This window comes from Sus scrofa, chromosome 13 (assembly GCF_000003025.6).
Source record: "Sus scrofa isolate TJ Tabasco breed Duroc chromosome 13, Sscrofa11.1, whole genome shotgun sequence".
Lineage (NCBI taxonomy): Eukaryota > Metazoa > Chordata > Mammalia > Artiodactyla > Suidae > Sus > Sus scrofa.
In genome coordinates this window covers 151,542,645-151,604,956 of record NC_010455.5, presented here as the reverse complement: position 1 = coordinate 151,604,956, position 62,312 = coordinate 151,542,645, and the positions used below count along the sequence as shown (strand labels likewise).

The 62,312-nt window shown below is 41.9% G+C and overlaps 2 long non-coding RNA genes across 4 annotated transcripts; one reads left to right on the top strand and one right to left on the bottom strand.

Moving 5' to 3' along the window:
- Nucleotides 32,976-60,406, bottom strand: LOC106505815. Of its 3 annotated transcripts, none has more exons than XR_001300587.2 (4): nt 59,529-60,406; nt 58,976-59,202; nt 37,572-37,807; nt 32,976-35,094 (listed from the first exon to the last, which is right to left on the bottom strand). It is a non-coding gene; the product is annotated as an uncharacterized LOC106505815 (long non-coding RNA). The 3 variants fall into 3 exon arrangements; XR_001300585.2 differs by lacking the exon at nt 32,976-35,094 and adding an exon at nt 36,952-37,395; XR_002337927.1 differs by lacking the exon at nt 32,976-35,094 and having other exon boundaries at nt 36,952-37,807.
- Nucleotides 37,807-58,981, top strand: LOC106505816. Its single transcript, XR_001300590.2, has 3 exons — nt 37,807-40,462; nt 54,182-54,318; nt 57,506-58,981. It is a non-coding gene; the product is annotated as an uncharacterized LOC106505816 (long non-coding RNA).

Below are 62,312 nucleotides of genomic sequence, written 5' to 3'. Positions count from 1 at the left end.
AATTAGAAGTTAGAACTCAAACACAGGGCACTTCATCTCCAAAGCCCATGCCTTGTTGACCACCAGATAACCATGTCAAAGTTTAAAATATATTTCTTAGAAAGAGTCTATAATTGAATCATGTTTTTAAAAAGAATCCATTTTTTTTCTTTTTTGATTGTTTATTCCAGTTATTTGTATAATTACTGAAATAGTTGGTTTAATTTTTTCTACTTGCCATTTTTTCTGTTTATCCTATCCATCCTCTGTTCTTTTATTCCTCCTTTCCTACTTGCTTTTGATATTCCATTTTCTCCTTTATTAGTTTTTTATTATACATTTTTTTATTTTCTCTTGCTTTTACCCTAGAGAATCAATATGGCTTCCTAGCTTCTCAAAATATATCCTAAGTTAGTATTTTTGCCACTATTCAAGTTATTCAAGAAACTTACAACCTCATTTAGACCCTCAAGTTTTCTGTGATATTATTTACAATTTTACTTCTACATTGTTATGTTGTCAGAAATCTTTCCTTATTTTTCTTTTAGAAAGTCAGTATTTTCAAATATTTACACATATATTCACCCTCTGTGGTGCTCTCTCTTCCTTCCCAAAGTTTAATATTTCCATCTGGGATTATTTTCCTTTGGCCTGAAAATTTTCCTTTAGTAAATCTTATAATGCCATTTTCTGGAGACAAATTCTGTCAGGGTTTTTTTTTGTGGTTGTTGTTGGAAAGTATCTTTATTTTGGCTTAACTTTTGAAGTGTCTTTTCACTTGGTATAATATTTTTCTTTTATCCCTTTAAAAATATTAAAGCATTATCTTCTGACTTCCATAGTTTCTGTTGAAAAGTCAGCTCTAAGTCTTGATGTTGGTTTTTTGAAAGCAGTGTGTTTTGTTCTGTTTTCTCTTTGGCTGTTTTAAAAATGTGTCTTCAATTTTTAGCACTTTTAATATAATGCCCTTAAATGTGGTTTTCATTGTTTTTATTCTTTTTAGCATTCCCTATTCTTGGATCTGTGGGTTGATATCTTTGATCAATCTTGGGAAATTCTCAGTTGTTATCTCTACAATGATTGCTCTTTGCCAGCCCCTTTCTTTGTTTCCCTCTGGGACTTCAATTATACATGCATTAGATCTTTTAACTGTGTACCATGTGACTTTTATGTTTTATTCTGTTCTTCTCACTCTCTTTTCCCCACTTTTGTGTTTCAGTTAGGGTTTTCTTTCCCTCCCTCCCTTCCTTCCTTCCTCCCTCCCTCCCTTCCTTCCTTCCTTCCCTCCTTTAAACTAATCCTGTATTTGAATTAAATATACCATGTTCCACATGGTATTAAACTCATCCAGTAAATTCTACACTTTAGATATTATACTATTGCACTTTTCAATTCTAGAATGCCCATTTGATTTTTTTAAGCAACGCCAATTCTCTGTTGAATTTTTAATCTTTTAATCAACTCCTCTATTTTATTTAATATAATAATCTTAATTATTTAAAAACCCTTTCTCTGCTAATTACCATATTTGAATTATCCATGGATATGCTTCTATTGTTTTATTTTTTTCCTCTTGAGTATCAATTACATCTTCCATTCTCTTCTCATGTTAGTAATTTTGAATTGTAGTATAGACATTGGGTATTAAAAATAGCTCAAAACACAACACAAAAAACCAAAAAACTTCGGAGAAAGTTCACTGAAAATCTTCCACCAGCAAAGTTCCTGCTTCTCTTTGTTAGGCAGATAGATAGAAATTGAGCTGGGTGTGAGGTTGGACTGCAGTTTGTAGTAAGTGTCAGTAAACTTCTGTTTTGTTCCCCTTCTTTTCAGAGAGTTTCTTTGGGGCTTCCTGTCTCTTCAGCTCTAGAAGTTCTGCTCTTCAGAAGTCTTGAGCTTACAGCTTAGACTTCCACTGCACATAGGTTCAAAATTTGGCAAATGGTTTAAAGGGAAGAGCTGTTGTGCATTCATTGCTAGCCTGTATTTCCAGTGGGCCTTTGTCTCTTAGGCACTGCAGACTATAAGAGATTTTACTTTCTCTCTCTGGTTCAGCCTACATAATCCTTCCCTACCACCCCACAACATAAGGGAGCATGTCTTACATTTTGTATTTCTCTGTTCTCTAATCCATTATTTCAGTTCCACACATTCACCAAAAGTTCTGCTGGATTCTCTTTTCCCAGTAGAGTCCTGCTTGGCCTAAATCTAGTCTTTGGCTTGTACCCACAATAGGCAAATGCTCCTTGGGAAGCAAATGGCTGGTGATTGTAAGTGCACTTAGGAATTTTAATTCATCTAATTCTCTTTGCATCCATAGCTCTTCAGTGTCTTTAGTGATATTTGAAATGTACTTTTTTTTTTTTTTTTTTTTTTTTTTTGCTATAGTGTGAAGGTTAGCCTGTTGTGACCTTCTACACTCTATTCAGAAGTGAAAATCCCTCTCAGATGCATAAAGGATTAGAAATTTTAGAGCTGGAAAGGAAGGAACTTTTGCATTTACCTGATATAGTTACCTCATTGGACACATAGAAAAATAGATGCTCAGAATGGTAAAGTGATTTTTTCTAGACCCCAAACTAATAATGCTAGAAATTAGAACTGAGGGAAGCCTTGAAGTGGGCCTTCTGATCCCCAATCCAGTATTCAAGAGGACACAAAGGAGAAAAAGAGTCAGAATAAAAAGAATATACCATAGAAGGACTCCACCTGAAATGGAGAACTTGCTGTAGTAGTCCATGTGATCAGCCCTCAAAAATTAATGTGTTGGGGGGAGCCCTTGTGGTACAGTGGGTTAAAGATCCAGTGTTGTCTGTCACTGCTGCAACTAGGGTCACTGCTGGTGTGGGTTTGATCCCTGGTCTGGAAACTTCCATGTGCTGTGAGCGTGGCTAAAAAAATTCATGCGAGAAAACCTAGTTAAGGTCTTTTAAGTCAATCATAAAATCTACCACTTGCTTATTTCTTTTTTTCCTACCTTATTTGAAAACAGGATTGGAGTTCCCGTCGTGGTGCAGTGGTTAACGAACCCAACTAGGAACCATGAGGTTGCGAGTTTGATCCCTGGCCTTGCTCAGTGGGTTAAGGACCCAGCGTTGCCGTGAGCTGTGGTGTAGGTTGCAGACGCAGCTCAGATCCTGAGTTGCTGTGGCTCTGGCGTAGGCTGGCAACTACATCTCCGATTTGACCCCTAGCCTGGGAACCTCCCATATGCTGCGGGAGCGGCCCAAGAAATGGCAAAAAGACAAAAAGACAAAAAAAAAAAAAAAAAAAAAAATCTTCCGGGAAGACTTCTTGGGCACAGCTTCCAGAAATGTATGCCATTTTGGCCTTTCTTTCTTCCTTTATCCTGAAGCAGTACCTGCAGGTACCATGGACACAAAAGCTCCACGATAAGAATGGCAGAGCTGACAGACAAATTTAGCTGCTAGTCCAGCCCTGGACTGGACTTCCCAGACTTAACTTGTCGTATGAGACAATTAAATCCCGAACTTGCTTAGGAAAAAAAAAAAAAAGTAAAACCCATCCCTTCTCAAGTTGCCCCTTGCATTTGTGCTGTCACACCAAGCTGCTGTGGTAGGCCCTCACTTCACTCATGGGGTAGGAAGAATCATTTCAATTTACAAAATGTCAAAAGCATAAGAAGATACTTTTTAAAAATGTGATTTTTATGTTTAATCTTTAAATGGTGGTTTTGTATTTATATAACATTTGGGGTATTTTGTCCTGTTCTTGATTGAAAGTTTCTATCTCTACTCAAGCCTAGAACAGCCATTGCTAAGCAACCAAACAATGTAAACAAGTAACATGATGGGGTTCAGGCTCAGTGAGAAGTAGTATGTTCAAACTTCTTAGAGAAACACACTATATTTAAGGATATTATCTCATTATTGTCTACATGCAAATGTGTGCTATTTGTAAATGATTCACATCTCTTCATCAAGGAAGGACCTTTTATTTATCATTCTTGTAGCAATCTCTGGGATGAAGAAATCTCCATTTCTTTAAAATTATCTGCTATCGATGATACCTAACATTTCTTGAGTACTTGCTATGCACCAGTCGTTTTCTTAAGCAAGAACCCTTTCTGTAAGCTCTTGAATTTCATCTTTACAAAGAAAAGATTCTATGAGGTAGGTACCACTATTTTTTTCCTTTTATTTAATTTATTTTATTTTTAGTTTTTGCTTTTTAGGGCCGTACCCACGGCATATAGAAGTTCCCAGGCTAGGGGTCAAATCGGAGCTACAGCTGCCTGCCTCTGCCACAGCTGCAGCAGCACCAGATCTGAGTCACGTCTGTGACCTACGCCACAGCTCAAAGCAATGCCAGATCCTTAACCCACTGAGTGAGGCCAGGGATGGAACCCGCAACCTCATGATTACTAGTTGGATTTGTTTCCGCTGCTCCACAATGGGAACTCCTATTTTTCTCCTTTTAAATTAAAAAAATCTGAGACTTAGCAAAGTTAAGTAACTTACCCAAGGACAAATAGTAAGGAGGAGAGCGCAGTTCAGCCTGATCCAAAAGCCCATGTGCTGATAATTTTGTACTTATCAGAGGGATCTTTCAATGGTTCCGAACTAGCGGAACAAATCTTTCCTTATGAATGATGGTCAGTCAGTAGTTGGCTCCTACATAACTCCATTCCTTCCTTCTGCTGTCAGCCAGTCGTGTTGGGGACCAGTCTTCTCTCAGATAATGGTGGTCAAGCTGAGATGCCTGAAGCATGGAAAAGGGAAGCATAGCTATTTTGGAAAGCAAGGCTCACTGGTATCTTTTCTGCAGCAGCCCCCTTGCTGGGCTCTGGCACACCCTTTACTAATTGCATAACCTGAAGGCATTAACTTTGGTATTCCTTGTCTATAAAATTGGAACATTACCAATGCTGCAAGATTAGGGGGGTGAGAATGAAATACTGTAAGTAAAGTGCCTAGGTCAATGCAGATACATGACAGCATTTGTCAAATAGGAGTTCCCTTCTCCTTCCTGTTCCCATCATCAGTGCATCCTTGTGGAAATCTCTCTTCAAAGTTAGCATTTTGTCTAGGTGATTTTTGAGCACATCATTGATACCGACTTTGCAAATAACTGGGGGAGGAATGTGAGATGCCTAATGTGAGGTCATCTTTAGACAAGCAAATTCTTCACTTCTTATTTTTTGGTCCTCATAATTCTAATATAGTTAACTTCTGAACAATGCAGGGATTAGGGGCACTGACCTCCATGCAATGGAAAATCCATGGATAAATTTTGACTCCCCCCAAACTTGACTACTGATAGCTTACTGATGACCAAACACCTTACTGATAATATATTTAACACATATTTTCTATGATGTATGTGTGTCTATATGTATTTTATGCATTCATGTCATATGTAACTTTTTCTTACTTTTTTTTGGTATTTCTAAAACATGGGTTTGTCTGTGAGTTTGTTCAAATTACTGAAAATCCCCAAAAACTTTTACAACATATTTACTGAAAAAAATGTATGTACAAGTGGACCTGCATAGTTCAAACATGTGCTGTTCAAAGGTAAACTGTACTTACTTTGGGAGTAGTCCTCCACATTAAGTATTATTCAATTTCCCCATTTGGCATAAAGATTTCCAGCCCTTTCTCCCCCCAGTGAAGAAATTCCCTGATAACATACCCAAGAAATAGAATTCAGGATTCCTTTTCTTCATTTGGAGTCATCTGAAGTTGAATAGCCCTCTCTGAATGGGGGGCATTTTTCTGCTGTGATAAATTTGTCTTCATGACAAACTCAAGCCATTGGCCTCCAGGTGGAGCTGCATGAAAGACAGAAAGAAGGGAAAAGAGAAAAAAACAGGGTGGCGCCCCAGATATGCAGATGGGCTGAGAAACACACAATGAAACTCAAAGTTGGTGCTTGGTCCTTAGGGGATTTGTGGGACAGAGACTAGTATGTGAACTGATTTAGCCAGTTTAATTCTGCAAGAGCTTGATGGGAGAGTTTGATGCAAGAGGAATGAGACTTGGTCTCTGTGGAGCTGAAAGTTGGGAGTGGCAGCAAGTAGACTTGGAGCAAGGACCACAAAAGACCCATCACATTCGGTGGTAACCCTGGTACAGCTTAGGGCATGGTTTCAGTGGTGAGAGAAAGGCTAGTATCATTTTTTTGCCTGTTGCTCTATTCCAGGCACTAAATTCTATGGGTTAAATTGATTATCTCATTTAGTTTAATCCTAAAAATAAACCTTTGACATGAGCCTATTTTGATGGTGAGGAAATTGAGGCACAAAATCATTAAATAGGGATTTCCTATTGTGGCTCAGCGGGTTAAGAACCTGACTAGTATCCATGAAGATGCAGGTTCTATCTCTGGCCTCACTCAGTGGGTTAAGTATCCAGTGGTGCCACAAGCTGTGGCATAGATCACAGATGCAGCTCTGATCCTGCGTTGCTGTGGCTGTGGCATAGGCCTGCAGCTGCAGCTCCTCTTCGACCCCTAGCCTGGGAACTTCATATGCTGCAGGTGTGGCCCTAAAAAGAAAAGGCAAAAAAAAAAAAAAAAAGATTAAATAAACTGTTAGAGTCCAACAGCAAGCGAACTATAGGATTTCAGCTCAGATCTATCTGATTACAGCACCCAAGCCCTCCGAAAGCCTGGAGCCACTTGCTAACTCTATGACTAAGCCCTCCTAACCTTTCTGGGCCTCAGTTTCCTTCTGCCACAAATGGAGAGAATAAGGCTGTGCCAGAATCATTTGGGGGTCATGCTTTGCTTGATCCCTCTCCTCTGGCAAGCTGCCTCTTAGCCCTGATAATTGGGCATCGTCATCTAACCTCTTGATTCTGACTCTAAATGCTCAGACCAGTGGGCACTTGACTCAAGGGAGGGAAGTAGAGAGTGACAGGTCTCTGGGCCCCTCACTTTTGTCAGTCCTGAGACCTAATTTTTCTAGATTCCCGTGGGACTGTGCTACAACTTTACAATAACCACCCTACCCCTGTTCCTCCGTGTTTTCTTGGGCTGAACTGAGTTTCTGTTACCTGTGACCAACAGATCCCTGACTGGAACAAATACTTTCCTGGCGGAGTTACTGTGAGTTGTCTAGGAGATAAAGTAAATTACAAAGGGCAAGATTGATGAGACCAGAGCTATTTATCTTAGTGAGTAAAATAGCAATTTGGCCTTTATAATTGAGTCCTGAGATGTTCCGTTTATGGAATGCTTCATTATGTGGAAAGGAGGATTTGCACAAATTTCAGTTCTACTTCTCTTGCCAGGAGGAATCAAAGTGGCTGATAGTCATGTCAGAAGAAAGACACACAACCCCCGGGGTTCTCTGTATTCAGGACAGAATGGCTCCAGGCTGGTCATCTGGGAATCACTTTAAATTAGGTTTCCACTAGAGCCAGACTGTACCCTGTGGAATCTTCTAGAGGGATTTGTAAATTGCCTATCTGAATCGGTTGACTGTCTGGCTGGCCATGCACTGTTTCAACGTGTGTGAAAGTTCTGAGAAACATGTGTGCCTCAACCCCAAAGAGGGGTTTCACCAAGGAGTTGATCTCATCTGATTTGGGTCAGGAGCATCAACCGGTCTGGTGGTGTCACTCGCCAAGACCAAAGCAATCACATAGGCATCTAAACACAGCCCGGGAACGTGAACCTGCTTCTTTTAAAGTAAAAGACACTCCACACTGGATGTTTTAAATGTAGGTTATTTAGTATCACAAGTGCTTTGCCTTTGGACCTGTGGTGCAGTAGGTTTAAAGTGCTCATCAGAAACAGCACACCTTATACTGGCGTCTTATTTTCTACAGGGTTGCATATCACTTTATTCCTCATGGACCTCAGGCTGCCACGGCTTCCTTTGCTTCTTGATAATTTCAATACCTCTTGCGTTAAGTCGAAGCCAAATTCACCTGTTTCTCCTCCCCAACCCCCTCAACAGGCAACCCACATTCTCCTACTTTCTCTGGGGATCATATTGCTTAGCTCTCCCCTCTCTCGTTGAGGCAGCAGAGAAAGCAATTTTTTTTTTTTCCATTGAGCTTCCCTGTTGCTGTTTTTATTATTTAACTCAGACCATGTAAATCACCAGTCGGAGGGTGGCCTTTGGATGAATCTCGTTCCGAATCTCAATTGACTGGAGCAAAGACAGTGTGTTTTCGGGCTACTTTTAAGAATCTCACTTTTTTCAGCTTTTGCCCATTAGGATCAATTATGATCTTTAAAATAAAGTGCCTTTGGCTAGTATTGTGCAGGGTCCCCCTCTTTCTTCCGCAGCAGGTCAGCGCTTACTCTCTTAGGGAGAATTTTCAAAGAGGTTTATGAGAGAGGATCCGTGGTGGCCTTTAATCCATGTGATTCTTCAGAAGAGAATGCTGAAGCCTGCTTTGTGGTTATTGTCCTTTAATTACCAGTGGCATCAGAAAAAGAAACCACAGCGTAATCTCCTATTGGTGGGTTACACTGTAGGCAGCAGGCAGAAATCTTCACCAGGGTGGGTGGCAGAGGGGAGTGAGCCTGCCTTCTCTGTGTCCTCAAATCTTGATGGTAGAGTCTCCCCGGGCCACATATCCACCTACAACTCTACCAAGTCTCATAGCCTGGGACTTTATGAATTCAACAGTACATGTGCCCCAAGCCTGTGAGATCTAAATACATACAAATATAGAGTAAAAGTGAGCCTTGATTATTTACTCTATGCCAGGCACGAATCCTACCTCATCCTCTAATCAACCCTTTGAGGTAAGATTTACTGAGTGCCTGTGGCGGCTCAGCAATAATGATCCCGACTAGTATCCATGAAGACATGGGTCCGATCCCTGGCCTCGCTCAGTGGGTTAAGGATACGGCATTGCTGTGAGCTGCAGTGTAGGTCACAGACAAGGCTAGGATCCTGCATTGCTGTAGTGGTGGTGTAGGCCAGCAGCTGCAGATCTGATTCGATCCCTAGCCTGGGAACTTCCATGCTGTGGGTGCGGCCCTGAAAAAAAAAAAAAAAAAAAAAAGTTTGCTTAACTCTTGTTGCAGGAAAAATTGGGCTCGTGGTCATGTCCTAGGTCTCGAGTGAGGCCCTGGGATGGGTGCCAAGTGGAAGCATGTTTATTTAGAGAGATATACGCTCCATAGACGGTGGGTGGTCTATCTCAGAAGGTGAGGGAGGCAACCTCAGGGCAGGGGGTCCTCTGAGAAAGTGAGAGCACCCTGGGTTGTCTGGGTGCTTAGTTTATGTGGGCTGGATAATTTCATATGCTGATGAGTGAGAGGGAAGGTCTATCTTGGAGAAGAGTTGAGGATTTCCAGGAACTGGGGAACCACCCACTTTTTGGCCTTGTCCGGTTGACCTCACAACTGTCATGGTGCCTGTGGATGTGTCATATAACTGCCAATGTATTACAGTGAGTGTATAATGAGGCTCAAGCTCCACAGGGAGTCAAATCTTCCACCATCTTGAGTCTAGCACATTCTAACTGGTTTTCGTGGTGTCCTGTTCTTTTTAATGACTGTCATTCTTTTCACGCCTGTGCTTTGCCCCCTTCCTTCCTATTTCGTTCCTGATGCGGCAGGAATTATTCCAAGTGCTACCTATGTACTAACTCACTTATTTGATCCTCCTAATAGTCCTATGATGTGGGTACAGTTTTTGGACCCCATTTTGTAAATGAGGAAGCTAAGGTCCACAGAGAGGTTAGATAATTTGCCTAAGGTCATCCAGCTGGCAAGTGGTGAAGCTGGGATTCAAACCTAGCCGTCTGAATTTCAGATCCTGTGCAATCAATGACATCTGTCTCTGCAAAAGATACCTTATGGAGCAGTAAACATTCCCGGTCTCCTGTGACTGAGGAATAGTGGCTGCTAACATAGGGTTAGGACTCCCCTGCTCCCAGGTTCTGCTGGTCCTTGCTTTGGCTCCCTCACTGTTTTTGCCACAGGCAGCCTGTGCAAGAATGGTGGTGGCTCCCTGGTTGTCTCTGCTACTACTACCTGGAGATTTTCCTCCATCTCCGCTAATGTGATTTCTCATATTTCCCTTTGATACAGCTTTTGTCTGCTGATTTCTATGGAGATTGGCTCCCTCAATACTTTCTTCCATATAACTGCCTCTAATTGCCAAGAAATGCCTCTTCTGGGTTTGTTTACGTGGCACTGTGCCTCTGTCTGCTCAGACCATGGCCTCCATGCCCTGTCTGTGTTCCTCTGCTCTATTAGCATTCTCTGCTGCATGAAGGCTTTGGAAAGAGCCATATTTCTCTGCCTTTGCCAGGAAGAAACATTTTAATATTGGGACTTCAGCTAAAAATTGACTGCCCCACTGAGCACCCCTAGGATACAATGCAATCTCTCCTAGTCATATGTAGAAATTCAGGAATGTTCTGACTTCTTGTTGTTGTTTGTTTTTTGTTTGTTGTTGTTGTTTTGGTTGCATCCACAGAATGTAGAAGTTGCTGGGTCAGGGATCAAAGGATCAAATCTGCACTACAGCTGTAGCCAGAACCACTGAAGTGACAACCCAGATCCTTAACCTGCTGAGCCACAAGGCAATTCCATGTTCTGATCTGTTTCAAGCATTTCATATCTGGTGTCAAAGAGGTTACTAAAAAGATAGGAATCCTGCCTGCTACATTGAGACAGAGTAAAGAGAAACAGACATGAATTTTGGAGGTAAGCAAACCTCAGATTGCATCCCAGTTCTAATGCATACTGTGTGGCCTTTGGCCACTTACTGAACCTCTCTGAGCTTTCTTCTTCCATGAAACAGAGATAAAAACACCTCACAGTGTTTTTCGAGGATCGAAAGTGATGGTAGGTATGATGTTCCTGGTATAGACTAGGTATGTGATTGCTTTTCTGCCAATATTTTTTGGCTGTTGAACTTAGCCTCTTCGGAACCCATTTTCCTTATTTTTAAAATGAAGCGTGAGGCTAAGCTGACTGCTAAGGTCTCTTCCAGTTCAGAGTGTCTCGTATATCAAGCTTGGGAAAGGTTCCGAGTGCTTTCTTTCCTGATATTATCTCGTGTGATCCTCTAACAACCTTTTGAGTTAGGTCCTATTATAATTCACATTTTACAGAAGAGAAAACTGAGGCTCAGGAAGAATGAATAACTGGGCAGGGTTACTTACCTAGCAGTCAGCTAGGAAATAGGATTTGAACCCAGAGCCTACAGTTTAAATCAGTGCCCTGAACTGTGAGGCTCAGAGCCATGTGCAGTGGATCCTCGTGTAACAGCTGCTCAGTGGTTACTCTCAGTGCCCTTGACTGACTGGGCACTACCTATGCTCTGATGGGTGGGCTGTATCCTGCCCCAAATTTTACTGACAGGGCACCAATCCAGGAAGCAAGGAATTTCCCAGGAATAACAGGACAGTGCCCACAGAGGATATGAGTGGACGACAGGGAGTTACGGAATTGCTGACTGACTGGGTAGATGGCTCCCCAGCCAACCTGGCGGACCTTGTAGACAGGTGCACATCATACAGACTGAATTGATGGTGACGAAATATCTGAAAAGTGTGTCTGCATCTCTCTTTGGTGCTGTCAGGGCCCTCCTCTCTTATCTAGTTTCTTGCTTCTAATATGTCCTGGATTCAGAAACCAGCTAACCAAACTTGTTAGAACTGTGCTTCAAATAAGAGTTAAGTATACTCTGCAAAAGTCCCTGAGGCGTGCTCGAAGAAGGGTTAGAGCTTGGAGATTGTGACATTTCGGTGTCATCAGAGAGAAGGAAAAGCGGCTCAAAATAATTTGAAAGCCTATCAAATGTTTATACTAATTTGCATACATAAGCACATAGATGTTTATGTCTGCTATACCCACATTTGGCTCTGCTTAAATGTTCTGTTCCTTGCTGATCTCAAATGACTCAGATAGTAGCTATATTCAACTTTCCCACGTAAATTTCCTAAAACACCAGGTACTGACTCCTGGTAATTTTATTGGCGTTTCCTTCAGGAACCTGTATTGGCATTCAGTTGGCAACAATTATCTCCTGGTGGGAAGCTGATACCTACTTTTCTGGGCTTTGTTATCTTTTTTTTTTCTTCTGCAGATATGTTGGGTTATAGCTTAGCAGTGTTATAGAGAAACTCACGTGCTTAGGTGATGTTAATGTGCTATTTTCTTTAACTTATTGAATAAAAACTCACCCATCAGCGGTGTTTCAGATCCAGTTGAATTTTTATTTTCCTTTAAAACCTTAACAATCACCAGGAAAATTGTGCTATAAGGCCCCGAGTGGCAGCCAACGTCTTTCATCAAAGCAACTCAAAATACTTCCCAAACATTAATTAAACCCCACACATTGTAGCCTAGTTACACACTGAATTTTTTCTTAAAAAAAAAAAAATCAGTACCAGCAAGTAGGTGACAGATGTACATGGCAAAGGAAAATGAAAACTTCTTAAGGAAACAAATTTGAGTTTTCAAGTACCAAGGGCATCTACTTCCTCTTAATAAAACGATGTTCTAGTCCCTGATCACATTCGGCTGCTCATCTTCTTACACATAGAGCTGTTGATCCAATCTTCCTTTCCACAAGCATTATTCTCTTGGCACAGGCAGAAACATTTGCTTCTTGGCTTTATTGCTATCAGGCGTGGTAAGGCTGTGGGCCACAGGGAAACTTGAGCAGTTTCTAAAGTGACGAGGAAGTTGAGCACTTTCCTAGCATCACCCGGGTGCACTGGGTCCCCTGGGAGCAGAAGCATTCTGATCCAAGTTGAGTCCCTCGCAAGTAGCAGGACCCTGAGAGTGAGAGCCCAGCCTTGACTTGAAGCTTTGAAATGCACCTTGAGGTCATACAGGCAACTAAGAGGGGCCAGGCCCAGGGAGGGGCTGGAACGCATACAAAGACGTGCTGGGCTCAACCTTTTCTCCCATTACCGCTCACCCCTCCAAACCCCACAAAAGAGGACGCTGAATTGCTAACCTTGAAACTGCACAGTCCTTTTCCCAGAAATCCTCTCATTCACACACACATCAGTACCTCCCTTAAAGAGGAGCTGGCTGCCAGTTGGCTGGAATTGTCGGCTGGCCTTGAGTCTGGCTGAATTGCTCCAATCCTCATCTCCCTCGACACATCAGATCACACCTCTTGGCTTCTTATGGTTTCCATGCCTACCAGATTCAATATCTTGGATATGTCTTCTTCACCAATTACTATTATTTTTTTTGCATCTAGTCCAATATTATCACCATACAAGTATCAGCTGTTGCTGCTGCTGCTGTTACTATTATTATAATCATGTGTCCTTGAAACTCTTGTAGTTTAATGAACAATTCAAAAGAACTAGATACCACATATGACAGTAATAAAAATACGTTTCATTTTTAGAATGCTTTCACTCCCAGGATCCTATGTCTTGGATTCATTTATTTATTTGCTCATCTATTTCCTCATTCAACCAAGAGACTTCCATGGTCTCAGTGGGGATGAAACATAATTAAAATACGGTTCCTGGTTTCAAGAGCTGACAGTACAGAGGGAGACATACACAGAACCAAGAAGATAAGTGCTATGCTTGAGCTGATCCTCAGATCATCATATTTACCAGTGAGAGAAGGAGCCCCAGAGGGTAGCAAAGACATTCTCAAGGTCACACAGCTAGTTACTTGAGGAATAAATCTAACATCCAGGCCTTCCTGTTATTAAGCCACTGTATTTTTGCTAACTCTGCCACTTGGTTTCCTTTAGAGCATTTTTTTTCAAAAGTGTGGTCCAAGGGCCAACAGCATCAGCACCATCTGAGAACTTATTAGAAATGCAAATCCTTAGCTTTTGCCCCAGACCTACAGAATCTGAAATTCTGGAAGTGGGGCCCAGAAATCTGTATTTTAATGAGCCCTCAACATGATTCCAATACACACTAAAGTTTGAAAACTCTTACTCCAGATCAGTGCTTTTCAAACATCATTGTGCATAGGAATCACCTGGGAAGTTTTTTAAAGATGTAAGTTTTGATTCAGTGGATTTGGGAGGGGTTTTGAGCCTGCATTTCTAACAAACTCTCCGGCTACACCTATGCTGCTGGACTTGGCTTAAATAGCAAGAATATAAAGAGAAGTAACCCCAGCAGGAGCAGTGGTTAAGCCCAGATGATGAGTGGTGCTGGGGTATCAAGTGAATTCAATAAAATGATTTCTTGTCATGTAGGAGCTTAAACTTTAGCACAGATAATGTGCAGATAGATAGACTTTCAGGGCATAAAATCCACACTGGTGAGAGAGAGAGAGAGAGAGTGTGTGTGTGTGTGTGTATGTACACATATATAAAACTTTGCAGGTTGGAACAGTTTAATATAGTGGAAACACATGGGTAAACATCAATAAAGAACATTACATATAAAGCAGAAGGTAGTAATCGCAGAATGCTCAGAAAATAATAAAATCACAAAACATTGAAGATATTTGGAAAGCATGTAAAACATCTGAGACAGTTTCCCCCCCCCCCACCCCCTGCGCCAAAATGGTTGGGTTACTAGACTTGGTAAATAAAAATATCCTATCTGGAAATCCTAAAAATACGAGGGCTCAGTAATCTCTGGAAATTTCATTGATGCAGATAGCCCGCTTCTCTGAAATGCCTGTCAAGAATGATTGTATGGGGAGCTTGTGTGAGATGGTGACTGAAATAGGAGGTGTTGGAGTTGTAAGCTTGGACAGGGAAGGTCCCAGGCAAATTTACTCTGGGTCTCTCAATTGGTTAAGAAGGGTAGGTCTGTCAGGACTGTTTCCACTTGCAAGTCATGAAACCCAACGAAAGTTAGCTTAGACAGGAAAGGAGTTTATTGGTCTTGTGCCACAGAAGATCAGAATTAGGAAGTTCCAAGACCAGCATGAATCAGCAATGTTATCAAGGGTCCAGCTTCTTGTTTCATCACCCTTAACATTGTAGAATAGCACCTGTACTTCCAGACACTAAGTCTAGGTGGCAGGCACGAAGAAAGGAAAAGGCAAGACCAAGATTAAAGGGCTGAAGTGCATGCCAGCTGAAATTGTCTCTAAGAAATGTGCCTGTGCATTGCACTCAGGGAATTCCATTTCTTATCTCTTTGGTTGTCTGGTGATTCCTGATTGCTGGGAGTCTGGAAAATTAGACACATGCACCTTGGATAAATTCAAAGTTCACTTGTTAATGAAGCTAAGAATGAATGAATACTAAGTGGGCAATAAGTAGTGTGTGTCTTAAAAAATTTATGGAGCAGGTGGTGGATGAAAGAAAAAGAGAAAGAATAGGTGAATGATTGAGGAATCCAAGTTTTGGAAGCATGGGCGAAGAGGTTGTATCAGGGTGGCTGTTCATGCAAACTAATATATGACCTCAAGTAGGGTCAAATCACCCAATTCAAAGTAAACCTCCATTTTTAAGATCTGGAACATGCCATTTTGCCTGATTCTCTGATTCCTTTTCCTTTTGGAAAAGAAGCTTGGTGCTGAGTGACAAGTGTTACGTATTTATTTGACACTTCCTTATTAGTTGACAATGTTGCTTCTCAGTCTGGTTTAATTTGAAAGACATAGTAGGCAAAGTCTCTGGGCAATTGATAACCTGTTATGGGGTGAATCTTATGATATGACATTACTTTAACCATTATTACAAGCAAAATGGGGGCAGTTTTGCAGTTTTCACAGCATCCTCTGCTTGGACTAGTGGAATCTGTAATACTACATAAAACAAATGACAATGTTACATCAGGAAAATGGAGACAGGTTGGTGAAAACTTTACAAAATAACATTTGAACCAGACCTTAAATGGTGAGTAAGATTTCTCTAACGGATATAGACATAGAGACACTTCAAGACCCTGCATTGTGAGAGAGCTGTTAAATTACCTTGAAAAGACATCTTCTATGTCAGAAAGATCGCCTCACCTATTCTATTAAAAAAAAAAAAATTGTAAGAAAAAGTAGATGAAATAAGTTTTCTGGAATGCTGCATTGGCTTTCTGCTTTAATTCTGATTCAATTATCCAGAAAACATCCATTCCCCCAAGTCCTTTGAAATAATCGACCTTTTCCCTGAATCCTAAAGCATTCTTCTTTTCATGGTGTGTTTTGTGAACATTTCCTTCCTTTCTCTCCTGCAGATATTGTGAGTAACCCAATTTCGTTCATCTCTTGACAGGTAAAAAGGTGGCAGTCTCTTATTTCACCTCCATCTAAGCCACAATGTTGGGAATTGTTCCTCTCTGGCTTGATACTTTTATGTTGATGGGGGAAAAAAAAACAAAGGGAAGGAAGAATAGAATCAGGAAGCGAGGGTCAGAGCATGTGTCTCCAGACCCTGGGAGCAGGCAAATCAGGCTGCCAGCTGCAACAAGAAGCTCTCTAATAAGGAAATTAGAGCATGATCATTTCTGGCTATGTGACTCTGATTCTAAATAGGTTTTACAAATAGATTGTGATTGAACTTGGAAACATAAACAAATTGGCTTTGCGGAATAAAGGCTGAACTACATTCTGGTTAGAGAATTAAAATGCTTTTATGGGAGGCTCTCTGGGAGAACGGACAGCGATTTTAACGAGAGCATATGCATTTGTGAAACGCACCAGCTTTGTGGGTTCCTCTTTGGAGAGTCAGGTCTGATAAACTCAAAAGAAAGTTTCCCAACAGGGTCCCTAAGAGGACAGCTGATAAAGGCAGGGAATGGGCAGTGTGTATTTGAAATTCCCCATTCAGATGCCGGGAGGAGAGGTGCCATTTAAAAATAATAGATTTAAAAATATCAGTTGCTTAAAAAATTCTAGCCAGCATTCTCCCTTGGACATTTCTTTTGTCTCTTGGAGGTTTGGGGATAGAGGTTCTCTAAGCTCTATTAATACATTTTCGCTTATAAATATTCATACAGTGTTCCCGGTGCCTCCACGACTGACTCAGTGCAGGCTCCTTCCCCTGGCAAGAGAGTGGTGCCGGAAGAGATGCTAAATTTCCAACAAGGCCCCGGGTCAGCCTCAGACAACCCAGAGGCATTTGAAAACACTGAAGACTTTTCTGTCAAGATAAAGTGTTATAAATGCCTGTGTGTCCAAGCTTATATTCCACATGAGAGGATTAGCTTCCCCTCTCTGCAAACTCTCCTAGTGGTTACAAGCAGTCATGGTTTTGTGTGTTTTGTGCTTCATGCACTGAGAAAAGAGATCTGCACAATTGGAAGATGCTCTTTTTTATTTCCTTTTTCCTAAATCCACTGATTACTCGCTGAGGCCTGATCCACATGGAGTGCAAGTCAGGAAAATCTCTCTGATGATGTTAGGTTTAGAAACAAGGTGTGAGACCTGGTGGGGGCCACAGGGTCATTGGTTGTTGGGTGGGATCCAGCTCATGCAGGGTACATTTCACTGTGTCAAAATGCTTACACTGTGGATATTTTCCCTATGACCTAATTAATGAGCTAACCCTAGATCCTTTTGTGCTAACTCTGCTCCCCATCTGGGTGTGTTACTGGGAAATGGATGAAGTCTAGAGCTGCATTTTCTCACTCTCCTTTATTGGGGTATGGGGTTTCTTACATCTCCGGGGACTGCATGGTTACTTTCTCCCACTAAATGCTTTCCGGGCCCAAGGGAATGAGCATGCAGGGCTTATGTCTACACCTACATCGACACTGCACTGGACCCACTTAACACACACACTTACATCATATAGGTAAATAAAACATTTTGCTAAAAGAAGCCAATATTGTCTTATATTTTCTTTCTCTCTCTCTCTTTCTTTCTCTCTCTCTTTCTCTTTCTTTCTTCCTTTCCTTTCCTTTTTTTTTGGCCATGCCCACAGCATGTGCAAGTTCCTGAGCCCAGGGCTCAAATCCATCATAGCAGCAACCTGAGCCACATCAGTGGCAATGCCAGATTCTTAGCCCACTGCACAACCTGTCTCACATTTTCATTTCAGAGATATTTTCTTTTTATTTATGATTCAGCCCTAATATTTCAGTCTCCTGCTGATGATTTTTCTGTCAAGCATATAGAAACTTATTATTGAATTACCAGGTGAGCTTCTTGTTTAAATGCAACTCAAATTAATTCATTGTGGAAATAAAATTTCTGCTCTCTTTAGCCTACCCACTCAACATAAACAGTTTATTTTCCTTACAAGGTATTTTCCCTAACAAGCCCAGCACAGCAGAAAATACATCAAACTGGGTGTCCTGTGACCTAGATTCTAGCCAGAGCTCTTCCACAAACGATGAATCTGGACAAGTCATACATAAAAGATGGAGTTATGCCAGGTGCAGTTGCATTGGAGGATGAACTTCTCAAATGACCATATGTATTAGTCTGCGCATTCTGGAGAAACAGAACAAGTAAGAGGAAGATAAATATATACACACACACATACATGTAAAAAATGTAATACATGTATGTATACCATATATATGTGTGTGTGTGTGAATATGGAGGCTTGGCATGTTCAAAATATTCAACAGGTCAGCAGCTTGGTGACTCAGGAAAGAGTTGCAACTTGAGTCCAAGATGGTCATAGAGGAAGTTCCTGTTGTGGCTCAGCAGTAATGAACTTAACTAGTATCCATGAGGATGCGGGTTCAATCATCCCTGGCCTTACTCAGTGGGTTAGGGACCTGGCGTTGCCATGAGCTGTGGTATGGGCTACAGATGTGGCTTGGATCTGGCATTGCTGTGGCTGTGGTTTAGGCTGGTGGCTACAGCTCTGATTCAACCTCTATCCTGGGAACTTCCATATGCTGCAGGTGCAGCCCTAAAAAAAAAAAAAAAAAAAAAAAAAAAAAAAAAAAAGACAAAGATGGTCAAAGAATTCTCTCTTCCTGGGGGAGGGTAAATATTTTTTCTATTAAGGCCTTCAACTGACTGGGTGAGGCCCACCTACATTTCGGTGAGTCATCTGCTTTGTTCAGAGTTCACTGACTTAAATGTTAATCTAAACAGAGTTCTCTAAAGAAACATCTAGAATATTGTTGGAACACATATCTGGATACCATGGCCTTGACAAGTTGACACATGAAACGAACCATCATGCCATATATAAAAATCACATGAGGAGTTTGTTAAACATAGGTTCCTGGGTTCCACCCTCAGATTCTGATTTTAATTTGCTATCCTTTTTCCAGGCAATGCTGACACACCTCTTCTAGGGATTACTTTTCGAGTAGTATTGTCATAGGTATGCTATTGTATGACCATGGTCCAGACTCCTATAGAATGAGAAAACTGAAGTCTGGAGTTATGACTGGACTTGTCCAAATGAGCATATATATATTTAGATATTCTAACCCAAATCTTCAAATCTTAGTCTAGGGCTTTTTTCCACATAACATACTGCCTACCATGTAGTACAAATGAACTTTCTTAGGATGAAATCTATCCTTGTAATTGAACCTTCCTCATAACCAGAGTAGGATTTTGCATAGAACTTGACAACCTGATCTTAAAATTCATGTGGAAGGTCAGAAGACTGGGAAGAGTCAAGGTGCTTTAGAAGAAGATTGAGGAGGGAAGACCCATACGACTGTATCTGCAGGGTTTTTTTTAAAAAACTGTAGTAATGAAAGCAGCATGGCATTGACAGACATCATTGGAACACATCAAGAACCCATTGTCAGACTATAAATATTTGAAATATCTATGACAGGGGTAGCATTACAAGAGAAATCATCAATAAATACTGCTACAAAATGGCTATCAATATAAGAAAAAATATACTTTCTATGCATACCACACTTGAAAATAAATTCCAGATGGATCAATGTAGAAGCAACATTTTAAAACTTTTAATGGAAAATTTAAGATAAAATTTTTTATATAAGGGCAGACAAGTATTTCTTAAATGAGATAAAAACACAAACCATAAAGTAAAATAATAACAAGCCAATATTTATTAAGATATTCTATATCTACACAATATTTTATTTTTTTTTTTTGGCTGCCCCTCACCATGCGGAGTGCCCAGCCCCGGGATCAGATCTGAAGGGTGGGTGAGATGTATGCTACAGCTGTAGCAACATGGGATCCTTAAACTACTGTGTCAGGTTGGGGATTGAACCTGCATCCTGGCTGCTGCAGAGATGATACTGATCCCAGTGCACCACAGTGGGAACTCCTGCAATATTCTGAGTACATTATATATACTAACTCATGTAGTCCTCATGAAAACCCTAGGAAGCCATTATTATTGTGACCTTCATAAAAGATTGTAGGCTGGAGAGACTATTAACTTCCCTAACCTGTATGGTAAGTGGCAGAGGTATGAGTTGATCCTAGACATTCTGGCTCTAGAGGCACTGCTCGGTACACTACCTCTCAAGAGGGGAAAAATATTACATTCAAGTAAAAAGAGTATATGATAAGTAAATTAATTAAAAACACAAACAAATACTAGGAGAAATACATTTCTGGGGCCAGCCCCCAGCATATGGAAGTTCCCAGGCCAGGGATAGAATCTGAGCTACAGCTGCAGCAATGCCCTTAACCCACAGAGCCGCAGCAAGAATTCCTGAGAGAAAACATTTTTAAGGCATATAACCATCAAAAGTACACACACACACACACACACACACACACAGCGCACTTACAAATCAACACGAAAAAGAAGCACTCCATTAGAAAATAGGCACAGATTATGAGTAGGCATTTCATTGAAAAGGAAAGTCAAATGGCCATAATCATATGAAAATTTCATGCTAGTCAACTTATAAATCAGTATAATCACTTTGGAGGGCAATTTGGCAATGTCTATTAAAGTAAAAGGTGCACCTTCCTTATAATCCAGAAAATTCTTTGTATGCACAAAGGTAGCTTTTGCAAAGTTGTTCTAGCAAAATATCAGAGATAATAACTCCATAAAGAAATAGCTCAACAAATTGTAGAAGAATTACATTTTGGAATACAAAGTATAGTAGGTCTAGATATATCGACACAGATAAAGTTAAAAAACCTAATGTTGAGTAAACAAATGATATTGAACAATGTCATAGAGCATTCAATACCATTTGAGTGAACTCTAAAGTCTCAGAAAATAATGCTATATGGCCAAGATGATAGAGCATATAGTAAGCTATTACACACAGAGGGTATAAACAACAAGGTCCTACTGTATAGGACAGAGAACTATATTCAATGTCCTGATAAACCATAATGGAAGAGAATATTTTTAAAAAAGCGTGTATGTAGACATATAACGGAATCACTTTGCAGTACAGCACAAATTAACACAACACTGTAAATCAACCATACTTCAATAAAATAAAATTTAAAAAAAGAGGATAAAGAATAGAACAGCAAGCCATAATGGAAAGGCAAGCCTAAGTCATGCAATAAAAAGAGTATAAAAGGAAACGGTTGCTAGCACTGTATTAGAATTGCAAAAACAAAAAAGATAGAGCCCTTGCTTGCCAGGAGTTTAGAGTATAGTAGAGTAACTCATTTGAATAGACTATTGGAACATACTGTGAGAAGAGCTGTAGGAAATGTATGCAGAGTTTCATGGAAGCATGTAGGGAGGACCGTGGTCTCCAATGCCGGGGGCAGGGTGGAGGATGTGAACATATGACAACCTGAGCTGTCTTCTGAAAGATGAGTAGCAGTTTGCTTCTGTCTTGGGAGCATATTTTATAATCAAGAGCAATAAATCACTTAGCAAAAAAAAAATGCTATATATTGTTTTGGGGGCACAACATTGCCCTAAGGATATAGATCCACTTCAGGATAACGGTTTCCTTTGGGGGATGGGAGAGGGGGAAAGGGAGAGAGTGGAGGATGAGAAGAGAAATTTAGCTATCTCTTACATTTTTTTTCAGTCTCAAGAAGACATGCATAAATATTAAGATATGTTAACTATTAAGTTGGGTACCTGAAAGTTTTATTTCCTATATATTTGAAAATGTTTTTAATTGCATATTTTTAAAGAAATAAAAATACTATCTCCACAGTCATTATTTTTAGCATACAATTGTATTTTTTCCCCTGAGAACTAAAATATATAAACTTTCTCCTTTGTGTGTATTATTTTATCTTAGGTATCTTTTTCTACTTACTATAAATCTTAAAAGTTGGAAGAAAATTTAGAGGGGACATGGAGAGCAGACATGTTTGCCAAGGGGGAAAGGGGAGAGAAGGAGATGGATGGGGACTATGGGGTTAGTAGATGCAAACTATTGCATTTGGAGTAGATAAGCAATGAGATCCTGATGTATAGCACAGGGAACTATATCTAGTTACTTGTGATGGAACATGGTGGAGGATTATGTGAGAAAAAGAAAATGTGTGTGTGTGTGTGTGTGTGTGTGTGTGTATTTGTGTGTGTGTACGACTTGGTCAATTTGCTGTACAGCAGAAATTGAAGGAACATTGTAAATCAACTATAGTAAAATAATAAAAATCTTTAAAAAAAAAGAACAGATAAGTAATGGGGTCCTACTGTATAGGAGAAGGGAACTCTGTCCAATCTCTTGGGTTAGAACATGATGGGAGATAGTATGAAAAAAAAGAATATATGTGTGTGTGTGTGTGTGTGTGTGTGTGTGTGTGTACGGCTGAGCCCCTTTGCTGTACAGCAGAAATTGAAGGAACATTGTAAATCAACTATAGTTTGAGAAAAAATTTTTTTTAATTAGAGGGCATTTGTTTAAATCTACCACTTAACATAGGCACCTTTGAACACAAACTGTTGTTCCAGGTAAAAACACTTGGTAGATTTTTCTTTTATGTTTAATAATCTGGAAAATATAGTTTTGGTTAACTGGAGTCAAGTTTTAACTGAGTCAAGATCCTTGGATAATGACTTTTATTTATTTATTTATTTTGTCTTTTTGCCTTTTCTAGGGCCACTTCCACGGCATATGGAGGTTCCCAGGCTAGGGGTCTAATCAGATCTACAGCTACCAGCCTATACCACAGCCACAGCAATGTGGGATCCGAGTGACATCTGTGACCTACACCACAGCTCACGGCAACGCCAGATCCTTAACCCACTGAGCAAGGCCATGATCGATCCTGCAACCTCATGGTTCCTAGTTGGATTTGTTAACCACTGCGCCACAACGGGAACTGCGATAATTACTTTTAAAAGTAAAACATAAGTTACGCTTCACAGTAACACTAGGAAATCATGAACACATGATTTTAACCTGTAATGATTCAGAGGCTGTTTAGAGTTACAGGATCATCATCATAGTCATCAGTTACCATTATTTTGGTAATATGCGGAAGTGCCAATTGCAAGAGATCTGACTGGCAAAATGTCAGATAATATGGAATAAAAGGAATACACACAGAGAAGGGAATTACCATTTATTGAGGTGTTGTGAGAGGTACTTTCGATATGCAATTTCATTTAAATCCTACAGCAATCCTATAATGTAAATATTGTTATGCCCACTTTTCAAACAAAGGCAGTGGGGTTAAGAGAGATTCAAGGTAATTTACCCTAAGTCTTGTTAAAAAAACTTATCCCAAACATGAAAAGAAGGCAAAAATAAGTCAGTTTGTCCTCTTAACATTATACTGGAGCTTTATCTAACCAGAGCCCACAGATTGTTAATTCTCTGAAAGAATGTACTTTTGTTTGGCTTACTATTTACTATTTATTAGCACTAAACTCTATGAAACTATAGGTTAACTTGTAGATTTTTGTCTGATAAAAATGCAAATGGTTTTTATTCAGTAGAAAATATAATTTCAGAGAGACATTATCTATCTATCTTTAGCCTCTCAAATTCTTAAACCAGTATTATATGGGTTAAATAAATTTTGACATCCATGCTGTTTGCATGTTTGCATAAGAGTCAAGTTTTTTCCTTATTAAAAATTACATTTTGACAGCCCCACAGCTAGAGCCAGGGCGTCAGCTCCAGAGCAAATGTTCTTGTTCTCACATCCACTCTCTTTTGGACGTTCGTGTGTACTTCATTACTGGAAACCTGTGCTTAATTAAGGAACCAGCCCTTCGACAGGGGTCAGGGAAAATAACACTATTAGGGAACAGTCTCAGTTTTCACTTATCTGCGAGGTGGAAACTATATTGAGGAACCCATCTCTGGACGTGCATCTCCAATACATAGAGGCTCGTCAACTGGACTCATACAGTTGCTACTTCCTCCTGCCCAATAAATAGAGATAGGATGGCTTATCCACAGTTTCATACTGTGCATTTTGTACATAAACATATTATATATATACATGGTATTTATGTGCATGTGTATTTGTACAATGTATTTTGTACTTCATGGTCTGGGTGGTACAGAATGTATTTAGTAATGAGTAGAGTCAATGTTCGTATCTGTAATTTCTATTCCATCTCTATTCAACCAATTTCTAGCTTGCTATTGAATCCTTATAACCCAAAGGATCTATTTTACAAAGATAGTTTTATAAAACTTTGTATCTATTTTACAAAGATAGTTCTCTTCTGTAAACTTCAAAAACACATTCACAAACATAACATGAAACCCATTCATTCAGTGTAATAAAGGTAGGACTGAATTAATGAAAATGTGGAATTGTGGATTATTAAAAAACTGAAGTAGCGTTATTTTCAAGTACATATATGCTAGCATTTTAGTTACAAAATATACCCTATAATCTTCCTTGGGGACTTAATTAATAGGGAGATAAAAGTGGTATGTAATTAGCTTATCAACTTCAAGAAGAAATGGGCATTTAAGTGATTGCAAAATTTGTTCTCTTAAACAGGTAAAATGACTCTTCTTTATAATCCTTTCCAGATTATCAATTGACATAGAATAACCTTTCTTGATAAGAAAAACCAATAGAGTCATTTCAAATCTAAAGCAGGGATATGTGCATTTTTTTGTCTGGGTAGTACAAAATAATGCTATTTGCAGCAACATAGATGCAACTAGAGATTCTCATACTAAGTGAAGTAAGTCAGAAAGAGAAAGACAAATACCACATGATATCACTTATATGTGAAATCTAAAATATGGCACAAATGATCCTGTCTACAAAGCAGAAACAGATCACGGACCTGGAGAGCAGACCTGTTGTTGGTGGGGCGTATGGGGGGAGGGGAAGGGAGTGAGATGGATGAGGAGTTTGGGGTTGGTAGATGCAAGCTATTACATTTAGAATGGATAAGCAATGGGGTCCTACTGTACAGCACAGGTAACTCTGTCCAATCTCTTGGGTTATAATGTGATGGAAGATAGTGTGAAAAAAAAAGAAAGTGTATATATATGTATGCTGGTCACTTTGCTGTACAGCAGAAATTGAAGGAACATTGTAAATCAACTATACTTCAATAAAGAAATTAAAAATAATAATGCAGGGATATGTGAACCAAGGAATTTCAGTGCTTTTGCCTTTTCTCCTTTATTATAGGTTACCTCACTAAATGAGCTAATTGGGCTTAGTTTACATCCCTGGTAACACCATCTTGAAGCAAAATGTTGGAAAAGGTCTCCTGGCAACTGGCAACTAGTGGCCACTGCCCTTTTGCCTGGAGAAAGGGGGCTGCTGTTGTACCAGGCAGAGCCCAGAGGACAAGAGGCAGGCGGTCTGGCAGGGCTGCCTGCTCATGCTAATTACCCTCGCCTGGCGCTTCCCTTCTGGGGAAGTAGGAGGAGAGAAATTGATGCCAAGTTCTTGCACAAGGTCAAATGTTTCTGGAGGAAAGGAGCCAGGGTTAAATTAGCAGCCAGAATGAGGTAGGAAGCTGGACGGAGAAACATAGGCTGGGAGAGGGAGGGAGAGGTCTGGAAATTCAAATGGAGACAGCAGTAAAAAGTAATTACTAACACATTTTCCAACTTGGAAAGCCAGCCACATCCCGCACCAGGGCCAGACCCAGAGCTCTTCTGTTCCAAGGAGGTTGGAGCAGGCTCAGGGGACAGGAAGGGACTGTGCAAGCCAGCAGTCTGTAGCTGGCTTTGGAGCCATGCTCCCTGAAAAGGGAGATTTGTCTTGAAAGAGAAAGCAAAGGACATTTTTGCCTAAACTCTCCATTAGGAGGAACATTCTCCATCCATTCAATATATCCATCCTTTTAGGATCATTTAGAAAAAAAAAAAATCAGAACAAAGTAAAGGGAAACCTTTTAGGAAAATGTAAGCCTTTGTAAACCTAAAATATCTCTCTTCTCTCCTGTTCATCAACATTACTGGAAGAAAGAAACTGGGAGGAATGGATCTCAGGAGAGGAGGAGGAGAGGGAGGGGAAAAAAGGGAAAGGAGACACAACGGTCTCTGGTGTCAAGGAGAAATTCATGACTGGATTGACTGTTTAGGATTGACTGTTTTGACAGCTGGTTTTTTTTTTTTTTCTCCCTCCAACTTCAGAACCATGACAGACAATTGCTGAACATCAAATTGATGAGTGAACACTTCATCAGATCTGGTTGCCTTAACAACTGAAATAGCCAAAATGTTAAGACAGTCAAATAAGATTGATTATTTTTGATACAATCTGTGGGTGGTTGACCCAGAAAATCTCAGCCTCATCACACATATAAACACAGAGGCTGTATCAACAGATGCAAAAGCAGCCAGAGGACAAGCGAGAAATCCGTCAATCACCTGGATGCCTCCTGTCTCTGATGCACTGAGCAGCGAGCAGAGAAACACCCGGAAAGACTCTCTGGATTGCTTCTGGGTACTGGGTAGCAGAGGATGTAGCGGGGAATTTTGATCCTTTCGGTTTCTAGAAAAAGACAGTCTGGCTTGTAATGGAAAAGCAGATTTCCTCCAAATTGTCTAGAGGTGCTGAATCATGCATGAATGTCAGCAGATGATGCCAACCATGGCGTCATTTCATGCGGACTTTATCTGGTGTGAACTAAGAGCATTCCACTTTATGAATCTTCTTCAAGCATCCACAGATAATTGTGCTGTGTCATAGACCAAAAGGGAAATTAAATCTCTCTGTTATTGGAGTTGGTATTTGTAGCCTTTCCTGAAGACAGGGGAAAGGAAATTCATTTCAGATTTAAAAAAAATTCCTAAACTGGAAAATTGCAATCACCATATCATATTTTATCATTGTGCCTATCTGAATTCAGCCCATCATGTACAGAGGGGTGGATGCTATTACATAAAGGTACAGGTACAAAGGTTAAACCTTGTTTATTTGTTTGGTGAGGTTTTTCTATTCATTTTGAATTCTAAAAAAAATTATTAGTTGATAGCTCGATGGCAGTACAGTCTGTATTGAGAAAAGAGGAATTGATTAATAAGTGAGAAATTAAAAATGAGTGAGAAATAAAAAGCCTACAAAACATTTCATGGTGTAATTTTCCAATACAGATTTAAGGAGATACCCACATGCAATTAGAAACAGATGCATTTTCCAGCCTTTATTACTGAACAAAGAATAATTTCTGATTCCTCCTCTTATAAAAGAATGCAAGAAAATATAATGCTAAAATCAATATATTAGCATGCCATTCGTTTGAATACCTGATTGCTTGAAACTTGAATCCATCTCAATTCTTGGAGGTCCTGACATAGCTTGCATAGGGCTAAATGTTAGGGAAGTACAGTTGCAATAATCGTTCATGGAAACAAAATATTAATCTGCAAATATGTTTGCTAGATTAATTAGCAAGGATGGTAACTTGACATATTGATTCCTAAAAATGAGTCTGTGGATACATTTGAATGCATGTTTAAAACAATATCACGTTTTCTTAGATAACTTTATATATATATAGATATATATAGATATATAGATATATAAAGTTATAAAGTTATCTAAGAAAACGTGATATATGGAGAGAGAGAGAGAGAGAGAGAGAGAGTCTTTTTAGGGCTGCGCCTGCGGCATATGCATGTTCCCAGGCTAGGGGTCTAATCAGAGCTGTAGCACCGGCCTACACCACAGCCATAGCAACGGCAGATCCCATCTTCGTCTATGATCTATACCACAGCTCAACGGCAACGTGGAATCTGTAACCCACTGATTGAGGCCAGGGATCGAACCTGCCACCTCACGGTTCCTAGTCGGATTCATTTCCGTTGTGCCACGAGGGGAACTCCTAGGTAACTTTATATTTTATAATACCATTTATTTTTCTTATTTTAATTGAGTCACAAAACAGTCCTTTGCATATCGACATCCATGTTTGGCTCTGCTGATAAATATATAGCCATGCAAATCATGGACACATTTTCCTTCTAGCTTGAATTGCTCTGAGTTGAGGTTTTCTTTCTACAGTGGTGGCTCAGCAAACAAGAAAAGGATGTTACCCAAACACAGACATAGCCTACTTTAACACAAGCAAATTATCCCTTTCCTGAAGGTCTGAACTAGGGAGTTTCTAAAGAATAAGATGGTGGTGAAAGCTGAGAAAAGCTGGAGAGGCCATCGTGGGTTTTTTTTGTCTTTTTTAGGGCCATGCCCATGGCATATGGAGCTTCCCAGGCTAGGGGTTGAATTGGAGCTGTAGCCACTGGCCTATGCCACAGCAAAAGCAATGCCAGATCCGAACCTCGTCTGTGACCTACACCACAGTTCACGGTGATGCCGGATCCTTAACCAGGGATGCCAGGGATTGAACCTGTGTCCTCATGGATGCTAGTCAGATTCATTTCCATTGACCACGATGGGAGCTCCCTGCTTAGGTTCTAAGAGAGTGAAAACGATGGGTCAGTAGAAGTGATGAGGAAAGAACATAGCCATGGCAGAGGAGAGCAGGGAATAAAAGGGAGAAACCAAAAAGAAGAGAATAGCCAAGTGAGATAAATACAAGCGCACTAGTGTGGGACTCCATGACCTCCTGCCATTGAGGTTACTAGGATCCACCCCCCAGTTCCGGAGCAGCTGCTGTTCCTCCTCTTGGTTTGGTTTTTCCTGGCAACCTTTAGTAACATGAGTGAGTCTTTGTTCCTTGCATCCAAAGGATTTTGACTAAAGAGTATTATTATCTTCCATGTTGCTATTGAGCAAACTAAAGCCAAAAGAGAAAGCAAAATCCTGAGAGGATGAATTGTATTACAGTTCCTTGGCATGCGAGTAGAAAGTGGTGGAGTCAACACACATGCCCAGACCTTTCTAAAACTTGTACTGATTTTAGTTTGTCACACTATGGAATTTTTACAACATGGTCCGTCCCCTGACCCACCCAAGTTCCCACTGTGGCACAATGGGATCGGCAGCATCTTTGCAGCACTGAGAGGTAGGTTCAAATCTCAGCTACACAGTAGGTTAAGGATCTGTGTTGCTGCATAGGACACAGCTGTGGCACAGATCTGATCTCTGACTCAGGAACTCCACATGTCTTGGGGTGGCGAAAGTAAATAAATAAAAAATAAATAAAAACATGCCCCCCCAATCCTTTGATACTCCTTACATTAAGAGGTGGTGTCTATGTTCCTTGCCCTTGAATCCAAGTGGGAACTTCTGACAGCTTCAACCAAAAAGAGTAGCAGAAGTAATGCTGCATGATTTTTGAGACTGGTTTAGAAAAGATTATGCAACTTTTATTTGGTTTTCTGAGACTGCTTTTGGAACCAGCCACCATGCTGCAAGGAAGCCTAACTCCCCCTAGTCCACATGGAGAGACTCTGGAAAGATCCCAAGTGGGGAGAGAGAGAGAGAGAGATAGAAGTGTATTGTTAGGTCCCAGCTATTCCAGGTTTCCTCTTTCTGCTCCCTCCCACCCCCTCAGTTATTCTAATTTCAACCACTGTTAGAATGCAGTACATGAGACCTGAGTCAGATCCAACTAGCTGAAAAATTTCTGGGTTCCTGGACACAAAACCATGAATAAAATAATTATTATTTTTATAAATAAATAATTTATGAATAATTAAGTTTTGAACATAGCAATGAACATTTGGGTAGAGCATTATTACCAACTGTGTAACAGGCTACTTTTTGAACCTAAAGAGGACGACCAGGTGTGCTTCCTCAGTAGTGGTGGAAGGGGCAATTTATGGTACTTTGTTCTTTACCTTGAAGGAGATGTCCCACCATGCCCCAAACCACTGGACTCCAGAAAACTTCATTGATATGGAAGTCCCTGAATCTTCTTTAGAGGTATCTTCCACTTTCTGGAGTTCATGTGTCTTACCAAGGTCCCCCAAATACTTGGCACTTCTTGCTCATCTGACCTGAGCAATGTCACCAATAAAGCCAAAGAAATGTGTGGTTCTTTGCAGTGCCCAAAACCAGCCAGGTCACGATAATAGGATAAGGAAAGAGTTAACATGACCCTGGGCAAGATCGCCAGTCTGTATTGTTGCTTATCCCAAATGCAGATCAATGATTGTATACAGTGTATTAGATAACCAGGCTTATCCACTCTACAAAGATACTGGTTTTGGTACCACGCTACAATTGGGGCTACTACTTTGTTGAGTGTGTGGTCATCCACTGTCATACTATAGGGTCCATCTGGCTTCTGTAGGTGCCAGGATGGTGAATTAAATGTGAGTAGAGCAGTAACTGCCACCTCTATATCCTTTAGGTTGTGAAGCCTGATACTAATCTATTCCCCAAGGATGCAATGTTGGTTTTGATCTAATATCTTGTCCATGGTGGGAGGGACAGTATCAGAGGCTTCTACTTAGCCTTTCCCGTTATAGGAATTCTTACCTCACAGGCTAAGGAACCAATATAAAGATTCTGTCAACCCCAAATTCCAATTATACACTCAGAGACTGGAGAAATAATCACTGGTTGGGTCCATACATTTAGTTGACCTACTGTGAGCCAGGTACCAATGTCAACAAATGGTTCTTGAATGCTTGCTTATTTTCCTCTCCTCAGTGCATAGTGATTGTAGATCCCTCTGGAGAAGGCCTGGGAAAAGCATTATGATTGTACTTGCTGTGATCTTGCAATATCCTTTGCTCATGAAATCCAGCCTGGCTTTAAGTCAGCGGTCTCTGGGTTGAAATCTGAAATCTGGTCCAGAAACTCGGCAAGGGATTCTGACATTTTATTGTAGCAGTAGCCCTTAACTTTCGTTTCTTTTTGTTACACAGATTGAGAAATAACCTTGTTGCCTGTTCAGTTTTGACCCTGAAAATGCTTCATTCCATTAGCTATCTCCACAACACTATGTGAAGCATGCCACTCCTCACCCTCCAACCTGGCCACTCTTTATAGTAATTGAGCTCACTTTGCTTTGGATAGTGAAGTGCTATCACCTGGCCTCTATTTTTTCAGGAGTCTATCAGCATTGTGCAATTTTTCAACTGTATCCTCCAAAATCAGTCCTACTCTATAGAGGTTAAACACCACTGAGATTCTTAACAATGCTTGTGTCCTCTGCACATCCCATTTTCTTTGGCAAATGCAATGTCCTCTGAACTTTCTCACAGAAAATAATAAGCTGACAGGTCTTCTGACATTGCATAATGTGTCCACTTCAATATACCCACTTTCCGGGACTTTCACTCCCTTCCTCTATCCTTTGCCCCACAGTGTTGACATGTTCCCCAAGGCCCTTGCCATGGTCTTAAATCCTGTATCAAGGGTTAGTGTTCCAGTATCTGTAAACTATCCTTTATCTAGGATTATATTCCATCCCCTTTAATCCAACACCTCCAAGAATCCAGTCCCGTTATATTTTGCTGGCTCTTGGCAGTAATTGTTGGCTACATCTTTCAACTCTTTAGGTGTATAATCGTTTTTCTTGCTTTACAATCCCTGTACTTCCCTTGGCTGGGTTATTTTGTGACTGGACCCTAAGTTATTCTTCTGATGATTCTTACAAGGGGATGTGTGGTAGATTATGCAGGAAGCATATTGCCTTGCAAGGTCAAAGGCTCTGCCTCATCTTCATGTAAGGAGGAAGAGCTAGCCTTTAACAAGAAGGCATGGGTCTTTTTTCTTGGTCCAAAGAGTCTAGCAGAATATGAAGATTTAGATTCCTCATCTTAACTCTTAGGGTCCCACTCCTTCCCAATCAGGACCATGATCTTAGTGTAGAACTATCCAGGTGAAATTTCAATCTCCATGGAGCTCTGCTACTTTTATATTTAAATCCTGGCCCGGATCCTCAGATTTTTTCTGCCTTCCTGCTGCAGGAGATGAGAGTCATTTAAATACTGCCAAGGAGGCCCCTGTCTGGCTTTTATACTTTGCTTATAATGATGGGTAGTTGCCTTCAGCCTTTTATTGACAGTCTCCAACGCATAGATTGCTCCTAGCAATAGCCATTCATTCCAAAGTCCTTGCGATGACCATTTACCACAAAACTCCCCCATGCCAGATATATGATACTTGCTAGTACAATTTCCTCCCACCAGTACGCCATCCTAGTTCACCACTGGTAAAATTTTTAACAACTGTACTGAAAGTACATGCCAAGGGCTATTAACGCTTCATCTCCCACCAACGATGGAGTCAGCATTGCCAGCTGGCTGAAGTCTGTTTTCTTGGGCCCCTTCTGGTACTTTATGGCACGTCAGGTTCCCTGGGAAATAGATTCTGAAATTCTTAGACTTGTGTGCAGGAGGTTTGCTGAGAGAGTTCTCTCAGGAACAATAACTGTAAGAGATGATGGGGGAAATTGAACTGTCTAGGGAGAAATTGAACTGTCATGTAATTACAGCAAAGGCCTCAACCAATCTTAGGAAAAGTTTGGACCATCAGATGGTCCTTCAGAGTTGTTGTGCCCTGAGGCAGGGGTGTTGGACCCTCGTAAACCACGCCTGCTTCCCCCAAGTCAAATATTCTGCCACAGGGTAGGGAGGGTGACGTTGGTGGGTGCAGCTCTCTTTAGCTGTTGCCAGTTCTTGGAGAGGAGCTCAGCTGAGAGCTCCCAGAATGTGGGGGAATGACAGTGTTGATCCTGAAAGAAGGATATGGTTGGTATGCTATGACATCCATTTGAAAACAAAATGAGTTCCCATCGTGGCTCAGGGGTTAGTGAGCCCAACTACCATCCATGAGAACACAGGTTCGATCCCTGGCCTTGCTCAGTGGGTTAAGGATCCGGCATTGCCATGAGCTGCGGTGTAGGTCACAGATGTGGCTTGGATCCAGTGTTGCTGTGGCTGTGGTGTAGGCTGGCAGCTACAGCTCAGATTGGACCCCTAGCCTGGGAACCTCCATATCCCTTGGGTGTGGCCCTAGAAAGACAAAAACAACAGCAACAACAACAAAAACCCAAAACAAACAACCTCCCCAAAAAAACCCCAAGACAACAGGACCAAAATGGAGTCATTTGTGTTAAGTTCCATGCCACCAAAGCAAGATAATTTAATTATAGCAGCTCTCCCAGAAATGAAATCTTAAATCAGCCCATCAGGAATCACCAGGCCAACACTGCCATCCCCTAAAGGTAAGTAACTTTGCAATAACCAACCTGCTTTTTTGCCTAGTGTGACTTCCTTGTATTTCCCTCTTCAGCCTGTGAAAGTCTTTCATTTTGCACAGCTCCTCGGAGCTTCTTTCTATCTGCTAGAATGGATGCTGCCCCATTTATGAATCATTGAATAAAGTCAATAAAATTCTGGAAAATTTAGTTTATTGAATTTTGTTTTTTAATCATGATACTGGTTTTCCATCTCTGCATTAGGACCTACCAAATATCCCTGACAGATTGACTGCTTACCCAACTGTAGACATAGCAGAGCAATGACACTGGTGGAACTAGGGTGAAATACTGAGAGACATATGCTGTTCCAATAAGAATTCTGGGTCCTGACTTCCCAGCTTTCCTTAGGTAATTCTGTGTATTTGGCCTTAGATGATCTCTTAGTACATAGAAAGTGGTCTTGGAAACAACATTCTATTTCAGTTCTCACACCAGATTAGGTGTATTGCACATGTTCAAACAGTCTGTGAAGTAAAGGAAAGACTACCTGTGAGATTATAATTTATAACAAGAAATACATATTTGGTTTTCATCCGCCATACATGGCACAGAGCTCCTAGAACCCTTGGAATTTCCTAAGTAATAAAAGCAATAAAACTGTCTTTTGTGACATTAGTGAGGTGACTTTTGGAAAGCCCCTAGGTAACCAAAGGATGAGGGTTGGTTGCCAAGGGAAACAACCTAGTGATTAGAGGGTTGGAACTTTTAGTCCCATCCTCCAGCCTAGGAAGGGAGGGGGCTGGAGATTGAGTTTGATCACCAGTGGTCAATGATTTAATCAACCATGCTTCCCAGAAGGATGGGATTTGGAGAGCTTCCAGGTTGGTGAAAACTTGGAGACTTGGGGAGACTGACACCCTTGGAGAAGCTGGAAGCTCCTTCCTCCTTCCTGATACTTTGCCCTATGCCTATCTCCCATTGGGCTATTCCAGAGGTACATCCTTTTATAATATATCAGCAATTTTGTAAGTGAAATATTTCTCTGAGTTCTGTGAGCTGCTCTAGCAAATTAGTTGAACCCGAGGAGGGGGGTCATTGAAACCTCCAAGCGATAGCACAGATGACAACCTGGACTTTTGATTGGCCTCTGAGGTGGGGGGAGGGGAAGCCTTGTAGGACAGCTTTGTGGGATCTGATGCTGTCTCCAGGTAGAGAGGGTCAGAGCTGAGATGTTTGATGGCGAGGGGGTGGGGTGGGATGTGGAGAGGGAACATATCAGAGTACCCAAGCAAAGGTTTGGATATTTAACATCATTTGGGTCACAGTCAAAAGACAGAAGCAAGAGAAAATCTACCACACTTGGAACCAGAAAATACAGAAATTTAGAATCTAGTCCTGGCTTTGTCACTCATTAGCTAAATTATTTGGAGAAAAACCTCTTAACCTCTCTGCATTTCAATTTTTTTTCAACTGTAAAATGAGTACAATATGACCAAATTGTGTTATACTCATTTTCCAGGTGATTGTAAGAACCAGAAGGGCAATGTTTGTAAATATAAAATATTATTGTTTTGCTTAAAAGGGGAATTACTTTAAGGATTGTAACAAGGGCTCTAAATTGGCTTTATTTTTATACTTCACTAGCTCTGCATCACAAATGGGCATATTTTCCCAAATTATATACTATTTTACCTTAAAATGGTTGTTTTTGGCTCTCTACAGGATTCTGAAGATAAACCTGTAAGAAACCTTGCTAAATGTGATCCACTGGCCATCGGTCTAGGATGAATGCTTTGGTTTGGAAAATTCCCCTAGATGGTAAAGAAAGGACCAGTTTCAAACAAAGCATTCAGTATCAGGAAAGAGCCTCTTTCCACGATAGCAATCGGAAGAAAAATCACGAGTAAAAGTTCACTGAGTCTCCTAGGACAGCAGCGCTGGAAAAGAGAGACAGAAAAGGAAGATGTGGGGCAGTGATAATAATACTTTATGTTCACACAGATTTTTCGCTCCATTGGTTCCCAAGCATTTGGCAAACTTTAATTGGCTAATCCTCACATATGCCTTTGAGGTTAAGTAGGCAGCAGCTATTATCCCTGATTTTCCAACAGAGGGATAGAGGCACCAAGAGCTTAAGCACCTCCCTGAGGTCAGGGCCATCAGCTAGAGATACAGTGAGAACCAAGGGGACACAGGATCCCAAGCCCCAATCCGCAGTCCAAAATCCGAGATCTCACTCTGCAGAATCATTTGGGTCTTCTATTGATCTTTCTGAAGGAAAATCCTTGACAATTCATTTTCCCAAAGACAAAAGGTATGGTATCTTATTTCTTTCAGAGCATTTGCTTTGGATCAAAGGCAAAGATACATATTTTCAGGCATGACAAACTTTCCTACAGTTGAGCAAAGCTCAATGTGGGCAGAAAAGAAGCCTTTTGTGTGTGTGTGTGTTTAATTTTCAAGTAAGACATTGATGTTCTTTTCTGGGACTGAACACTCTTCGAATCCAACAGCGAGGCAGAGCTTGCGAACAAAACCCTTCCTATTCACTTCAAACTGTAGTATCTTTGCTAAACATTCTTCAGAAAATTCCCAGCTTTGTTGAACAGATTACCAAGGCTTCTCTTCAAACCACCCAGCTGACCCCCATTCATCTACTATCCTCAGTGTTGCCAGGAGAGACAGACTGTCCTCACCAGATTAAAGCTTGCTGTGGGGTATAAGACAGTTTTGCATTAAAAAAAAATATTTGGTGGAGAATTGGAAAAAGCCTTTAGGTATATATGCAGGCTAGTCAGTAAGAACAGAATTATTTCACCTTAATGAGACTCAAAAAACGTTGCCTGTTGAGAGCTCAGTCCTAATTTGAAGAAAATGAATTTTATTTTTTTTAGGGCTGCACTCATGGCATATGAAGGTTCCCAGGCTAGGGTTCAAGTCAGAGCTGTAGCTGCCAGCCCACATCACAGCCACAGCAACCCCAGATCTGAGCCACATCTGCAAACTACATCACAGCTCAGAGCAACGTTGGATCCTTAACTGACTGAGCAAGGCCGAGGATCAAACCCACATCCTCATGGATACTAGTCAGGTTCCTTGCCACTGATCCACAATGGGAACTCCTTGTTAAGTTCATTTCTAACGGCCTCTGAAGGACTAGTAGTCAGACAACCAGTCAGTCCTTCCTTCCTCTGTCACTTCTACCTTCTTGATCAGCTCTGGGATAAGACAGGATTCTTTCTAGATGAGTTGCCATATAGGGCCCACTCTCTTTCTCTGAGCTGGCTGCCCAGAGCTCTAAGGGTCTGTGTCTGAGGAAAGTGGAGGAAGAATCTTTATGGGGGGGGAGAGGACCTGTCCCCACTGGTGGCTCACTCTCTCGTGAGGACACTTCATATACAAACCTCACTTGCTCTTCAACCCTGAGAGAAAAATATGTCCACTTTACAGATCAGGAAACCGAATGGCAAAAGAGATAGAAGGACTTATTGCCATCACGCAGTCATAAGAGTGAGGCCTGGCTATGCAGTTTGTGGGGCCAAGTCCACAACAGAAACATGGGGCTCTTGGAGTTCCCGTCGTGGCTCAGTGGTTAATGAATCCGACTAGGAACCATGATGTTGCAGGTTTGATCCCTGGCCTTGCTCAGTGGGTTAAGGATCCGGCATTGCCGTGAGCTGTGGTGTAGGTTGTAGACGCGGCTTGGATCCCAAGTTGCTGTGGTGTAGGCCGGCAGCTACAGCTCCAATTAGACCCCTAGCCTGGGAACCTCCATATGCCGCAGGAGTGGGCTTAGGAAAAAAAAAAAAAAAGAAAGAAAGAAGCATAAGGCCCTTTGTTCAAAAATGATTAAGAATTTCGAGATGGTGACAGCAGAGCATGGGACCGACCAAGCATTGGATCTCAGCTCAGGCCCCCTGGCTGTATAGTCCATAAACCTGAGAGGCCAGCCCTGCCTGCATTGAGCCAGAAAACAGACTAACTCTCTCTGTGTCTTGCCTGCACCATCTCCCTTTGCTCTCCTGACTGCTCCAGGCACTTCTCCAGCTGCTCTGTGCCCAGGGGGCTGGCCTCTAGGATGTGCCCCTGGTCTCTGGTTGGATGGCCAATGAGAGGCATGGGCGGGAGGCTGGAGGCTGCACGGGACAGTGTGAACTTCTTCCTGCCAGGCAGCAGTTTGGTCTTTGCTGTGTTCTCTCCTCTCTCCAGCCTCGTGATGGATCTCGAGGTTCCAGCTCCTACAGATTTAACTAGATTTAACCAGCGATTTCCATCCTGCCCCTTCAGGCCTAAGTTTCCCCTGGTGCTCATCCCAGCGTTCGCCCCATCCCTCGTCGCGGCCCATACTTTTGGAAATAGCCCTCTCTAAAGAGTGTCATCTGTTTCCTACAGGTTTTCTGTTGGATTGACTTACCCAGCTCTCCCCATTTCCTTTGGGAACTGCCACCTGCTTTTTCCTGGAAGAACTTCTGTCTTGCCTCCAGGTACCCAGCAGTCATATGACTCCAGCCTGGTCAATCAGAGTACCCTGACCTCTTCTGCCACAGTGAGGGCATCAGGAATGCAAATGTCTCTTGGGGCCATTTCTGGTGGTATTGGTGGAAGGGATGAGAAACTGTCTCTTCTTTTTCAGGAGTCAGATCATTTTTTCTGTGAAGGGCCAGATAGTAAATATTTTAGGCTTTGCAGCCTACACAGGGTCCTGTCTCATAGCCTTCTTTGTTTGCTGTCTTGCGACTTTTAAAAAATTTAAAACCATTCTTAGCTTGCCATGTGTGGAGTTGGGGGTGTGCAAAAACAGGCCACCAGGCCAATAATTTGCTGACCCCTTAGGGTCACAGTACAGGAAAAACAAGGCAAAGAGTTCCTTGCAGCCATCCTCTCTGTGGCATAGAGGAAGCCAGCATGAGTGCACCAGTGTGCACGCACACATACACATGCGAAAACAGTAGAGAGATTCCTAGAAGCTTTGGGTCTCTTGTTAGATTTCCCAACACCCTGGTTTTCAACTCTCCCTTTCGCCTGTGAGCTACCCAGCATTCCTCCCAGTGGTTAAGCCAACCTGAGCTGGTTTGAGTTGGGTTTCTATTACCTGCAAATACCAACTCCCTGGCTGATGTGTCTTTCTACTCCCGGAACCACAGCCAGCCCCTCCCCTTATTCCTGTGGTCTCAGAGGAATTCCCATGAAGTCCACGACTGCACAGCTCTTGACCCAAGGTTCTGATGAAGACCACATCTTTCATGCAGTGGACGTACACATTTTTTTTCAAGGATAGAAAATTGGAAAAAGAAAATTCTCAAACATGAGTGAGAGTTTTCTTTCCACACATTTTCAGAATATAGCTCACAGTCAAGGCAGCGCTGCTCTTTCTAAACAGGGTCTCCGTGGCATCACAGATGGTGGGCAGAGATCTCTATCTGGGAACTCGGGCTTCAGGAACAATAGTTGCCTCTGCTTCTAATTTGGTGGGACCTGATGAAGAGTTGTTGCAAGAATGCATTGTGGGTCATGTTCAAAATCAGCCCTTGCAAATAGCCTGGTGTCCCCTGTGTGCAGATTTAAGAAAGAGGCATTTAATAGGCAGGACCTGTTAACATTCACTGAAGGCCAAGGCCAAGTTGCCACTTGGACCAGCTCTGTCAGCATAGTGACTGACCTCCAGAAAAAGGTGAGAAGGGAGCATATTCCCATTGTGTGTCTGGCAGGAACACTTTTCTCCTTAAAAGAAATATTTTGGAGGGGGAGTTTTGAAAAAGCCACCAGAAAGCCTCATCCTTGAGTCAACTGGGAAAGTGGGTTGTTTTGAAATAATTCTCCACCATTTTCAGAAAGAGGAAAGCAAAATGGCTATGAAATGGGAGTTAAACATGGCGATAGTTAACCTCAGCGTCAAATACTCTGTCCCATTGTTTCGATTAGGTCAATTTGTATTTGATTTGACCACCTGTCTCGATTTGGGTGGTAGAAGACTGGTCACTACAAGGAGGATGTCCTTCTGGATAAAGCAAAGTGGCTGGATTGACCCTTTCAGGGAGGCAGGAGGTATTGATTACTAGACTTCAGGGGCTCTGCATGTGGGAACCTCCTGGGATCCTGAGAAAATGCAGATTCTGATTCATTGGTTCTGGGTTTGGGGTCTGAGAGACTGAATTTACAGTAAGCTCCCAGGTGAGGAAGATAAGGCTAATCCATGGATGCACTATGAGTGGCCAGGGACTAGAGGACAAAGTGCCTTAGTGCTGGTGACATTTGGCCACTAATAATTGTCCATAATAACTGCTAACATGCATTGAGCACTGTTGCAACACTAGTAAAGAATGTTGCTAGAAACTCTCTAAACCCCAGGCTCTTTCCCCTGCCCCACCCCGGCTCACTGCACAGCACAACACAAGGTCCTGACTGCTAGCAGCCCAACTTGCAGGGAGCCCAGGTGCAACCCTTGGCATATTTGCCAGGCAGAGTATTCTGGATGGAGGCTTGGCCTTTTCAGTGAAAAGCAGTCCAGGATTTAAAAGAAGTACATCTGGCATTTCCAGACACTGTAATGTACAGGCTCGTCTTTCTGTTCAGCCAATCTAACTGTTTGTGCAGAAGCAGACCACCAGGGCAAATGAAAATAGGAAAACCTCTATGTGATTGAAAACTGGTTGATTTCATATGAAATACATAGCAAGATGAACTGCTCCTCCAGGGCAAATTCGGGCTGTTGCTCCATAGATCACTGCAGCCCTCGGTGTCTTCTGAGAGCCCTAGAAGACAGATCCCCAGGACACAGTCCTGACTCCTGCCTTTGCCCCACCCCCCACCCCCCACTGCCAGTTAGTAAAATATGTGCCTGCGATGAGCAAATCCTTCAGAGAGGAACTGTCTATTTCAAGCGATTTTTGTCTCTGCAAAGGAGCCCAGATTCTAGAAACTTTTGTGAGGTAGGTTTATCGTCTCTGTCTTTGTGCTGATTGGATGTGGGTGGCTTTGGACCTGGACAATTGGGAAGTAACACAATTGGCTTTTCAGATATGTCCACCCCTGGAAAGCTTCACAAAGAGGTGGCATTTTTTTTCCCCCTCTCTCTCTCTTTTTTTTTTCCTCTCTCTGTTTTTTTTTTTTTTTTTTCTTCCTCTTTGGCTTCCTTTCTGAACCATTTTTGTTGTAAGGCTTCAGGCAGAAGCAGCTCTGGGTGAAACTGGGACACGGGGAAATTTCTCTCTGACGTTTTCCCACCTCTTCCATCTGGATCCTTCTTCCTGTCCCCCCCACCAACCTCCTCCACTTCCAATCCTGCATTACTTCCATGGGTGCGGGGTGAGTATAATATTTGCAGGGGAGGGAGAAAGGGGGAACAACTACTTGGTTATTGTAGCAATTTATATTTTCTATATTGATGAAAAATTAGTCATTTTGTAAGGGTGTCACGAAACAGAATCATGACTTATGTTTAATAATTCATACAACTTGATTTTGTGTACTTCTAAAATTTCTATTTATTTATTTATTTATTTATTTATTTTCGTCTTTTTTAGGGCCGCACCCACAACATATGGAGGTTCCCAGGCTAGGGGTCTAATTGGAGCTGTAGCCATCAGTCTAAGCCACAGCCAGAGCAATGAAGGGTCCAAGCTGCATCTGCAACTTACACCACAGCTCACCACAATGCTGGATCCTTAACCCACTGAGCGAAACCAGGGATCGAACCTGCATCTTCTTGGATGCTAGTCAGATTTGTTTCCGCTGAACCACAATGGGAACTCCTAAAATTTTCTTATCAGATTCTAGCAGTTATAAATCATCTCCGCTTGCAGAAAGGTGAAAGAATCTGTTTCCTTCCCCCTTCTTCCCTGCTGCAGCCATCTGTGAACATATATTTCCATACTGTCCTTCCTGCGTGGTGTTGAAATCAACCTCTTGACCTGACATGGAGCTGCTTCTGCCCAGGGGGCCATATCAGCAAATTTTTGTTCCCAGAAATGCTTCGCTTGACCAGAAAGATGGTTCCCCCAACCTGAAGCCAACTCCAGGCTCTGTATTTACTCCCTCGTTCCTTCTTTAACCTACAAAATCTTCCTGCCTTATACCTCATTTTGACCTTCTCCAAAAGGAGACTGTTCATCTCATGAAATGTTAAATAATGTTTGTTTTTCCCACCTAAATTATCTTCTTTGGTCATTTTTAATAGTAGTAATCTGTTACTGGTAAGTATGAACTGATGAAAATTTAGGCTGTTTGGATCCCAAAGACTATAAGGCCTGTGGGGGCTGGGGGAGTGTTGGTAGGAGGGCTTGAGAAAGAGTCAAGTTAGGGACAAGCTGGCCCCAGAACATTTGCATGGGGTAACGTAGGAGATCACTGAGGAAGTCTGGAAACCGAAGGCCCTGATATTTAGGAAAGGAATTGAGACTGCCTTCTATTAAGGGTGAGAACTATTTGGGATGCAGTTACTCAACAACAAGCCTCCACTGCAATAGCAAACAATTGGAAATAATTATCGATGGTAGAGGGAGCTGGTAAAGAAATTTATGACACTAGTAAATAAAACATGGAACGCCATACAATGAAGCCATTAAAATAAAGAGTTAGAACTATCTGTGCTATTAGGCAATGGTCTGTAAGTACACTGTAAATGGGGAAAAGTAAATGCAAAATTTACCCCTGTTTGTTTTTGAAAACCCATAAATATATTACTAGATATGTATTTCTGGAATAATACATAAAATATTAATAAATATGGTCATTATTAAGAAAAACTAGTATCTTCATTATATACCCTTTTATAATGTTCTTACTGTTATCAATAATAGTATTAATTAACATGTTTTGACTGCTCTGTGCTAGGAAGTGTTCTAAATACTAGCTATGTATCATCTAATTTAATTATCCAAAGACCTGTAGGAAAGATTACATCTTTAGTTTACCTTTGTATAAACTAGGCATAGAGGCACAGGGATGACAAGTAACTTGCCCAAGGTCAGGCATCTAGCAGGTGGCAGAGCTGGAACTTGAGGTCAGCCTCTTTAGCACTTGCACTCCATCATTACACAACAGTGTCTCTATTATTACCTCCACTTTACAGATGTGGAGACAGAGATGGAGAAGGTAAGCAGTGGAGCCTGGATTCAAACTCAGGTAACCCCATCCATTATGCTATGTGGTCTCCCTTCTTATACTATGTGAATTTTTACCAAGCAGATGTATTAATTTTCAGATTTAAAAAGTATAAGATAATAGTTTTAAAAATTCTTTGAGAAACTACATAAATCAGTTCTGTGTTAGGAATATAGAAATTGGCCACCCTGTCCTGCTTTTCAGGGTTCACAGGGGAATGGGAGGTACTTACAAATGAAGAGACACTATAAATAAAATAGAGAGGGGAGTTACAGGAGCTTCGGAGCCTGGGGGCAGGGGGGCTCCAGAATAAGGACTCCCAGAATTAGAACATCTGAGGTGAGTCCTAGAAGGATAAGTAGGATGGGAAAACAATTAGGAGATTTTTGCTAGAATACAAGTAAGAAAGGATGAGGGCTTGGAAGAGGCCGGTGGGGAGGTAGGAAAGAGATTGACCACCACTAAGGAGATATTATTAATATAAATGTGTACCAGCTGGAGGTGAAGATTAAGAGAGAGCAGCCAAGATGTCTCCAGGGTAGATTTGGTGACTTTTGTGTAGACATTGGAGCCATGCGCCATAAGGAATATAAGATGAATAAGTCAGAGAAAAGGAAGGAAGAGTGATTTCAATTTGGACATAAGACATGAGGTGCATTTATCACATCCAAATGGGGATGTCCAGTGCGTCAGGAGAGAAGTTGAATTTGTTGATAATATGCTTGAGTCATCTGTTGGTGCTGTGGTTGAAATCATGAGGATTGAATGAGTCTAGTTGACTTAGGCGATTGATGTGTCCCCCACATTGCCTCTTGAGGCAGAAGGACCACTAGGTAAATCATAAAAAATTGCCAATATTCAACTCTTTTTCAACCATCAAAAAAGCATTTCATGTGTTTCACATGAAAAGCAGCCCCGTCTTCATATCTGAGATTAATTTCACCCTCTGTGATATTGTGATCACTCAGATGACAAAACTATATTTCTCATATATATTTGGTCTTCACCCACAATTCCTGACTCACAGATCCCCAAACTCTTGGGATTTCCTGAGCAGTATAAGTAGTGGGAACATCTTTTTTCATAATATTTGGTCTCTTGTCCTCAGTTCCAGAAATTGCTCACTGCCACAAAGATGAAATAGGTTTCTTATTATTCATGATAATCTCCTTTCTACTACCACTGGGTTTATATTAATGAGGTGACTTAGGAAAGCACCCAAGGATGGAGGCTTGTTGCCAGGGGAACCAACCATGAGTAGAGGAACTTTTAATTCCCTCCCAGATGTCCAAGGAGGGGAGAGGGGCTGAGGATTGAGTTCAATCACCAGAGGTCAATGATTCAATCAGTCATGCCTATGTAATGAAGCCTCCATAAAAACCCAAAATGAGACAGTTTAGAGAGCTTCCAGGCTGGGGAACCAGAATGCTTCCACCTGCCACCTTACAAGGCTCCAACTCCATGAGGACAGAAGCTCTTTTTTTCGGGGCCTCGCCCTTTGGTATCTCTTCATCTGGTTGTTGATGCATATCCTTTAATATCCTTTGTAATAAGCTGGTAATCTAGTGAGTGAATGGGTTTCCTGAGTTCTGTGAGCTGCTCCAGCAAATTAATTAAACCCAAGGGGGTTGTGAGAACTTTTGATTTATAGCCAGTCAGAAGCAGAGGTAACAATCTGGGCTTGCGATTGGTGTCTGAAGTAGAAGGCAGTCATGTGGGATCTGATGCTCTCTGCAGGTGGATTCTGTCAGGATTGAGTTGACTTGCAGGGCACTGAGTATTGCTTGGTGGAGTGGGGGAAACACCTCCCCCAACACACACAGACACACACATTGAAAATTGGGTCCAAAACCCAAAATGCACTCACCCCCTGCAATACGTATTTATTTATTTATTTTTAGGGCTGCATCCATGGCATATGGAGGTTGCCAGGCTAGGGGTCAAATCAGAGCTGCAGCTGCCAGCTTACGCCACAGGCACAGCAATCTGGGATTCAAGCCCTGTCTGCAACCTATACCACATCTCATGACAACACTGGATCCATAACCACTGCATGAAGCCAGGGATCAAACCTGTATTCTATGGATACTACTTGGGTTCATTACCACTGTGCCACACCAGAAACTTCTGCAATACACATTTAAATCATTGATCTCTTGCTTGACTAGAGGGAAGAAGAGGTGAGTGTGCTGTTGGGCAGAAACTGGAAAACTAAAACGGCAACCTGAGGGTCTTTCTGAGGTCAGGCAGGAGAAGGTCAGCCCACACTCAGGCAGGTGAGTACTGATGAATCACTTGACTGCTCTACCAAGAAGGAATTTGTTCTTGGGACAGAGTTCCTACACATCTTCAGGAGAAACAAGTCCCCTGTCTTCCTGTTAGTGAAGCCCAGGGAGATAGTTGTTAGCAAAAGAGCCATCTATAGATAAGTCAAAATATTTTGGTTTGAAGAAGGTGGGTAAAGAGCAAAGATCTTCAGGGCTGCGGGGTTCCCGTCATGGCTCAGTGGTTAGCAAACCCAACTAGCATCCATGAGGTCTTGGGTTCAATCCCTAGCCTCGCTCAGTGGGTTAAGGATCCGGTGTTGCTGTGAGCTGTGGTGTAGGCTGGTGGCTACAGCTCAGATTGGACTCCTAGCCTGGGAACCTCCATATGCCACAGGTGCAGCCCTAAAAAGACAAAAAGATTGAGAAAAAAAAAAAAAAAGAAAAAAAGATTTTCAGGGCAGGGCTTCTCTGATTGTGGGTGGTTCGGGCCCTCCCTAGGCCAAGGAGAAACATTTAGCAAGCCAGCTACACCTCAGAGTAAATAAGGCTACCCTTGTACTCCCCAAGTAAATCTCCCCAGCTTCATAAGTCCCATTCTTTAGTGTGCTTTGAGAAGGAAGGAGTTTATCTCACGTCTTCCACAGAACTGGAGTGCACTGGCGGATGCTCTCTCACATTATATGTTAATGCCATTCCTATGACCCCCATTCTCTCTCTCTCTCTTTTTGCTTTTTAGGTCTGTACCTGGGGCATATGGAAGTTCCCAGGCTAGGGGTTGATCGGAGCTGCAGGTGCCAGCCTATGTCACAGCCACAGCAATGCCAGATTGGAGCCATGTCTGTGACCTATACCACAGCTCATGGCAATGCTGGATCCTTAACCCACTGAGCAAGGCCAGGGATCAAACCTATCCTCATGGATACTAGTCAGGTTCTTAACCCACTGAGCCACAATGGGAACTCTGCCATTCTCTAGAACACCTGGACTCCAATGTCCCTTAATAGACTGTTACTTTCCATGTGCGGTCAGTAATAGAGAGATAAACGTGGCAGTTAGCCACACTTTCCTTTACTGCCCTTACTTCTATTCTCCAAAATGCCATCATGTATATGGGGTAGTATAATTATATAAAATGTTCTTGAAGGGCTGTGCTTAACTAAAGGGATTTTTACCGAGGAAGTAGGGTTTTTATTTTACCTTCATGTATTTGTTGAGAGACGATTCTCCATGAATACTTCACATTTCCGAACTATCAAGTCTTCTAAGCAAAGACATTTACAGCCGAATTAAGAATATTTGATCCAGCAATCCCCCTTCTGGATACTAATCTGAAGAAAATAAAAACACTAATTTTGAAAGACACATGTTCCTCAATGTTCACAGCAGCCTTATTTTCAATAGCCAGGATATGGAAGCAACTTAAGTGTCCATCAGCTGGATGGATAATGAAATGTGGCATACATATAGAATGGTATACTGTTTGGCCATAAATAAGAGTGAAATCTTGTCATTTGCAACAATGCGGCTGGACCTTGAAGACATTATGCTAAGTGAAGTAAGTCAGAAAAAGACAAATACTATATGATCTCACTTTTATGTAGACTTTCAAACAACAGCAAAACAAAACAAAACAAACATACACCAAGCTCCTAGATACGAGGAATAGATTGATTGCCCAAGGCGGGAGGTAGAAGGTGGCAGAAATTGGTATGGGAGTCAAAATGTACAAGCTTCCAGTTACAAAATAAATAAGTCCTGGGCATATAATGCACAGCATGGTGACTATAGTTAATAATACCGTATTGCAGGAGTTCCCTGGTGGCCTAGTGGTTAAGGACTTGGTGTTGTCACTGCTGTGATTCAGGTTTGATCCTTGGCCCAAGAACTTCTGCATGCCACAGGCGCGGCCAAGATCGTAATAGTAATAATAATACTATATCATATATTTGAAAGTTGCTTGAGAGAGTAGATCTTAAAAGTCCTCATGACATGAAAAAAATTTTTTTGTAACTATGCATAGTGAGAACTATTAACTAGACATATTGGTGAACATTTTGCAATATATACAAATATTGAACTATTGTGTTGTACACCTGAAACTAACATAATGTTATATGTCAATTACACCACAATAAAAAACTTTAAATAATAAAAAGAGGGAATTTTATAAGGAGATAATACAGGATATTAAGCTTAGCAACATCTCCCCACCTAGAGATGTTTAAAGGTGGGAAAAATAAAGACCTCTTCTTCCTGTCCCCAAAATCGCTTAAATTCCAGATTAAAAGTAAGATTTTCCTCTTTCCAGAGGAGAGGATATGCAGGCCACCAGCAGTCCTGTGCAAAGTCAGAGCTTCCTAATGTGAGAATCCTTTCTAGTAACTCACCCCAATGTAATGCACCAATGCGTGTGTAGCCCTCATTTAGACCTCAGGGCATAGCCCTACGGGGAACACTGTCTAAACATCATGCTGCTTTTGGTGAAAGCAAGAAAGAGTCTTTGCCTCTGACCCAGAAGTCTCTTTTTTTCCCCTGTGAATATCTGTATATATATGTATATGTATGTGTATATAAATATACATGCATGAATATATACACACACATAATATGTGAATACGTGTATGTATATATACACACACATAAGCATGGGTCTATACTTATTTAGACCCATACTTACATATGTATGTGTGTATATATGTATCTATTAAATTTATATATATTTGTGTATATATATTTTATATATTTAAATAAAAATAGAGTATAGTACACAAAAATACAAGTGTGGCAGGTTCACTTGTTGGCTTGCAGGTGAGATAGACATCTCAGACACTTCATAAATTCTCACTGAACAGTTTTATATATGAATTGCTCTAAGGAAATCCCCCCTCCCCATTTAGAAGGCTTATCCTGGCCTGGGATCCATCCCATCTATCCCCCAGAAAATAGTGGGAATCAGATATTTAGGACAGTTCAGAACAGATTTTGGCACTCCAAGTCCAGGGCAATTAGTGCATACCTACAGGTATGAATTTTCTCCTCACTATTCAAGGTCTCCCCATAGGCAATCATCGGATTAAGCACAGTGCACTGTCACGGGTAATAAGGCCTCAGGACAAACATTACTCTCAGCGAGAGAAAGTCCAGGATCTTCCTGAAGAGAGGCCCCGTTTCCTGATGGCCACACTCACCCTGCACAGCTCACACTCCCTGGGACCCTGAACACTTGACATCTACCTCCAGTAGCCTTCAGAAACAACACTTGGTTCCTCTTCCAGCGTCCAGACCACGCCTCAGAGCCTGCCGATGTCCAAGGAAGGGACTATTCCTCAGGCTCTACCCCTTGATAGCCGCCTCTTAGTGACACAAAGACCTGGCAGCTTTCAGTGTGTGCTCATCCAGAAGTACTTTCTAATTACAACCTGGCTCCCCGTCCCCACCTGAAGCATTCGACCGCTCCTAGCCACTCTCAGTGCTCACCGAGGGATGAGCAAGTGAGGAAGCTTAAGCTCTATAAACTTTACAGACAAATGTACATTTATTTACCTGTCTTCCCTTTCCTGAAGCTACTTCATGGAAGTTCCCCAGATTTTCAATATTTAAAAGGAAACCAGAGTTCCGGTCGTGGCACAGCAGAAAGGAACCCAACTAGGAACCATGAGGTTGCGGGTTCAATCCCTGGCCTCGCCCAGTGGGTTAAGGATCCGGCATTGCCGTGAGCTGTGGTGTAGGTCGCAGATGCGGCTCGGATCTGGCATTGCTGTGACTGTGGTGTAGGCCAGCGGCAATAGCTCCGATTAGACCCCTAGCCTGGGAACTTCCATATGCCTAAAAAAAGACCAAAAAAAAATTTAAAGGAAACCAAGCTAAAAGTAGGGAAATCTTCGCAGCAGGGCTTCATGTTTTCGTTCAAGGACTCACATTATTCCTCCTTTGCCCACTTCCCCATCTAGTTGCTCATCTTCATCTGACAAAGTGGGTCTGGACCAGGCATTGAGATGGTGGCCAGTATGGCAGATTCCACAACTGCATTTGTGGAGACAGTAAAACTGTTCTAATGACCACCTCCACACTGTCCTCTGGGGTGAAATTCACAGGAACCTCCCAGTTGTCTGCCCTGTCATTCACTAATAGAAAAGATTTTGTGCTAATCCTCCATCTCCGCTCAGGAAGGAAAAAAGAGCTCATCCAAGCCCCGTTGTGCCGCACCACCTGCCCATTTGTCCACAGCCAAATAATGATGGATTTGGAGCTGGGAGGATGAATGGGAATTGTGTTTATTTTATGAGCTGCAGAAAGTTGGCTGGGGAACCCAGCGGGAGGCTTAGCTGGAAAAAAATGATTTGATCTTATGTCGTGTGTCTTCAGAAAAATATATGGCAATATTCTTACTTGAGACTTGAGATTGGGAAAGCAAGAAAGGAAGGCACATTCTCCAAATGTTGGGTTCAAGGTCTGAGCAGCTCACAGAGTTAGTTTCTCTGTTTGGGGGGATGCGCCACTCAAGCCAAAGGCTGCCTGCTTAGTCTGGGTGGTGGCAAAAGGGAGGGTGAGCCACACCGGGCCTGGAAGTCTCCTGACAGAGGGTCCCTGGGCCAGAGCTCAGTGGCCTGGAGAGGATTCTACATGTCTAGTAATTTTTTGGTTGGCAAGAAGGAGCAACTGTCCTCAAAAACTGAGACTTTTCCTCGTGACAATATTCTGGCATTCATTTTCATGGAAGCCACCATAGTTATCTTAATGAGAATTTCGTGAAACAATTTAACACAGAATGGCTTTAGAGGATGTTATGAAAAAAAACCACCACATTGAAGTCTCCACTTTTAGTTTAGTTTTATTTTTTTTGGTGTTTTGTTTTGTCTTTTGGCTGCGTCCTTGGCATGCAGAAGTTCCCCAGCCCGGGGTCCAACCTAGACCATAGCAGCAACTCAAGCCACAGCAGTGACAATTCCAGGTCCTTAACCCACTGAGTCACCAGGAAACTCCCACTTTTTAGTTTTGATTGATTGGTGAGAGATAGTTTCGGGGTTGCTTTCTTGCTAAAGCAGTTTCCCTAAATTTCTGTTTATACAAAGTTCAGGTTAACTTAGGTTTGGGAAGAGGGTTTTAGTGTGGGAATCTGAAGAAGCATTTCACTGGCAATTCCTGGCTGAAAGTGTATTTCGGGAGAAAAGAGATGAGAAGGGAAGCCACATTAGTGAGCAAATTTTTTTAGTGGTGAAAAGAAATAGGGCCAACACAGTCAGAGCCAAATGGGATTTTGTTCTTAGTGCAGCCATAACTATATGTCTCAATTCTCATTCTCTCTTTTTAAAAACTAATTAACAAATTGGAGTTCCTGGCTCAGTGGATAATGAATCTGACTGGCATCCATGAGGACACAGGTTCAATCCCTGGCCTTGCTCAGCAAGTTAAGGATCGGGCATTGCTGTGAGCTGTGGTGTAGATCACAGACATGGCTTGGATCCTGCATTGCTGTGGCTGTGGTGTAGACCAGTAGCTGTCACTCCAATTTGACCCCTAGCCTGGGAACCTTCATATGCTACATGTGCAGCCCTAAAAAAGCGCACACATGTGAACTAATTAACAAATTCATTCATTCATAAATTTTTTATTGATATATAATTGACATGTAACATGTTGGTTTTATGTGTGCTTCATCATGATTTCATATATGTATATTGTCGTCCCTCAGTACCTGTGAGTCCAGGACCCCTCTTGGATACAAAACCCATGGATTCTCAAGTCTCTTGTATAAAACGGTGTGGTGGAGTGCCTGCTGTGGCTCAGTGATAATGAACCCAACAAGTATCCATGAGATTGCAAGCTCAATCCCCGGCTTCACTCAGTGAGTCGAAGATCTGGCAGTGCTGAGGTTGTGGCGAAGGCTGGCAGCCGTGGCTCCGATTCAGCCCCCCTAGTCTGGGAACTTCCATATGCCACAGGTGTGGCTGTAAAAAGAAAAAGAAAAAAAAAATGGTGTAGTATTTGCTTATAACCTACTCATATCCTCCCTTATGCTTTAAATCATCTCTAGATTACTTATAGAACCTAATACAATGTAAATGCTCTGTAACTAGTTGCAAAACAATGCAAATACTCTGTAACTAGTTGCAATACAATGCAAATGCTCTGTAAATGCAATGCGGTTGCATTGTACAATATACATGCAATGTAGTTTTGGGGCAAATTCAGGTTTTGCTTTTTGGAACTTCCTGGAATTTAAAAATAATTAAAAAAATTTTTTTTGATCTGCAGGTGGTTGAATCCGTGGGTAAGGAGTGTGGACTGTATATTGCAAAATGTTCATCACAATAAGTTTAGTTAATATCCATCACACACACAGTTACTACTTCTATTTTCTTGTGATGAGAACTTTGAAGATTTACTCTCAGCAACTTTTCAATACTTAACACGAGTAACCATGCTGCACATTATTATATCCCAAGACTTAGCTTCTAACTGGAATTTTATACTTTGACCCCTTCGTACATTCCCCAACCTCGCCCACCCCACAACACCCTGCCTCTGGCAACCACCAATCTGTTTTCTATAACTACATGCTCATTTTTTCCTTCACTCTTTTTATGCCACATGAGAGGAGGCTGAGCATGGTAAAGCAGGAGGATACAAGAGGGCAAGTGGAAGTTGTTGGGGAGCACTGAAAAGACAACGTTGCCCCTTTATGTTGCTATTATAGCCCAGGAGGTGGGTCCTTGTCCACACTGGGTGAGCTGAGGGCCACTGCTGACCCATGCAGCGCTTTGTTCAAATTAGACAGCCCCTTCCTCCCGGTGTGAGGCTGGGTGAACAGAGCAAGGGCTGAACTTCTGCCTCTCTTTGCCACCTTGGGATAGTGCACTGAACAGCCCATAGCCCTGGAGAGATGCCTCTGTGCCTGGGGAAAGGCCCAGGAACTTGAATGTCTTCCCTGAGGTCCATCTATCTGGAATCTCAGCCCTCCAGCCTGGAACACAGAGGCAGGACTTCAGGGTGACCCAATTAAACAATGGTAAATATCACAGCCACGTAGTGTTTTTTATCCCCCTTCTTCTGCTAGAAGGCCTTTCCCCTCAGAGGCCACTGTAATTAACCCAAGAGAGAATAAGCCATCCTTCTAGTCTAACCAGAAGCTGCCATCACTGTTGACATATTCAAATGGAAATCCTGTTTTCAGGGTTTTCCCAGTGTATACATCCTTCCATGTGAAAATCCTTATCGTCGATGTTTAAAAAAAAAAAAAAAAAAAAAAGGAGAAGCAGTATTAGTATTCTATTCTGCCTCTACCCCACCTCTGTATCCACACCAGATCTAACAGGACAGTAATCTAGACAAAGGAGCTGCTCTGCTCATTAAGGAATCAGAAAATGACACTCCCGTTGCCAGAGTGGGTGCAGAGCTATGAGCGCCTTTGTCTAAATGCCACAAATTGTTATAGTTTTGCTCTGCACTTCAGTGCTGGCGTCATCACCCTTTAATTGGCCAGAAGGCTCTGCTGTAACATTCCAAAGGAATAACAACATTCTCAGTCCCTGTCCAGTTTTCAATATAATTATTTGTCAGAATCATATTAACCTGATGTATGACAAACCCATAAAATGGATTAATTTAGGTCTCCATGAGTCCTCCCTCATTAACTCTGATATTTATAGCTATGGCTTCGATGCTACAGTCCCTCCTCCTGTGAAATACAGAGCAGGGATGTCAGATTTCTCTGTCACTGTTGGAGGGCGGGGTCACTTATTTTCTAGTATTGCAAAAAGGGGTGGAATAAATCCAGCCTGACTCCAGGCCCCTGTGGACCTTGATTCAGTCCTCTGACAGTTCTTCTCTTTTTTAGGGAAGGGAGGAAAAAAAACCCCTAAAACTAAACATTTGTACCCAAACCCTCCACAGCTAACAACTTTCCCAAGGTAATGAGGCAGAACCAATGAGACTGAAGTATTTAGAGGGCTGGTTCTGTAATCAGATTTCCTGGAATCACATCTTGGATTTACCACTTATTATACTAGTTTGGGCAAGATGCTGAATTTCCTTAGACCTCAGTTTCCCCATCTGTAAAATGGGGTAATGACCGTTTCTAACCTCAAGGGGTTGTTGGGGATGGGAATCCAATGAATTAACACATGAAAAGTGCTTAGAACAATCTTTGGTCCATAACAAGTGCAAAATAAATGTTACTTAAATGTATGATTGCAGTTTCTATTACCACTGTGGGCCACACAGCTAAACCAAATTTTCTGCAGGTCTGTAGTCGAGTCCATTTGCTTTTACACTGAATTCTAGAGAACACTGAGCTTGAGCAGAGGTGACTCAGGTTCCCCAGAGGTGGAGGTGAGCTAGCTCTGCAAAGTGCAGGGGGCAAAGGCCCATCAGAAAGGATTCCCCACATTTTTTCATCAGAACCTTGTCGCTTTCATCCATTTCACATCCTAGAATCCTAGATGAGTTCTCATTTAAAGTCTGGGTTCTGAAGTTTTCTTTTAATTTTTCGGGAGTCACATGGCTGGGACTTTAAATTCTCAGTAGTGTCAAAGCCCTTGGTATTTCCAAGGGCGTGTAAATGGCTGTGTTGGTGATGTTGTCTGTGATGGCAACAGAATCTTGAGCTTTTCCTGCATGAGGACAAGCAGAGATGGGCTGTTAATAATGAGGGGGGTCTGGGTTCACTGTGTTATTTCTCCATGGTTGAGTTCATTCTAGGAATCGGAGGCCCACTGTGCTCTCGGATTGTCTACCTGTCTCCTGGAGGCCAAGCATCAGGCATTTGCAATCAGCTCACCTTCTTGGGGCGAGCTCTGTTTGACTCCCACAAAGCCCTTTCAAATTGATTCATTAATTCTGAACACTAATGAGAATGCAATGGAGACCTTCCTACTCATTCCAAAAGATCCAAGCAAAACATAATTTCATGCCATCATTTATTGCCTCAGAACTTTAGTTTCTGCCCTGTAAGTCTGCTGGATAAAGTTCAAACTCTTTAGCCTGGCTTCTGGGCTGACCTAATGCACCTTCTTTCTCATACTCCTCCAAAGCAAACTCTGTGATAGAGCAGGTAAGTTTGATCAGCATCCTCCATGTGATATAACCCTCATCCTCTCTGCCTTTCCAAAATGGATTTCTTTTTTTTTTTTTTTTTTTTGCTTTTTAGGGCCGAACCCCTGGCACATGGAGGTTCCCAGGATGGGGTTTGAATAGGAGCTGCAGCTGCCGGCCTACATCACAACCATAGCAACGCAGGATACAAAATGGATTTCTTTTTAAAGATCCATCCCTGGCCCCTCTTCGGTGCTGAGCCTTTGCTTTTTTTTTTTTTTTTTTTTTTTTGCTTTTTAGGGCCGCGCCCATGGCATATGGAGGTTCCCAGGCTAGGAGTCGAATTGGAGATACAGCTGCCAGCCTACACCACAGCCACGCCAGATCCAAGCCTGTCTATGACCTACACCACAGCTCACGGCAACGCCGGATCCTTAACCCACTGAGTGAAGCCAGGGATTGAACCCAAAATCTCATGGTTCCTAGTCGGATTTGTTTCCACCACGCCAGGATGGGAGCTCCATGAGCCTTCTCTTGACTACTCAAAACTGCTGCCTTCTTTGATCTACAACTGTGTGTTCTGTCTGCTTTGCTCACTGAGGCCATTATTCTGTGATGTCAGTTCCAGGAGAAAAGGGACGATGAATTAGAGGCACCAGCAAGGAAGGTCACTTGCAAGTTACCAAGACAAGATCCTGAAGAGTGGCATCTGACCCAGAGAGTTGGAGTACTGCTAACCAGACTCTCTCAGCACCCTGTGTAAGTCAGGATACTCATTATAAAAAAGACGAGGCCAAGCACATAAGCAGAACACGAGGGCCCCCTATCCTGGGTCCTTCGCCCCCTCCATCAAATGTCAGGAAAGCTTAATTGGTCATTAGGAGGCTGACTAAAACTTTCAGCAGAAGGAAAATAGCCTTGTGGACTATTTAATATGGGTTACAGTGAGAACTAGTTACACCCCCTTGCTCCCTAGCAGGAATGGAGACCCTACTGACCAGATACTCCGGCCCCTAAATTCAGTGTCTCTCTATTGTATATTGTCATCAACAGTGAAAATACCTGCTTCTCTTTTTACCCATTTTTCTAAGCTCACAAGACTTAGTTTTTCCCTTCTGTGACTCATTAATTTTATCCTTTTATTCAAGAAATATTTGTTGAACATGATTTACCATGTGCCAAGTTCTAGGAATGTAAAAGTGAACAATACCCTGGATACTTCCACACCACTGGCTTTACCACAAACAAGTTTCGATAAAAATCTAAAAACCCTTCTTTCTTTTTAAGGTGACTTTGGTATATTTAATCTGATCCATTTAGGCCTTAATACCAGAATTCTGTGTAGCACTATTACCTGACTTTCCTGAATAGCTTATTGCTTCAGCAGTATCTTAACTTCCCAGAAGGCCTAGAATAACTGAGTATTTCTCACATATCCCTTATAGTGTGTAGGGTATGCCGTGCACACAGCAGGAATGAAATATTTGCCTCTTTAAAGAGATACCATGTTTCCTACTAGCCATAAGGGAAGAAGGGAGGCAGTTTTACTTAGTTTTACTTCAGAAATTCCCCAACCAATGGACCACATAGTAAACCCAGCCAGCAGACATGTTTTATTTGGTCTACTCACTGCTGTTTTTTTTTTTAATTGAGCCAACGTTTGAAAAATTGAGATCTTTCATACACACACACACACACACACACACACACACACACACACCCTAGAATTCCAAGCGCCTTTGGATATTCAGCTTCCTTTGAAAAATTGGAAGACCTGCAACTCTTGGCTTCATACCCACTGAGCAAAAGCGCTGGCCTGAAAGTACATAGAACATTCAGATCAGCCGTCCCACTAGGCCGCAGTCCCTGTCACTCTGTGTTTCATCACACTTGGCCTGTCTCACTTGCATAACAGCCGAATCCTGAGGCCTTTGAATCCGTGACCTCTGTTTTACATGAAGCTGGAATATTGGGAAAGGGGAGAGGAAATAGCCCCCTCTACCCACTGAAAGAGAACAACTCTGTGCCAAGCCCGAGTTTCCTGGCGCTCCGGAGATGAGAAGAGACTGGCCGCCAGGCCTGTACCTTGGCTCTCGGCCTTCTTTCCCATTGGTCTTCTCTGGAATGTGGGTGCTTCCTGCTGGGGCGCCTACTGGGGCTCCAAATGGCCGTCTCATTGAATCCAAGCTCTCTGCCTCTGAAGCCCTTCTCCAGCACAGGCTGGACCCAACCTCAGCAGTGTTTTGGCTCCATGCTAACTGACACGACTACCCTCTAATCCTGCCAAGGCAATCTGCTAGCCTTGCTGTCCCCTCCCCTATGCGTGTCTTTCACATTCACTCTTCAGGCATTAGGGAGTGGAAGAGTGATTGGAAGAAAGGGAAAAAAAAAGGGGAGGAAAAAAGAGGAAGGAAGAGAGAAAGAGAGGAAACATTTGGAGAGGGAGTTTTATATATTCCATTCTATTTCGTCTCAAATCCTGTCCACAAAGATTTTAGTGGTGTGTGGGTGCACTTGTGTTCGTATATGGTGTGTACATGCTGTGTATGTGTGTGTGCAAATAGCTCTGCAACTATTATTCACGCTAGAAAACAAAAAGTAATACGAATATTGAACTTGTAACACAAATGACAGCCATTGTGCAAGAGCAAGCTGCTTTCCTGTCAAGACACCAAGTGTGTGAGAGCCTACATGGGTGCATATAGGAATATTCACGCACATGTGCTCATACATGCATAGGCATTTCTCTTTTTTTATATTAAAAATTAACTGCTTGCTTGTGTAGAAAACTTGGAGATAAAATTGGAAAAAAGAAAGGACTAAAACTTGAACATAATCTTATCACTCAAAGTTAGTTTTTAATCTATTTTCTCTTTCTATGCATAATACATATTTTATATAGCTGAGTTTATATTGCATATAAAGTTTACTAGCTTGTTTTTCCCCCTCTTAAAATTATGTCATAGACATATACCAATGATATAAAATACTCTTTATAACTATCATTTTAATAGTTCCATTACATCCATAGTATGGATTTTCATAAGTTACCTAACCAAGCTCTAATTTTTGAGCATCTGAACTGTTAGGAATTTTTCACCTTTTATAAGTAACATGATAATAAACATCTTCACTCATGGATCTTTGCATTAATTATTATTTGTTTAGGCTGTTTCAAAAAAAGGGAATAACTAGATAAAGAGTAAAAGGGCCTTTAAAATTCTTTTTTTTTTTTTTTTTTGGTCTTTTTAGGGCTGCACCTGTGGCATATGGAGGTTTCCAGGCTAGGGGGCCAATCAGAGCTGTAGATGAGGGCCTAAATCAGAGCCACAGCAATGTGGGATCCAAGCCCCGTCTTCGACCTACACCACAGCTCATGGCAATGCCGGATCCTTAACCCACTGAGTGAAGCCAGGGATCAAACCCACATCCTCCTGGATGCTAATTGGGTTCGTTAACCACTAAGCCAGGACAGGGACTCTGCGCCTTTAAAATTATTGAGTTAGCTATTGTTAAATTGCTTTCCTAAAGGTGGTACTACTTTATCTTCTCAACACCCTTATTTGAAAGCAGGCACCAGAAAGCTCACAGAAATTTTCAATTAGATACACCGAGCTAAGATGCCTAACAATACACAAAGGACTTATTTCATTATATAATTTATGAATGTCAACAGAATATATCATTTGAGAATATCAAATGTTGCCTCTAAACATAGGTTATACATAAGGGCCCAGCTCTGAGAACCCCCACTTCCGAGGTAATGAGCATTAAGCTAAAATACCTTTGTTTAGCTCACAGGAAACATCCCGACCAGGCTCACCTGTGAATGACTGCAGGCGGGGAAGAAATCCAGTCTTTCTAAAATAAAAGAGCATGTCTCTGGTTTGCTCCCAGATACAGCTCCAGAATCTTCACCCCTCTCTAAGTCCCCCTTTCATTCCAGGCCAGACCGGCAGCACGTCACACAAGTGACAGTGAAAGAAGTGACATAGTCTCTGCTACTGCCCACAGTACGACTGGCCAGAGGTCGCTGTCCCTCACCTCACTGCCGCAGAAGCCCTTGCACAGCCCGTGGAGCCCCCTTTTCCTCTACCTCCCGCTTCCTTACAAACTCTTTCTATATTTCCAACTTGTCATCAATGTCTTCTCCTTTCCACCCGGAACATTTCTTTTGAAATAAAAGGGGAGAAATATCCCTTCAAAGACTACTTTCAGATTTCACAACTATGCTGTCTTGGGCTGTTAGGTTGTTGTTTTTTTTTTTGTCTGTGTGTTTCCTTCTTATTAGAGTTATTATCATTTGCTCTTTGTTATCCAGCCCTCATTATGCCCTGTAACTTACAGAACCGGTCTAGCTGGGGTTGGCCTGACATCAGCCTGAGGAGCTCTGACCACACCTCTCTTGCTTTTGCCAGGAGGGAAATTTGCTCCATCCAGGTGCCAGATGAGAGGAAGATATTAAAAAAAAAAAAAAAAAAAGAAGGCAATCTTTGGTTTCCTCTGAGGCTTAGGGATTTTAACATCCAGAGTTCAGAGGTCATCCTCAAAATGTCCAGGCAGTTTTCCATGCCATGAGGCTCTGTGGTTCCCCAGGTCAATGACTGCTTGAGGTTTGCCCACAGGCCCACTAGGCATCCTGGAAGTTTCATCCTGTATAGAACATGAACCCTTGTGGGGGACCCAGTGTGAACCATTCAACATAAAGTACACAGTGAGGTTCTGATGTTACAATCTCTGTACCTGTTTTTTCTTAGAGATTTTTACCCTGATCCTCCATCTTCTGCCAGTTAGCTTATATGTTCACTCAGATAGCAATTCATTTGAAATTGGTTATTTCCTTAATTCTGGGAGTTTCTACATTAATTGCAAAAAAATTCTCAATCTTTCTGTCTCCGAGCTTCTACTTGCTCTAAATTTTGCCACATATGAAAGATTCGGATACTTCCTCCTTCATTGGCCAGCAGAGAGCAACTGATCAGGTTGAAAACCTGAAAAGAATTCCCCTACTGCTCAAAAATTATAGATCTGTGATAAATTCTGAGTCATAACATCAATCATTTTCCTGGGCTGCAGCTCTCTGAGAATTTTACCGTTTTAACTGGACTCATTCTCAGAGAGGCACGCACAACCTCCCAGTCTTCAAAACTCTGGCTTCAGATTAATAACAGTCCAACTGATGAGACAACGTGATGGAATGTCCCTCTTTTTGTGGAGAAAAAAAACTCTCATCACTGACAGTAACTTATATAAGTCTCTTTCGTACTAATTAAAGAGCCTGCCTAGTAGACTTTGGAACCTAATTCAATATATCTCTCTTTATTTTTTTTCTCATGTTATAAATGTACTTTAAGTTTATTATAGGACATTTAGAAAAATGAATTAATAAAAAATTAATAAAATCAATCAAAACTACCTGTCAGTCACCGCAGGTATTCCATTTTTTTTGCATCCATTCGTCTAGACTTTTTTTTTTGCTTTTTAGGGCTGTACCTATCTGGTCGTCCATGTCTGAGCAGTCAAGTGGGCCCCGGAGAACCCAAGAGACAGAAATGTGAAACTCGTCCCTGTAGATCCTCTTCTTTCAACAGCCCCGGGGTTAGGATCTCCTTTGCTGGAGTGAAACTGTGATGTCAGGGTGACCTAGGAGATGAGCCAGAGGGTGACTGCAGGGCAAAATGGACCAAATTCACACCATTTCAATACACAATTTTTACAGCCTAAACAATTTAAGTACTTAAAATATTTAAATCATTCCTGCCAGCATAATCTTCATTGGGATTGTAACATCATCTAATTTTAAGCACTACATTACAAGTATCTTCAAACAGTCCTACCAGTGCTCAATTTAGATCATCTCTTGAAAATATTATGTTCACAGAACTACTCAGCCTAATGAGTAGTCTCTGAAACCACCAAGGGGGAAGTACTATAGAATTTCCCATCAGCAGCAGCAAACAAGCACTTACGGGGCTTTTCCAAAATGCCTGTTGATATCAGACCTCTGGGACAGGGGCAGAGTCCTCCCAAAGCCAACATTTGTTTTGGAGACATCCTGGATATTCACTCGCAGCAGTTTCCTCTGAATTAGTTAGATTCTATCTTGATGGAAACAGGACACTCTTTCCTGTTTACTTTCCTGAGTGGGAGTTCTGTGTCTCCCAGAAAAAGATGGGCAGAAAAAAGGTCTTCTACCACTCTGACACTAAGAAATCTGCCTTTTCAGAAGATGCCAGGTTTGCAGAGGAGTTGAGCAAGAGCCTGGGTGGAGCTATGGGATGGCTTTTGGGCAATTCATGAGTCAGATCATTATCATGCATTTCCTCATTTCGTTTGAAGGGAATTTCCAGGACTTCAGCTAAACTCATATGCTTAGGTTATGCAGAATGCATTCTAGAATCAAAATCACTGTCTCTGTGATGTGAGACTCTCCACCCTCTGCTTCTGCTATCTACTGATATAATTAAGAAGGCTATGTTGAGGTCCACATTTGCATCCTCTTGGATATAGTTTGGTAGACATTCTCAAACCTAATATGTGGGCCCAGTAAGCCATGTGACCATGAGCAAACTTCCTCTTGTCTCTGTATGTGAATCACTCCTCTGTGCATGAGAGACAGGGTTGACCAGATACTCTTTCAAGGCCTTCTGACTCTGCATGTTCACTTGCAATTCTCCAAAGTCTGAGTTCCTTATAAAGCTTGTCGAGAGCCTGGTGCCTGGCCAAACTCGTGGAGAACATGACATTGCACTCAATCTAATTTCCTAGTTAAAATGAATTACCGGAGTTCCCGTTGTGGTTAGGTGGTAATAAACCTGACTAGTATCCAGGAGGACTTGGGTTCCATCACTGGCCTCATTCAGTGGGTTAAGGATCTGGCGTTGCTGGGAGTTGTGATGTAGGTTGAAGATGTGGCTCAGATCTGGTGTTCCTGTGGCTGTGGTGCAGGCTGGCACCTGCAGTTCTGATTCAACCTCTGCTGTGGGAACTTCCATATGCCTCAGATGAGGCCCTAAAAAGACAAAAATAAATAAATATAAATAAAGATGGAATGAACTATTACTTTTGTAATTATTTATTTGGGGTATATCTTCTTTGCTAGACACGAAACTCCAAGAAGACAAGGTTAATTTCTTTTTCACTCAGCGGTACCTCCTCAGCACCTAGCACAGTGCCTGGCACATTCTAGACGGTAAATATTTGCTGAACAAATGAATGAGGACACAGAGGCTTGAGTCCTTAACTGCTAGACAATGGCCATGAGGAAGCCTGATAAGGGTGGGCCAGCTTCCAGAGCTGCTTGTACTTCAAAAGCAGAAGAAGACTTAAGGCAACTGTGATCATTGTCCAGGACCTCTTCTGACAGCTGAACCTGTAAGATTTGAGATATTCTATCCCCCAAACCTTCTTAGGTATAACTTCACAATCGGAGATGGACAGAGCAATATATCAGTTGTGCAGCCGAATGCTTGCCTAGGCTCTACCTGTAGAGACTCTTGGTGGGCCCAGGATTGAGAAGCCGGCCACCCTGGCCCAGACCATGCCAGACCAAATCTGACTCCATTCACAGTGCTCACCCTTATCTCCTTCGCACTGGGTACTCTCAATTCAACCCCACTGCAGCTCGGCAGTTCAGGGCTACCACCAGGGCACAGGGCCCAGGGGAATTGTGGGATCTGCACCATGCTCAAGTTCCTCTCATCAGCAGTGAGCCCTGCCTGGCATGGAGTTTTGTCCACCAGGAGGAAAGGGTGAGGGTTAGACCCATACTTTGCGCAAAGGCAGCCCTGACAGAAGCATCCTTTTTGTTTTCTTTTAGCTCTAAAGAGCTAAATGTCCTAAATACCCTGTTCAGTCACTACAATCACTACATGTTATATAAAAGTGCAGAATGTGAGCTTTATGTAAAGTGCAGGGCTTGCTCTGCTTTTACATCTGCCATCGTGTGGGCACACTTGAACTTTCTTCTTCCAGACTCAACTCAGAGGAGGGGGAGAAGCCAAGAGAAGGCCTGAGAAGCTGGCCTCTCCCCACTGCATCTTGGGATGGCACTGTTTGCCTAGTGGACAGAGGAGAGCTGTGTTCCCTACAAATATAAATGTCCCCTCACTGGCACATAAAGCAAGTTATTTTCATCTAACGTCAAGTTACATTTTAATAACAGTTTTAAGCTTCAAGTCTTCCCTGATGGTCTTCACAAGCATTTTCTTTCACTCTTGAAATCTATGATGTCTCCCAGATATTGCTAAAAGCAATATTCAGAATTTGCAATGATAGTGAGAATGGGGGGAGCACACTGGGATTGAGTGGGGAGGGATGGCAGAGAGCGAGCTTGGATGTACTTTGACAGGCTCATTCTTAGTCCATTGGGCTTAAATCTTTCCCCAGATATTAAACTATCTTGTTAATAGGTGGTTTTTCCATAAACAGTGTCCGTAGATTATGATCAAAGGCAGTGTGCGCTTAAAGTGCAGGAGTGAAAGCATTTTCTTTCCTTTACTGAATCTCTTTTCAGACTCACAGTCCTAAGCCCCGGGCGATATTGGATGATGTCGGCAACCATTTTCAAGTGTCCAGCAGTTGATAACTTGATACATATCTCATGGATGGTATGAAAATGAACAAAATGCATCTGTTTTGCAAAGTGCTGTAATTATAATATGAACCTTAAATTTGCATCTAAAATATTTTTACTCAGAACCTACAGGGAAAGGGCAAATTGGATGTTAAATGCACGTGTGTGTGTGGGTGTG